This window comes from Capsicum annuum, chromosome 4 (genome assembly GCF_002878395.1).
Source record: "Capsicum annuum cultivar UCD-10X-F1 chromosome 4, UCD10Xv1.1, whole genome shotgun sequence".
Classification (NCBI taxonomy): Eukaryota; Viridiplantae; Streptophyta; class Magnoliopsida; order Solanales; family Solanaceae; genus Capsicum; species Capsicum annuum.
In genome coordinates, this window is record NC_061114.1 from 25,274,204 (window position 1) to 25,346,292 (window position 72,089).

Here is a 72,089-nt window from a genome sequence, read left to right on the forward strand (position 1 = left end):
AGTCATTAGAACATTGATGCAATAGAAGTAGTATAATAGTTTCTTGTTAGCATCATTAGCAAACCTCATCGAGCTTAATAGTAGCCTCATAATCAATTTCACCATGTTTGTCGATCCCAGTAACATGAATCTTGAGGATTTCTATCCAAATAATTGAGCAACTCCATGAGCATTCTTTGGATTTCACGGTCTGCACTGGTTCCCTTGCTGAAACGGCATCCACCAATTGCATCTATCTCATCCATGAAAATGATACAGGGCTACAAATAAAAATAATAGAGTGTCAATATTTTAAGGCACCTTCGGAATCATTCTACAACTCCAACACTCCCAATATATGAAACAAATCCGATTGAAGTCTTACTTGGTGATCACGAGTATAAGTAAACATTTCCCGAATTAATCTTGCACTCTCACCAATGTACTTATCTATAATGGAACTTGATATGATCTGCAACAATCACCAACTATAAATACCCATTATGAGATACTATTTGACTAGAGATATAACCAAATTCTAGTACACACACCTTTAAGAAATTGACATCTATGTTACTAGCGATTGCCCTGGCTAACAATGTGTCGCCCGTTCTAGGAGGTCCATAGAGAAGAAGACCCTATGATAGAATCCTCGGTAACCTCAGAAGTGATATTACAAGCAAAAGTATTTCTGTCCATGCCGACAAATGTAAAAGAATGCAAAAAAATATATTGAATAATTTACCTATGGAGGCTTAATCCTCCAGAGGAAAAGCTCGCGGTTCATTAGAGGTAACTCTATGGATTCTCTCAGCTTCTTGATCTGATCTGACAGCCCACCCACAACAGAGTAACTGATGTTGCAAGGAACCCAGAGAACTCTATGAAGGAACATCTTTATGAAAAATGTGGTCTCTTGGCCAGATCAGGTGGCATCATTCAAACATCAATGCTACAGTTATTTTACACTATGAAGGAACATCTTTACGTATCTCTTTGAATACTTGAGACATAGAACTTTAATGTTTTAATGGAAAAGAAGGAAAGCAAAATTGAGACGAGATATAAGTGCAAAGCAGGCCAAATAAATTAGATTAGAGAAACTAGAGCTAAGGGCATGAAGGCCAGATTTTGTAATACCTCCTTCCATTTATCAGTTGATCTATAAATTCTCGAGTCAGTAGAAGCTCTGATAGAATTCACTTTTTTCTTCTCCAACCCAGAATCTTTAGGTGCCCTGTTTGAAATGAAGATTAACTACTCAATGAAAGTAAATGAATTGCAACTGTAAAACTGATAAGTAAGATTGCACATAATTAACCATGTGAATTTATGTGTTTATTCCTCTTTACCCACGACGAGACGTTTTACAAAATCGTGTTTGGAAAGTAACTGTGAGAGTTAAAAGATTTATCAATGCAAGGAATTGTCGAGCACGAGAAGGACCCATAAGGGAAAATGCTAAATGAAGTTCTCATTCAACAACTTTCAATTGGTTAAAGTACCATAGCATTATAGAAGCATACTTGAATAATAACTGATGGATATTCTTTCGTACATATAAGTTGTGTGGACACTGCTTCACCCATGTCAGATTCTCCAGACATATACTACTTTTGAAGAATTCAACACACAACTATTGACATTTTTAAAAAGGCCGAGCAACATAGCCATAAACACACATACTTTTGCAGTCAGCCAAAGTAATTTCAAAATACTGCTCAAAAATCATTCAGAAGGAAAAGGTAGTACAAGATACTAAGCTAAAGAGATGCAGATGAAGGAGTCAACTAACATTATATTCAAAATTACGGTAGATATCTCAAAACAGAATAACGCCTCTATCTACAACCTTATTTGTAGTACTCTTTGTTTTTTTGGACCTCGAGGAAAAAAGGACAGGAGAAGCTAAAAGTTCTGAAGATAGATACAAAGTCCCTATAGAACCCATCATTTAGTTTCAACAGATAGTTTTAACTTCAGAAACCACAGACACTACTACTGATGAAAGTTTTGAATGGTTAAAAAGGAAAAGAAGTTCAATAAAATCCATGTTGCAAAAGTTTTAAAATAAAAAACTTGAAATTAAAAAAAAGATAAGGAAACCATCTGGCAGCGCTCTTTAAAATTTAAGAAATAACAAAAATCGTTGACTATAAGACCACAAGAGAATAACTGAGATCTTACCCTGATGACGAAGAGGTTGAACGAGTTCCTGATTGGCCTTTTAGAGTGATTACCTTATTTGGTGTCTTCCTTAATCTGTTATTGAAGTAAATAGTTATTTGCAAATTTGAGATCTAAATTCCGAATTAGCAATTGGCTATAGAACACTGATGAAGTTAAGGTACACTTATCATCAGTATGAAATAATAGAAAAGGGCAGCCCAGTGTAAAAAGCATTTTGCGTTCACGTAAGGCCCGGGGAAGGCCGCACCTCAAGGGATGTGATATAAATAGCCTACCCTAGTGCAATCAGTAGTGATTGTTTCCACGGCTCTAACTCGTTACCTATAGGTTATGTGGAAACTACTTTTTTTGTATGAAATAATAGAATATATGTCTTTTGTGCAGAAAGTCAAATTACCTCAATAATTAAGAAAAAAAATTGCAACTACATCTTTCCAAATGGAGATGTCTGTCCTTAGCAGAGTTATTGGAGGCGAGTAAAAACCGACAAGTAACTGCTAGGGCTTTAAATGCAAGATGCTACTGAAGTATGAGTTTCAGTGAAGAAACACAGATAAAGAAAAGAAGATATATATGTGTGGTGGGGTGGGTGTGGGTGGGGTCCTTCAATGCAAATACTAACATATCTCCTATTTCATAAATTTTGCAACAAGTCAACTAATCTAATCAATCACTGAATATAAAACTTTTGACGGAAATTTTTTTTTCTTCATTCTCCATTCTAATAAAAGAAGGTCCCCTCCTAGTAGTCTTCCCTGTAATTCATTTTTGGATAACGGGTCTTCCTCATTGTGCATTAGGCGTAGAAAATCTAACCATTTATAAATATGTTCCTCCCCTGGACTCCTTCCAAAACAGAAGTACACAACCAACTTTTAAGATAGGATTGATGCCTGATACATATGTCAATTTACCTAAGAAAATCTTTCAAGAACCTAAGTTAAAATGCGCAAGAATAATATTATGTCTTCCTGTTTCATTATAAGACTCAAATACATAGAATAATCATGCCGAAAAAGTTGTAGCAAAAACTCAAAATAAAATATCATGTGTTGCCTATACAAGCTAGTTGGAAGAAGTATTTGAATTACCTCTAACTCTCTTGAGTCAGAGAAGAAATCTTCTGCTCGGATCCCTTCGACAACACCTAACCAAATAAATAGAAGCCAGCTAACCGATAACTACAGATATATCTAGCAACAGGGGCATGGAGCATGACTATACTTAAGGTAATAGTAATCTTGACCAAACACGTTTCTAAAGTATCCATATCCACGTATCGCACCTTAATTTCAGTAGGCCATGCTAACAGTAAAATAAGAAACTTTCTTCACAATGAACAACAGATGTAGAATGTGGCAAAGCCCTTAAAGAAAAAGTCTCTGATCCCATTATCAGACCCAACCAAGTGACACCTCTAGAGGAAGAAAATCAGAATGTTGCAGTTCGTTTAAATACATTTATCAGACAACAAGAATCCCTGAGGAAAACACTTTTGTCCAGTATCAACCAATTGCATTTGGGTAACAAAAAGTTTAGGGTAAAGTGATACTCTATTTGGGTCATCCCCATGAAATTATTCAAGAGAATTATCCAAATACAAAACCATAAGGCACCAACAACTTTGTTCTTGTTAGCCTCCAAAAAACAAAGAGCAAAACTAGAGGTAACTGAACAGTGGTTTGAAACTAGAGATGTCATAAGTTCAATCACATACCAAAACAAAATACATACAAAAAGTTATCAGGCAAGCCCTATAAAGAAAAAGTTGAAGTCATACGGAACACAACTAGGCAAGAAGATGCTTTGTTGACTAACTTGCATGTTAGTCAGACTCTTCTGCTAAATTACATCCTTAGCCTCCATCTCACTGCTGAATTGCCTGACTAAATACACCACATTAAAATCTATATTAATATTCTGGATTGGCACTTAGAGGTTCTCCAATCAACTCTTGTTCTCCATTTTCTAAAAAAGCCAATAAGGCACAACCAATACCACCAATAAGTGCATGGTAAGCAACATTATCACCCTAAAGTCCTTCATGAAAATTCAGCTCAATAGGCGTGTCTACAAATAACTTATGAAATTCATCTCCCTAAAATCAACTAAACAAGATATAAATAATTTAGGAGAGTTATATATTAACATTTATGTAACTTACCTTATTATGAGGTTACATCGATCACAAGTCAATGTCGTCGTTGTCATCAATGCTATCAACTTCATTGTTAGTAGTACTATTATTACCTTAATTGTCCTCATGGTCACTGATGTACTCAACCATAGTGTCTTCCTCTTGGTCAGAATCTTCTTCATCATAATCAACTTCAACTTTATATTCAGTTTGAGCCTCCAATTCAATTACATTTGCACCTATGGTAATCGACTCAACATTATCTCTATATAGTTGACTCAATATATCAACTGTGTCATTAACAATTGATTTACTTTCAAGTGACGTATCGTGATACACTTCAGCATTTGTAACAAGAAACTCATCACTTTCTACCTCTAAGTTTTCCTTTTCTGGCACATCATATATGTGCCTAGCTTGAAATTTGAGCACAATTTGCCAATCTTCCCCCAATTTTGGGCCATTAATATAAAATACTTGCTTTTCTTGAGTAGCTAGTATAAAGGGATCATATTCATACCAAAATCTTTTAACACAGATGCTCTTAAAATTTTTATCCTCTTGCATCTCTATTTTCTTGCGAAGATCAAACCACTTGCATTTGAATAGGAAAACTCGATTTTCTTCAACATACTCTAACTTAAGGATGTAAGTTATGATACCATAAAAGTCAATATCCACTTTTTCATGAAGGCCTCTAATAGCTATACCACAATTTTGACTTTTACGTAATTCATCGCGTTGCTGAATATGGTACCTAACACCATTTACAATACACCCAGTACGTTTTGTTCCATGCACATTGGGACCCATAGCAAAAGGATATACTTTCATGATAGACCTTGACTTCTCCTTATTAAATAACTGCATAGTCTATGAGGAAAAGTTATTGCTTTCAATTAGTAAAGAATAAAAAGATAAAATTTAAATACACTACGTTATTATTATCTTAAAGTCACTTACTTTTCTTTTGAACCACGAAGGAAATTGTTCTCTGTGTTTCTCTTCTATATCCACAACACCTTGCTTCAATAGCTCTTCTTTATGCTCTCTACATGTAACAAAGTAAGTTATTTAGAAACAATTTAAATAAAAAATACCAACATATGTAAATATATATAAAAGAACTACTTACTCAATAAAAGGTTCTACTTCTTCGCAATTATTCAACACATACCACTGAGTCATGTCAAAATCTTTCTTTGGTATGGCATCATAATCTCCATCTTTATATGGTCTAACACTTTTTGAAAATATTTCTAAAATAGGCCCATCATTATTGCTAGATCCATCATCATTTCTGTATTTACGATTAAATCTAGTCTCAATGTCATCAAAATACATAGAAAAAAAATGTCAAACATTCATCAATAATATAGCCTTCAACAATAGAACCTTCAGGTCGTGCCTCGTTTCGGACATAACGCTTAAGCTTGCACAAGAACCTCTCGATTTTGTACATCCAACGATACTGTATTGGTCCCCCATATCTGGCCTCTCATGGTAAATTCACAGCCAAATATACCGTAACATAAAAAAAAAACAGGTGGAAAGATCATCTCAAGCTTACATAATATAACAACTATATCCCTTTTTAGTTGTTCCAAGTCATCTCGTTTCAATGTCTTACAACATAATTGTTGGAAAAAATCACTTAACTCAATCAATGCTGAAGATACATCTTTATTTTTAAATCCACGAATAGCAATAGGCAGCACTCGATGTAACAAAACATGATAGTCATGACTTTTGAGTCTAGTTATCTTACCATTATCCCCATTTACACACCCTGAGATATTTGAAGCATAGCCATCAGGAAATTTAACAGACCTTAACAATTCCCACAACTTTTTGTTCTCTTCTTTTGACATATTATAACAGGCACCAGACATTGTATAATTAGAACCATCATGTTGCAACCACAATTCTTTTCTTATGTTCATATCTTTTAGATCTTGTCTTGCTTTATAAGTATCTTTAATTTTCCCCTTAATATTCAATAGTATCCCTAAAATAGCCTCACAAATATTCTTTTCTATGTGCATGACATCTAAATTATGTCGCAACTTCAACCCCTTCCAGTGGGGCAACTTAAATAGAATACTTCTCCTCACCCAATTCAACTCTTCAGGAAGATGTTTCTTCTTTTATTATTTGAGTGTTTTCCTGGTCTATAAGTATTGATTAAATCTAATTGTTGCAAGATTTCATCACCTGAGAGCTCTTTTGGCTTCATTCTTTTTTCTATCTTCCCATCAAATTTCTTGCTTCTTCTCAAAGAGTGATTGGATTCAAGATACCGACAGTGATCCGTGTAAGAAATTTTACCTCTTATCCTTTGAGAAGATGCGTCCTTGTTGCAAGTAGGACATGCCATGTATCCCTTAGTGCTCCATCTAGATAAATTGCCTAATTCATTAAAAAAAAATTATATGTTCAGCAATAGTTTATAACCTGAACATAAAAATAAGATATGCAGAAAAACAAGATTCACTACAATAATGAATGAAAATTCAATTTTCTCATGTATTGTCAATTAGCTAAGAGAACACCTCTTTTTCATGCGAAATACAATTAATAATTGCACAACTTTTCTCTCTAGGAAAATAGACAGCTAGGAAAGTAGAGAATTTTAAAATATACCATAAGTTGGAAAGTCATTTATGGTCCATAAAACAACAACATGCAGTTTGAAGCATTCCCCAGCTGATGCATCGAATGTCTCTACACGATCACTCTATAACTCTTTTAATTCATCAACCAAAGGACGCAAATAAATATCAATATCCTTTCCCGGTGCCTGGGGACCAAGAATAAGTAATGACATCATCATAAATGGATCCTTAAAACATTTCCATGGAGGAAGATTATAAGGAACAAGAATAATAGGCCACATACTATATGATATGCTCATGTTACCATATGGATTAAAACAATCAGTTGCAAGATCGAGTCTAACATTATGAGGTTCTTGTGCAAACCACTTATGATTCTTGTCAAACTCTTTCCATGCTTCAGAATCAATGGGATGCCTTAATACAGTCGCCTCATCAAGACGTTTCTCTTTATGCCACCTCATGTCCACACTTGTTTTACTAGACATAAATAATTTTTGAAGTCTCGGTTTTAATGGAAAATACCATAAAATTTTATGAGCAATTCTTTTATCCCTTCGATTGTCAATTTTCCACCTTGAAGTACCACAATGTGGACTTTCTTGTCTATCTTTATGTTCAGCCCAGTACAACACACAATCATTTTTGTAAGCATGAATCGAAATGTATCCTAATCCCAAACCCTTCAACATATTTTTAGCATCATAATATGACTTAGGAAGTGTCTCGTCAGCAGGCAATGCCTCTTTTAAAAACTCCAGCAACATATCAAATGATTTATTGCTTCATCAATTGTATACTTTCAAGTGTAGCAACTTCACAAGAAATGAAAGCTTCAAAAATTTCTTACATCCCCGGTATAATTCACGTTCAGCTTCTTTCAATAATTTGTCAAACGTTATAGCTTCTTTCTCACTCAAATTACTACATACATTATTACCAGTCTCTTCCGAATAATTGGCAAACGATCCTTCAGCGACCTCTTCTAACATAGTACGAATTCCATCGTCCTTATCATGGGCTTCATTTTCATCTTCACTGTAAAATACTTCATTGTTATCTCTCATTTGTGATTGTTCCCCATGGTGTCTCCAATGCACGTAACTTTCCATAATTTCTTCGAGCAATAAGTGGTCATGCACTATTTCTTGTGTTTGAAAAAACACATTTAAGCAATCTGTACATGGGCATTGAATTTTGGTATTTCGTTCAAAGTGAGATCGAACAAGCCGCATAAAAGATTCAACACCCTCAATATATATTTTAGTAAACTTTGGTTCATGCATCCAGCTTTTATCCATGATCACCTGCACAAGAAAATAAATATCATAGGAGTTTAAGCCTTTATGGTAACTCTTTGTTTTATAATTTTAGATACAGTACCTACCATGCCCCATTATTTTACATATTAAATTTCCCTCTCCTTGCCCTGCCCAATTTATGCCCTGACCCGCTCAATTTAAGCATTGTCAACCCCCGCCTTTCTCTATTTCCATCTTCAACAAATCAATTCATAAATCAGAATTTAGTATTTTGACATCAAGAATAAAAAAAAATACTATTTACCCCTAGTTTCAATAAATATAAAGTCAAAATCCAACTATATTCACCCAATCATAGAAATCATCTACCCCAAACTAAAGGTTACAATCTTGAACAATAAATTCAGATTACAATGTAGATTAACCATAGGAAATTGAGGTAATTAAACTAAATCAACTCAACTAAATGTAATATTATAAACCCCAAACTAAAAATTTACAATATTGAACAGGATTAGAATTAAAAAAAAAGAAAATTGGGATAATTGAATTAAATCAACTCACCTAAATGTAAAATCATGAATCCTAAATGAAAAAAAGTACCAATCTTGAGGAAATTTAAGATTAAAAACCAAGAATTAGAGGTACCTGAATATGGAATTCATGAATCTTGATGGGGTTAGCTTTGTTTGTGAATATTCAGCTTAGAGGTACCTGAATACTTTTTTTGGGCTTATAACATTTGCCTAAATTACGTGCATGAACTGTGACATGTTGTTGATGACTTGAACTTGATGGAGCTTCTGTGTAGTGTTCTCTGAAATAAGGAAAAGTTAAAATGAATTTGCTTTTTTGTTTTTTAAAGAAAACATTTTTAAAAGTACAAAAAATTAAACGTAAAAAAAGTAGTATGTGCATATACTAACTATGTCAGGTATATTGTTCGAATCACATCTCCTTAAATACAGATCATTTCAAAACCTACATCAATAGGGAATAATTAGTATATCAAATTGTCTCTTATATATGATTTTAATCAAAAATCAAATATTATTAATTAATATTAATTTTTGTACAAAAAATATATTTTGTAATATTTACTTGGTGTAAATATCGGATACATATTTAAAGACTCAACCCAATTTTGTACCGATAGTTTTTTATATTTTGAGTTGTTAATTATTGAAATTTATAGTATTTTTTACTATTTTCAAATAATAGGTGTATTCCTATCCCAATTTATGTGATTGAGATATTTCATGTGTCATGTTTGCTGTATTACAAACATCCTTAGGCGACTTCTTTTAAACAAAGTGCTTATAAGAATTTTATTCGTTTTAAAGGTTAATTTTTGAGACTGGATAAAAGTCGAGGTCTATTTGAATTCTATTTACAATATCTTCTATCCCTTACTAATACCGTAATTTAAAATATAATAAGTACTCGTTCGCTTTTACTTGTCACATTTTTACTTGACACATCTATTTAGGAAGAAGAATTAATAAAATAATTATTTTACTATAGTATCCCTATTCAATGATGTTTATATTGTGTTTTGAAAATATACAGAAGCTAGAGTAATATTCCCTCAAGACCAATCATATATGCTTTATTTTATTTGAAATGCCCCACATGTTGAAGATAGTAGAAAGAATATATATTAAATGTCTGCTCATTTTCATTTATATTTGTAAGACTAGATATCGGATCACCCGCGCTAATATGGGCCCAATATATATTTATAGTAATATATGTTAGGGGAAAGGACACAAATGTCACCTTGTCCAAAATATTTCCATTGATATACCATTGATTTGACAATTCAATAGATAGCCATTTAGGCTTTTCTGTTGCTACTACCCCTTTTTGTTTGGTCTTTCCTTTATTTATTGTTTAACTTTTAATGTCAATTATTTTACATGTTATGTTCTCTTTTTTCCTATTTTTTTTGTTTGATTTTCACTTTTTTTTTTCTTTTAATGTTTTTTTTTTTTGAATAATGGGGAAATCAAGGTTAGGTGCACGACAGAAACTAGAAAGGTCACGGCCCCTCATGACACCTTCCATTCCTGCCACACTGTTTATTAATGCATCCAAGTCATTGCTTGAACGTACCAAGCAAGCACAAATTATCAGTTTTTACATGTATCCTTCGTATAAGCTAGGAAATATATTGCGATTTAATGTTCAAAAACTTTAAGATAGTAAAATATGTTGATGACTCAAGATGGAAATGATCACGGATTGGTTAACCTAGTGTACTAATCTTTTTTCAATACCAATAGGAAAATGAGGACAATAGCTTAGACTCAAAACATAGAACGTACTTATTTATACATGAGTCATAAATAATGTCATCTTAAATAAATATAGGAGTATGTTCTCTGTAAAAGGTGCATTTATATGGTATATATACTATATCAACGTGATATTCTAGTGTATCAATTTAGTATAAAAGTGTATCAATGCGGTATCAAACTATATTAATGTAGTATAAAAGTGTATCAATATAGAATAAAAGTGTATTAATGTGGTATAAAAGAGTACCAATTGGGTGTCCATAACCAAAGTTTAAATCTTGTATACTGATGAACACACTTAATCAAGAATGCATAAATTTAACACATTAGTATATACTTGATAATTAATTATTTACTATAGAGAAAATACATCATTTTCCCCCTGAACTTGTCAGCTTAACTTACTGTAGACCCTAAACTACACGGGCAATTATATACCCTCTTAATAACTTTGAACTGAATTAAATTCAACCTCGCAAAGCTTATCCAAAGTCAAGCTTGGGTAGTGTTGGACAGGCGCATTTTGATTAATCCACGTCTATTAATGTTATTATATATTTAAACGAGAACCAAAACTTATTAAAACCCGACCCAACCCTTACCCGACTCAACCCTTAAAACCCGACCCAACCCTAACAAATACCTCTAATTCCCTTAGTAAACGTCATTTCTCTTACTTTAGCAGCCAAAATCACAAATTTAGGTTCCCTCCCAACTCCATTTCATCCAAAATTAGAGATATACAACTCTATTAGGGGTCAAACAAGTTAGTTTTAGGGTTTTTTTTCGCGTATAAATTTTTTGAGTTGTTGTATTTGGATTTTAGAGTTTTTTATCCTGCAAAAATTGATTTTGTTCTAAAGATCGTATTTTTTTTTAGATTAACTATGGATTTTTTTACATTACATTGAGGTTTCATCATGAGGAAAGTTGCAGCAAAAGCCTCATATAATGTACCATTGAGGTATTTTTACAAACTATTTTGATGACGATATTGACAAATTTTCCTACTTTGAGTTTGTTGGGTATGTTAAAGAAATTGGTTATAATATTTCCTCGGGAATTGTATATGTCATACCTCCTTAATGTAATTATCTAGTAAAAGTGACTTGTGATAGTGTAAGAGCCTGTAAAATCCTAAGCTTGATTCAGTCCTGTAAAAGCTAGTAAGGGGTCTCAGATTTAGAAAAATTCAGCTAAGTGTTCATACTTAGAGTTATTTTAGCCTTCATAAGTTAGCGATCCTTTTTCACGACCCTTATGACCTTAAAGTAATGATTTTTAGGTTGAATCATGATCAGGAATGTCATTAGGTGTTCTCGGAAAAGTTTTGGATTTTTTGGACTTCATTTGAAATATATTTGAAAGCTTAAACCAGTGGATCAATGCGATCTCGACGCGCTGCATCGCCCATCGCGTCAATGAGTATTTTTCCCTAGCTCCCAGCACAAATTCTAATGAACCGATAGGGACTCAATGCGGATCATTGGCTATCGCATTGATCCCAATGATGCAGTGCATCGGTCTGTGCATCGCTAGTTTAGTTTTTAGTAATCAAAAACCCACATCTAGAGAGGTAAATGGGTCATTTCCCATCTTATATCATCCCCTAAAACATGTAATTAAGTCATCCAAAAGGCAAAATTTACTCATTCTCTCTAGAATTTTTCAAGAACAAACCCTAGTTCATTACATTCAAGAATCTAAGTTCCAAGGAAATCCATCAATCTTTCAGAATTCAAGCTTTAAGGTATGTCAAGTGTTTATCCAAGGGTCCCTTCCTCCCTTGGAGTTCAAGAAACTACTTTTAAAACTTCAAGTGTATTGATTTCATAAATTTCATGTTGGGTTTTATTATATTCATGATTAAAATGATTAATTGGATTTCTAATCCATGTTTGTTACAAGTTTCATCTGAAGTTATTTGATATATGTATAGAATCATGTGAATCCATGCTAAACCCTTGAAATTGTAAATGAGGATTTAAATTATAATGCCTATGTGTTGTTCAGTGTCATGTGCATGGATTATGTTCTCCAAGTGTTTGATAAAATGCTCATGAGAACAAAGACAAAGACAATCATGTCATGTAAGCTTATGAGCAAGTTATAACGTGCAAGTGTTGATGGAATGCCTCTATGAATAAGTTATGATCAGGTGCATATGGTTATGCCTTTCAAGTTTATGCTATGATTTATTTCTCATGTTATCGAGTCCTAAGGGTATTCAATACCCGACGATTTAGCTGTTTACCTAGAGCTAGTGTCAGTTATAGAATAATCTCAGTCATGTCATGATCAGTAGTACTCTTAGTCAGTTACAGAACTCAGAAAAAATTCAGTAAACTCAGTATCCGTCCAGTCCAGTTCAGTATTCAGTTTTGACCTCAGTAAATTCAGTCAGTTAACAGAATTCAGTAGTATTTTGTCAGTCAACATAACTTAGTGAACTCAGTTCAGTTTAGTTAGATAGTATAATTAGTAACAGTTCAGTCAAGCTTAGTATGAACTAGGAATCAATTTAGTGTCTATTCAGTTGAGAGTATGATTCAGCATCGAGCGAAGCCAGGGATGGGGGCATTCTTGCCAGTAGAGGGTTTAACCTTTAGTAGCAATCCCTACGTTACAGAACGGACTGCATGTGCTTGCATAGAATTTCCTTTCTCTTTTTTAAAATATGTATCAATTTGGTATAAAACTGTATCAATTGAGTATAGAGACTGCATGTGCCCAATTGGGCCAAATGGCTAAAAAAGGGGATTAAATTTAGTCGACAGGTTGCATTTGTCCACCTTTTCAAATTGTGTCCATTTTTTTTAAAAATGGCCACCCCATGTCCTTTTCCCTATATGTTAATCCCTCGGCCAATCAATAGTTGTTCACTATTAACTTTGACACATATGTTTAAAAATAGTAAATGATAGGGATAATGTTACTATGTTATCTTTTGAATATAATAAATTTAATATTTTAAAAAATTTACTGGATAATGAATCGTATTTAATATCAATGGTAAAATCGCCAGAAATGAAAAATTATCCATTGATTTTTCAAATTAAACAATATTGTTGCATATCTATTTTTAATAAAATGGACAAGTAAATATGAACGGATGAAGTAATATTTAGTCCTAATTATGTGACACAAAGGTAATTTGGCATTAATCAAAATTTTTATATGCTTTATAAAAAATTTAATTATTAATTATTATAATTTATAGTATTTTTAAAATAGCTTCTGTATTATATACGTTACTTTCTCTATCCTTAATTTTTACACATATAAAATTTTATCATATTTATTGTTGAGAATATTCAGCATTAAAAAATCACCCAAATAATATTTTCAAATTAAGAGTTTTTGTTAAAAATTTATTATATTTTTGTAAAAAATTATGAGTGATAATGTCAAAAGTAAATATTTTTTTTTTGAAATTATCCAATTAATGTTATTGTTACACCAGATCAAACGCCACTTGAATAATATGTAAACATGACTAGCCAAACATTATTAATATATCATATTTTGTATAATTTTTACAAACCCCACCAAAGGACCCTTAGGGATCATTTGGTTGGGAATGTATTATGCTGAGATTAGTTATGCTGGGATTAATTATGATGTGATATGTTATATTGAGATTAGTTATGCTGAATAGTTTTTTATTATGTATTTGATTTGTTGTATTCAAAGTAATATGCATGGTATAATTTCTACGAATAAATTAATTGGTTACCAAAATACCCTCTATCTTATTTAACTTTTTTTTATATATTTCTTTTGATGCTTTAAATATTTATTCTTAAAAATAAAACATTCATCTTATTTAGCTTAATTTTTTTGTGTGTGTGCATTTTCATGATTATATCGTGTGTATTTTAAAAATAAAACTTTCATCTTATTTAACTTTAATTTTTTTGCATGTCCTTCCTATGATTATGCCGTGTGTGTTTAAGAAAATAATCTTACTACATCTTATTTAGTTTGAAACAGCAACTTCCAACTTAAGTTTGTTAAGGTACAAGAAGATTTGTTGTTTATGTCAATTCATTTAAACACGTACCACTCATATAATATAGACTATTAAAATTTATTTTAATTAATATATACATTATCAATTTTCAATTGATTAAAAAATTATTTAATTTAAAATATGTAATTGAACAATGGAATCGATTGTGAACGCGGATCACTCATATAATATAGTGATCAACATTTCAATTCAAATGCTTAATAATGACTTATAACTACGATAAGGCCTATGCTAGTTAATTAAATTTATCTTTGGCTGAAAAATTAGTTATAAGAGGCTAATATGGATTTGTGGGTTTGGGGGTAATTTAGGTTGTTGGTAAATATTACTCAATTGAAGATAGGTTAATTAAAGCTCTAATACTTTTAATATTTATAAAAATATTGAGGATTAATTCATTATAAATTTCATCTTAAAACAAACAAAATTTAATATTCATCTACATTTTATGCATTTATAAAAAGATTTTAGTTTATTATTCATCAAACGTTTAACATAAAATGTGAAAAATATTAATATGCACAAAATATTCTTATATTTATTTAACATGTCTTCTTATGTTATAAAGTTTGTTAGCCATCTAGATGGCCAAATTCTAATGTTTATCATTTGAATAAATATAAAATTACTACCTTACTATTTGATTAATGTATATGTTTATGTCAGTATAATTTATAGATCACCTAAAGTGATTCATTTAGATTGATTAATTAATTATGCACATACTAACGTACATAAAGGGGTTCGTGCATGAATATAGGTAGGGGTAATTTTGTCCTTTTATAAATTTATCCCAAGGATAAATTATGATGGGATTGTTATCCCACCAATTGTGTGGATAACTTATCCCGATACTATTTATTAGTCCCGGGATAAGTTATCCCGAATATTGCCAACCAAACATGCATTAAAAATTTTTATCCCAAAATTATTATTTTATCCTGGTATTATTTTCTTTAGCACCTCACACTAAATGACCCATTAGTTTACCCATAATTTCTCTTTTAAAAATATTTATTTATAACTAATCATATTTAATTATAATTAAGTAAAAACTTGTGTATCTTAATTAATTATAAGGCTGAATTCTAGAAAATTGTCGGTAAAACTATAGATTTAGTAACTTATAGTCAAACTGCTCACGTGTGATAGTGTAGTAAGACTGACCATCTTCCATCATATTCTCAATTGGTTAATATGGGAAAAAATAGACCAACTTTACCAAAACTCCCTATTTGTTTCAGCCTTTTGAACAAGGTCTTTGCTAAAAGCATCAAGCACTACTCAAACTTCCACATTTTGTCAGTTGATCTGAGGCACTACGAGGGAAAATAGAGAAGAAACCATTTTTGGGCAGTTATTTTTTTTTAGATTTTTGGCTCCAAAAAAAGTTTAGGAAAATGACCATATATATGAGAAAACAAAAGGAGTTTCATTGGAAAGTGAAGCAAAATTTCTGAATCTGAATGAGAAAACCAGGTATGTATTAGTCCTCATACTTTATCTTTGAATGAAATTAGATAAATAATTGCATTCAACAATCATATATCAAATGATTTGTTAATTGGTGCCTGACACTTAGTGGTGAATCCTATTTAGCAACGGATTATCAGAAAATCCTGTTAGTTACTAGTTACTTAGCAATGGATTAGCAAAAGATGTTTAGCTAATTTTTGTTAACTTGGTGAGGCTTTACGAAAAGAAGTGGTGTTTTGGTAGCTTACTGATATGTCCGATTAGATCTAACTTGTAGAGATGGTCACAACCTAACAGTTGCTTCAGAAGGTTTAGATCTTTTTCCAACTGAAAATTATAGTAAATACGGAAGGATGTTTCCCTAAGTCCCTCCATTCTTAGCATGAGGTGTCTGATTATCTCTTCCATCTCGTCAAACTCCAGTGAGAGAATGGCTCCTAGTTTATGTAGTTTTGCTAACTTGAAGAGATCTCTAAAAGGAGAAATTTGCGTATCGAAGTTCTTCATCATTTCCAAGTTGCAAAACCCTCAACATTTTGAAATTATTGCAGAGACATTGAAATATAATTTTTTTTTTCACAGTTAAATGCCCATTTTTCACGACTAAACGTACTTGAATAGAGATGGAAAGACAAAAAACTAGTAATAAAGTATCACAACTTGAAAACTAGCAAAATTACAGCCTTACAAGGCGCGAGACTTAGAAAATTCCCTGGTATGTAGACCTTCAATTTTGTTGAAGGCAACAATATCACAGCTTTGCACGTATTTGTTGATAGGCTCTAAGGTTATACGTTCCTCTATTATAGTATCCACCGAGACAAGTTCATTAATGCTGGTAAGCATGATCTGCTTTTTCTTAATTTCGTAGCCAACCGGGACCAATTTGGATTCTCCCTAGAGAAGACCTTCCACCTCAATACTGCGAACAACATCCTCAAGTTTCTTCATGTTAGTTTCGTCATCCCAAGGCTTAAAGTCCATAAGAACGGATGACTTCCCACTCACTTTCTTCTTGGTAGATGCCTTCGTAGCCTCCCTTGCTTCTGCTGCCTTCTTTTCATCCTTTGTCTCTTCTCCAAAGAGATCGATGTCATCATCAGAAGGCTTAGCTGCTTTCTTAGCTGCTGCAGCTATAGTAGGAGCAGTTTGGCTTCCAAATATCACACCAACAGCTTTCCCAGGAAAACTTGATGCAAGTTTAGCAAAAACAGCTTGGTACCATTTACTAGCATTGGGATAACTATCTGAACTAGGCTGCTCCAAGATTTCCCCATACACCTTAATATCATCCTTTTTCAATTGATCTCCAGAGATATAAGATTTTCTAGAAAGATGGTCATTAATAGACTTGAGACCAGATTCAGAGTGGAGATTTGAGAAAGCTATAACCATTGTTAGGAATTTAAGCAGTGTAAGAGAAACTTGTAAGCTTTATTGGGTTGGAAAAAGAGCATTGGATATAGCTAACTCATGCAGATAATGTTCCCCTATCTCCATCATTGCTGTCTCCTCTCCTTGGTTACCTTCCAATGATATAATACCTTCAGCAGCCCATAGCTGATACAACCTTCACGCTGAAATCTTTTGATCTTCCAGAAAGTTGTCCAAGTATAGAAAACACGGCTTATGATGATATGGTAAATCATAATAACTTAAATCCAAGACACATAATTGAAAATATACAACAACAACAACAAAAAATCCAGTATATTCCCACCTAGTGGGGTCTGGGGAGGGTAGAAAACACAAATTGAAAAAAATAAATTCATCAATTATTGTTCCTATTCTTCTGTTTCCCAACAACAATGTAAATGGATAAGGTCAAGCACTCAAGATTAAAGAGGTTCTAGGAGTTTTCTGCTTTTATCTTGTATTTCTTTTTTTCAATTAAACTACTTATCATATTGCAGTTACTTTTTGTTTTCCTATAATAGTCTTACTTATGTTGGAACGTAGCTTCTATGTTTTTTATTGTTTAAAATCTCATTCATGCTTTGAGAAGAATTTAGCAAATCAATGGCACCGGGAGGGGGTGTCCTTAGGCAAACTACACTTACCGGGGGAACTATTCAAGCAACTCAATCACCAGATGAATCGAATTGCACTACTCCCGTTGTTAATACTGGTAATACATTCAACACAACTATATATTTTTTTTTGAAAAAGGTAACTTGTATTATACTACATAGTGATGGCCCGTGCTAGAACGGGTCCAATATTGGAACACTTTTGTTAGCTAAACGATATATAATATTTGTCTATAGTATATGATTAATGTTCACATCCATTGTTTATTATTTAGCCGATGCACTACACATGCAGTATTCATGTCTAGGCCATCACATAGGGTTGTTATTTGAATGGGAGGGAGAACACACAGCCAGATGTAGGCGGAAAAAAGACCAAAAGAGCTCAACATAGTAATAGTTATCAACGGCCCTTACAAGAAAATGATATGCGCTTAACCATAGTAATAGTTAGTTAATACCATATCACTCCCTCCGTCCATTTAGATTATATGAAAATGCGATCACCTCCCTACTCAAAATGTTTTTCATAAAAAAGATTAACAAATATTGCTCAATTATTTCCCAACACCCACCTCCAGCCATCATGGCTATCGATTGATTACATTGTTTGTGAAGAAAATCTAGCAATCTTTGGAACTCAATCACCTCCGAGTTAAGGAAATTCCTCTTGAACCCATGTCCCAGAAAACCTCTTCACCTTGTATCTTTTGAATTTGTTGGATTGACAAATCCTTCTGGGATAAGACTTTGTGCGTGTTTGGGAGATTATCTCTCAAAATGTTGTACCCACACCACTTGTAATGCTAAAATATTAACTCTCTTCCTGTCTCATACCCATGATGAAATAGCGCCATGTACATATTTATTATAGTTTCCAATGATTCAGAAAAGGAAAGAACAATTAATGGATACTTTATGTTGTTTTGAACTCCGATAATAACATAAGGGGAAGTTAATATTGTTACCAGTAAATACAATCAAGTCTGGCTTTTCAATGTCAATAATTTTCCTCAAGAACTGAGTAGTGTTGAGGTTGGTACAGTAATTGAACTTACTCTCCAACACATATCTATCCCGAGTCACCATCCCATTCCCATAGTGCATATTTGCAACCTAAAATCAACAAACTATAACAAAATTACAACAAATTGTGATAAGAAAATATATTTTTATTTTGATCATACACCAGGAAAATAAAATCATATTTTGCTTGTCAAAGTCCATCTCCAGTTCCAGGGATAAAAGATTAGCTCGAATTCTTCGGATGTCTATAGTGACAAAACCCATTCAGTAAGCAGCTACATTACACCAGAGAATGGTGAACAGTGTTACAAGCAAGAGTTGTGTGTTTGTGATTCTTCAAGCACCGTTACATCTGAAGCCTGTGGAAAAAAGTCTTTTGAAGTGCCTGGTCCAGTACTTGGTCAAATTACTAGGTTATTATCATTTTTTTGCGTAATCATGTAAGCACACTTACAATAGTCGAGCAGTAAAATTCTGCTCGTAGTGTCAGTTTGCTAAAGAAAAATAACCAAACCCTTTAGTAATCTACCCCCTATCACAAGATATCACAAATACCAGAACACTACCAAATTACTGCTGTGCACATTGGACTCTCACCTATGTTGCTCGGACTCTTAAAAAATATCAATTGGTGCATGTCGGATTCGCCGAAACTAGTGTATTTTTGAAGAATCCGACACGAGTGCGGAATCAAAAGTGAAGAGTCCGCGCAACTTAGCTGTGCACCACCACCATGAATATCATCATCTTCGTCATATGCCTTTTGGGCAGCTTGCTGCTTCCTGCGCATCTCATCCTCAATGTTCACATCATGCAAAGTAGTCTCTTCACACTCATCTAATTCTATGCCAGACACTTGCTGTTTGGGTTTTAGAGGAAGCACGGCCTCAAGGTTCTGCCTTTACTGCTTCCACCACCACCAAAGGGGCTTCCACTACCGCCAAAGAATGATTGAAATATATCAAATGGGTCATGTCCACCACCTCCACCACCTCTACCACCCATTCCTTCCTTAAGAGCATCCTCCCCATACTGATCATATATTTCACGCTTCTCAGGGTCACTCAAGACATCATAAGTTTGGGAAATCTCTTCAATACTTCGTATTATCACTCTTCTTTAGTGCTCTTCCAAACATCTTTCGATCGCTTCAATAATTGAAAGTTGTGGGGTGAGAAGAGGAGGAGATAACACTTAACTTGGAGGTGCTTACTGGGTTATTATCATCTCTAAAAGTAAGTTTGAGAAAAAGTTATGTTACTAGACGAGCATCAAGGATGGAGGTAAATGTTTGTAGGGAATCAGAAGTTTGGAAATCTTCCTCAAGTAAATTGAATGTAGGATCTTCTTCAATTCCCTATGAAGAAAGGGAAACTAAGAAAGAAAATAAAGAGAAAACCCCATATAGCAGAAATATAATTCCAAATGTAGAAGCAAAGCAAGATAATATGTCCAAGGCTCCTGTTCAAGCCCATAAGAAAACTATAATCCCTAAAATGGTTACTGGAAGATCTGTTTCTTTGTTGTCTGTTCCTGGTGAAACTAATAAAGCAAAGGTTCATCTGAATAATGTACAAAGAAAAGCTTTGGTTCCTCAAAGAACCAATGGACATGTATCCTCAACTTTGGTCTCAAAGCCTAGTGAAAGAATTGGAAATGGCCAATATAGAAGGGTTGTGAGCTGCGGTAAAGAGAATGTTATTGTGAGAATGGGTATGAGCCAGAAGTCAATTTGCAAAGATGTCTCGGGGTGTAGTGAGAATGGGTATGAGCCAGAAGTCAATTTGCAAAGATGTCTCGGGGTGTAGTACAAAATTCTCAAATTACAAAAATGAGAATAAAAGAAGCCGCCAAAGCAAAAAGTCGAGTGGTTGTATGGTGAATCCAGATAACAGAAGGGAGGTCACGAATCGTGCAAATGTAAAGAATAAGGTTTTCTATGAATAAAAGATTGAAGCTTGTATGTAAATAATACACATTCTATCTCTTCCATTCTCTATTACATGTGCAATAAAAATGTGTAGATGATATGTAGATGGTCTAGTGCTGTCAAACTAATTTTGTGGGGTTCATCTTATTGCTATGCTGTAATATTTCAAGTGCTCAGGAACATATTTTACTATCTGGTACATGGAAATATTGAAAGAGGCTTAAAATTATTGTTGCATTTTAATTATTCTTTTCAATAGTTTATCAAAAGCAGACTGGATATGCTCTTTACTTCTTTTCTAATCAATGTGGTTTGTTGTTGTTTCATAAATATATATATATATATATATACTCTGTCATTTTTAGACTTAGGTGGTATTTGAATTGATGTTTTTTTATCGTCAGATGATTTCGCTAGACTCAGAAAAGGTCGTGGAAAGACTAGAGGGAAAGGTCTTGAAAAAATGAAGAAGGCTATTGGAAGCAAGATGAAAATAGAGATCCCGATTGTTAAAGGAAGGCCAATAAAGCCAATTCAATCAGCCAAACTATCCAATGAATTAGGGATAATTGCTCATAATTTTCTTCCACTTCCAAATAAGTGGAAGGAACTTACAAGAGAGGACAAAAATGCAACACTAATTAGATGCCAAGTAAGTATTCTATACTCTTTTAAGATTTATTACATGACAAACAGTGATATCATTAAAGTAATATTCTTTTGGAGCAACTGTGATAAAGTAGTATTAAACATAAGATTAGTATGTTCAGATAGAAGATAAGGAAATGAATATAAAAGTATATGACTTTGGTTCCGCCTTTGATCATATGCATAAGGGTGTTAAAGTTCCTGGCAAGTATCACAGTGGCTCGGAAGCTCCAGAAAGTGGCACGTTGCTCATGCTTCATCATATTTGATGTTTTCATGCATGCTATAGGCTAAAGATCTTTCTTATAGTTGACTGTGTGATGTACGATATGCAATGCCTCGTCTACCATGTAGTTTGAGGTTTAGGTTTGTGTGGCTCCGAAAGTAAAGAGTCTGAACTACTTAGCTTATTATTGTGCAGGTTAGGTCTAGTTGTTAAAATCGCTATCTAAAAATATAAGCAAGAAAATATACTTCTTACTTGGAGTCATGAAGTAGCAATTGTCTAATGTCTTTAAGATCTGATTTCTTACCTCCTTGATTCCTGTTGTCATAAAATACTACTTTTTTTCTTTTATGCTGCTTGGACCCTCCAAATATTGTTGCAACCACCATGTCAGATCCTCTATTCATTACTTCTGGAGGATTAGAGATGTGGACAGTCCTATCAACATAGTTCTTCTTTTGTTATTTCTATTATAATGAAGCCTCCATCATTTCACCCCTAGCATCTCTCTTACAGGTTACCAATTGATGTTGGCTGTAGTTTGTTATATCCGAATAAGTACGAAGTTCTAAAAACATTTTCTTTCTGTATTTACTACTGAAGATATCTTGTGATTCCTTGTTCCTGTATATACTGTGCAATGTGCATTAATCCTCAGTTGACTATAACAATATCAAAAAGTTGAACACTCTTTGTCGAAAAACTATATTGTATATGTAAAAAATTATACGAAGTATATAAGTCACAAATTACTTTAAGTACGTTCATAATAATTCTTGAACCCCTTTAGCTAAATTTCTGACTTGCTCATTGCCAGAAACCCTATATTCTTATGCTTCTGGCTGAAATAGAGAAGCTTCTAATGAAAAGAAACCTCTATTAATAATTTTGACTTAAGTAAATTACATTGTATTTATTGTTAGTAATATTACTATTTTTTATAGTATGATGTTTTATTTTGAGCCGGGGGTCTATCGGAAAGCACCTCTCTATCTCACATTTGAGGTAGTGTTATGGACTGCGTACATTTACCCTCCCCAGACCCCATTGGTGTGAATATACTGGGTATGTTGTTGTTGCAGTATGCTCAGATGGCTGATGTAGCTAGACATCTGACCATCACGTCAAAGATTGAAGGCCTAACATCACGTAAGCCTCTATATCCTCTCAATACATAGTAGGCCTATCATATTTTTAAGATACAGAAGAAATAAATGCTGATAGTTTCTTGTATTGAACAAGTAACTAAGGTGCATTTCATGCAGTACTTGGATTTTAAATCAACTGTAAATCTTTCAAATGGTATTGTCTTGTCCAATTCCAAGTCCACATATTTTGAACTAAGACTTCAGATTTTCCAAAATCACAGACCACTAGGTTCATATGCATTCCGAAAACATCAAGATAAAATACCTTTTTTTGACTATCTACTATATAGGATTCCAAATGACTTCCACTATGTCTATCAATATATGTCCATCTTATGAGACACGTAACACTAGTTTGAAAATATAAAACCTGCATTCTGCATTTATGCTATTCTTAAATCAATCGATTATCACATTAGCTATTCATTTAAGTAATCCAACTTTAGTTGTCATTCATTTTTATTACAATATATCAATCAACTAAAATTTACATAGTTCTAGTATGACAACTAAATATATACCAAGATTTTTTAGATCAATGAGCAACCATAGGTGGTCGGGGTCAGAGCCAAATACAAAGGTATGAGTTCGGTCAATCCCAGAAACTTTGGTCCGAACTCTGTAAATCTATTTAATATGTATAAATTAATAATTTGGAATCCAGTAACTTAAAAAGGACTATAATTTTAACCTATAGATTTCAAATCATGGGTATAAATTTCTTGAACTGCAATGTATGTTTTTAAGGGCACTAGAGTTTTAAGGTACTAAGTATGTTAACAGATGTTATGATTATAATTTTAATCTAAAAGAGATTTTGATTGTTTCATGTGTTTCTTCAATACTTATTTGTTTTTAGGAGAGTTTTGACATTAATTTGGACGAGCATTATGTGAAAATAGTTGTGAGGATATTCTGGAAAAAAGAACCCAGCAATGGCGCTACAAGTTAAAACAAAAATTTGAAAGTGCACGATCCGTGGAAGAAGCTCATAAAATGGAAGTTGAACAATTGACCTCAAAAAATTGAAATAAGCTTTGTGACATGTGGAACGATCCAGAGCACAAAGTAATTTATATTCATGTTATTCTCGTTATTTACATTATGATGTTTTTATTTTTCTTTGTAGAAACGATGTGAAATAAACAAGGTCAATCGAACTAAGCTTAAATCTAATCATTTCATGGGATCAAAAGCATTTGTAGCAGATCGTGCAGAAATTGTAAGTTATACCATTTTAATTCTTTTTACTACTGACACTTTGATACTATTTAATATTTTATTGTTTGATAAATAAGAGACTAGGTATGTCAGTTGTATCTCATTTCAGATACCTCTAAATACTATTTCATATTATTTTCTTGTTATACAGGGTGAAAAGGAACATGAAGGTGTAGAGCCTGACAGAATTGAGTTCTACAAGCATACTCATTGCACAAGTGAAAAGGGATGGTCATTTGAAGAAGCTGAGACTAACTATGTAAGAAATTAATATTTTAGTAACATACCATTGCATTTGTATGATTAATATTCTTTATGTATTCTTTTTTTGTGTTATTATTTTATGCAGAACAACATGACAGATTTAAAAGCTCTTTATACTTCTGGAGAGTCTTCCATGACTATTGATAAAATTGTGGATGCTGTGCTTGGTATAAAATAGGGGTATATAAAAGGTCTTGGTTATGGTCCTAAACCTAATACTATAAGTGCAACACAAAGGAGAATGGCAGGGTTAGAATACTCCCTCAAAAAGGCAAAATAGGAAGCTGCTAGTGCCCAAAATGAGTCACAAAAATGATTAAATGCAGCTGAAACTGTGGTAGAAAGCCAGCAATCGCAGATACAAGACCAGCAGTTACAGATTAAAGCATTAAATTTTCAGTTGAATACTATAGCAACACGCCAAGAGGAAATGCTTAAGAAAATGCAGCTTCTTGTTAGTCCATCGCTGTCAAGGTTAGAAGTAATGCAAATTTATATGATAAGTTGTATTTAATTTTGCTTTATTAAATATATAAACTATGTAACATTTTCTATCTAACTTTGCATTTTTTTAATGATGCATCGGAGAAAGAACTCCATCAGAATGCCAACTTTAGGTATATTTCTATTTCACCTACTAAAACTTCATGTTTAACAAGATTTTATAGTTTATACCAAATATGTTATTTATATTATAATAGATAAGTAAATAATTTACATTCTTAACAAAATGATTTATCCAGTTTAACTGTCTTTTTAAGTTCTAAAGTTTTCTTCTTCTATAGTAGATTAACATGATAAGGATTACCAAAATCACCCCAACTGGCAATGAAAAACTCTAGAAAATACTTTTTACTTTCATTCCATCTCATTTTTTTCTGACTATCTGCGACTACAACTAATGTCTCCTAATATCTAAAGTCAATATAACCAACTCTCATTTTTCTTCCCTTAGCGCACTCTACACCTTTGACAATTAACATCACTCGAGAACCTGATCGTAATTCTTGCTCCATTTGTAGCTCTTTCTTGAGAACATGCAAATTGTTACTAGTTGGATGAGCACCTTCCATGTCTCCTAATAGTTGTTTGTACACCTCCCTCTTCTGTGTAGATCACTCTGAACTTCATAAGAACAATTCACTATAATTTTTTTTTTTGAGATAAAGGTAACATAGTATTCACACCAGAAGATTCATCATCTAACAAATGATGAATTCTTACATACTGTCCACCATATGCATGCTGGAATAGTTTTCCACCAGATATCCTTTCTTCCTCTGTTACCAATTCCTTTCCAACTACTAAGTAATTCAAAAGTTGTTAAGTACTATGATAACAACAAATAATGAACTAATCCGAAACAAAATTCAAAATCAAAAGCGTTTGACATAAATATGCATGTAGCTGTAATAAAACACAAATCCACCACTTAGTTTTAGTACAACATGCTAGACATGGTGTAGAGAGATTCGATGTCAAATCCCAATCCAAAGATATTGGTCCACGATTCTTTTGTTGCAGGTTGAGTCAGTCCAGCATTCACCAATATTTTGTTTAGAGTGTCGGGAGAGCATGCTTGATACTTAACTTTCCCATTAGAGAGAAATACCTCAACAAGTTCAAGTTTCTCTGAAGTGAGGCTAGTGCTGTCCATTGTCTTACTAAGTACCTTAAGAGCAAGTTGAACGACCTCTTCCCTTGTGATATCATCCTTGTAATCCTTCTTAAGAATTGATTGAGCTGCCTGGTTGTTTGCTCCAATTTCTGCGGCTTTCCAACCTCCTAATTTCCACTTGGGTCGATCATATACAGTTGGAAGCCATAATTTTTATCCCAACCTGCAAAGAGAAATGAAACACCAAAATGATGAAGTCCACCAAACTGTGTATAACCTTGCTTGGTATCACAAAGTGACTGAACAAGTTGTTCAAATGGCATGGATTCTTGATAAGCAAATGCATAGTGCTGAGCCTGGACCATGGCCGTGTTGATCAATATGTTGGCATCAGATATAATTCCAGCTACAGCGCATGCCACATGATCATCAATCTTGTACATCTTCTTACTCGATGTTGAGGTCTGAAGCAGGTTAGATGTTACTTTCTTTTCACCTACCAACACCACCCCATCCTTAGATAAGATTCCTATAGCACTATCTGCATTTCCAATAGCCTCCATTGCGTACTCAACCTGATAGAGACGGCCTTCAGGGGAGAAGATTATTGTACAACTATCATACCTTTGTGACATTTTTTCTTAACTGCAATTTACTTGAATAAAGTAAACAAGTCAAGTATTCAGCTATTTAAAATTTGAATTGTTAGTATTTCCATATGGGTGCGGGCTGATTTTAGCAATAATGTAACTTGCGCTTGCATAATTTTCTTTTTTTTTTCCACAGGTATAAAAGTAAGAGTTGGATGAAGACTAGTTGCAAGCTCAACATGTTATTGGTACTTTAGAAGAAACCTCTACATATTTGTCTTAGTTTAGGATAGTAGTAATATTTAGTACTATATTTCAGTTACATTTCCTTCGTCATTTGACTTGTTTTAGTTTTATTTGCCCTGTAAGGAGATATTACCTAGGTACAATTTTAGTTTTCTTAATTATTTGATTGTGGGTGAATTTTATCATTATCTGACATGTTTTATAATTTATTTTAAATTTATTAAATTCTAATTTAAAAGATAATATCAATATGAAATAATTAAACATTTTTTTGTAATTAGTGACAAAAGATTTTATTGTCAAAGGTAATTTTTAGCAACGATTAAATCAGAATTTCAAGATAAATATTTTCGTCACGAAATAAACTAGTTTGTCAAAATTTTGATTATATTTAGTGACAAATGCATTTGTCTCAATTTCTTCCTTTTTATCTGATACAAATTAATTTTGTATTTTATGACAATCGTAATTGTCAGTAATCATAACAATTTAATGACAAGTCTATATCGTCGATAAAAAAAATACTATTTTTAATGATAAAATGGTAGATTTAACTACGAATTATTAACATTTATTATAATAACAAATTTGCCATTAATTAATACATTAAAAACGAAAATATTTGTTGTACACAAAAAAATTATCATTAGTGACGAAAATACATTTGTTCAACGGTGAAATATATATAACTCTAGAGACAATTGGTGTTGTCCCTGATTGAACTAATTAATTAAGGACGATAAACTTTTGTCGGTATTAATAACCTTTTAGTGACAAAAGCATATCATCAACTACAAAAAAAAATTATTTTTATGACAAACAAATTCGTCATAAATGTTACACATTTTGGGACGACTTTCTTTTTGTAGCTAATTTAATTTTTTTAGCTACGAAGCACTAAATCGTCTTTGTATACATTTAGTCACCCACTTTTGGAGACGATTAATTGATGAATTTTTTTCGTCATGCTAAATCTTTTGTGACGAAATATGATGTATAAGTGAAAAAATTATTCGTCCTTGATAATCAAATTTGTTGTAGTGGGACTCGGTCACATTGTAGGGGGTGCGGATAACTTGTGTGGTAAAATAGGTCTATTATAAATACAATGGATCTATTTTTATTTGTGCGTGGATATTTCTTAACTTCTCTAAATATTTTTATTTTTATTTTGAGTTTATTTATGTTAGTGTTATCGATATTCATATTTTGGGGGGTGATTATATGGTAATTGATTAAATTCTTTACTATAGTAATCTTTATTTTTTTCTCTTAGTTTTTGTAATTCTTCTATATTATTTTGAAGGTATTCTAAATATTCTATATTTTTTGTTTCAAAATATCCAATTAGATTGTCTTTCATAAGTTTTTCTAATAATATTATTTCTTCCATATTTTCTCTCCAATATTTTAAATATTCATAGTCTATCATTTTATCCTGTAGTAATTGTAGATTTACAAATTTCTGTATAATAATTTATCCTAATTGTTCTGTAATGTATATCTAATTCTAGATTTTCAATGCTAGTTATTATCTTGTGTTGTTCTTCTCGTAGCGAGTTTTTTAAATTATATAAACTATCACATGTACTTTTTCCTAAATTTTCTAGGGTTCCTTCTATCCATATTAATTTTTCTTTTAGATTCTCCATTATTTTTCTAATTCGGTTTCTATAATTAATTTCTTCATTTAGATTATCTTGATTTTCTCTAGTTTTTCTAATATATTCTAACATCTCTTAATTTGAATAATATCCATTTGGGTAAATTATTCAGGTATAACTGTTCTATCCAATTTATAGTTTCAATTTCATAGTCTAATACTTTTTCTAATATTATTCTCTTAATATCTATAATTTCTATATCTCTAAGTATATATAAGATTAATATTTTAAGATTATCTATCATTTAAAATTGGTTAAATACTTTATTATAATATTTTTTAGTTGTTTGTTTTAATCTCATTAATTTTTCTACATTTTCACTAAGAAATTGTATATATTTTATATCTATTTTCCAAGATTCTAAATATACATAATTTATCATAGTTAGTGCGTGGGTTTGGTATATAAGTATTTATAAGAGTAGTTCGGTAGGTGTGGTATATAATTAATTCTAGTCATAAAATATCTATCAAATATTTTTTCCAATATGATTTTTCTTATATCTACTATTTCTATATCCTTAAGTACATATAAAATAAGTATTTTAAATTTATCTACCATTTCATCAGATAAATAATTAACCATTTTTCATAAAATTGATATTTTTAAAATATTTCCTTCAATTATGCACATAACAAAATATGATCACTTGAGATTGCTATATAATAGATTATTCTTAAATAACATATTTTTTGATCACTATTAGCATGGTAATCTGGATACTTTTTCCTTAAACAACGCCTCTACTCTGGTGTAACACCCTGTATTCAAGTACGTGTATTGGCGTATTCAAGTACGTGTATTGGTCTTATTTATATGGAATTAATTTTATTTTATTTTATTTATACCGGAATTTGCCCGTCGATGGTTCCATACGAAGGTTATTGAATAAGCTTTCCAATGATATAAAGATTTCTAAAAACGGATAGGTTTCGGATATAATCGAGCACGTTCGAAACTATAAAACGGTGGCCGGGATATTGGGAATAGTAAATGTGCAGGAAAATTTCCTGCACACAAACTACTGAGGCCAGCCAATTTTTTGGGTCAACTTTGAACGATCATAACTCCCTTAATATAATGAACTGGGAGAGCTGCGACCTATGAAAAGAAAGATCTTTGAGTCTTCTTTCCAATTCAATTGGTTTCATCCAAATCCAACGTCTAAGTAAGGAGTTATACTCGTTTTACTTCAACCTCTCAAAATAGATTTTTAGGGTCAACTTCAAACGATCATAACTCCTTGTACAGGATGAACTGGGTGGCCTAATTTATATGAAATGAAATCCCTTTGAATTATCTTTCCAACAATTCCAATTTCACCCAAATACGATATCGGAGCAAAGAGTTATGGCCAATCTACTTTAGCTTATCAAAACAGTCCACCAAAAGATAGATTTGACATTATTTAAATTTTAAAGGCACTTTGGTCATTCCCTATGATATTATGGACGGGAATATGTGTACATATACATGTATATGAGTTCAAAAACTCATTTTCATTATCAATCATTAAGAAAGAACAAACCCTAGCCAAATTTGACCTTTAAATTACTTTTGATTCAACCGTAGAAATTCCAAAGTAATCCAATAACTGCGTTTGTTATCTCGAGAGCTTCGAACGGCACCTATTATTTGTGCAAACAGGATTGCATAATCAAGAGGTGAATTGTAAGGTATGAATATTGTTTGCCTTTGTTCTCTTCCATATGTATATGTGTGATAGAGGATTATATGTATTGGTTGTTATTGAAAGGTTAGCCAAACCATTTAGGTTAAGAGGACCTTAGGTACCCTTTCCATATACTAAATTATATTCACTTGGGAGACTTCCATATTCTCCACAACTATAACCATATAGCCTTAAGCCTTTTCAAACCTTTTAAACCATGCATAAATCCTTTATCTAGTTTAAAACATGCAAGAGTTCCATTAAAAAAAGTCAATTCAATGAACATATCTTTTTAAGCATTTCAACAAACACCTTTGGGGCATAATACAACCAAAACCAATTCCAAAGACCATTACCATGCAATCCAGTTGTCTAGAACCACCATTAATGCATATAAAAGCATAATTAAAGCCATAACCAAGCATTCAATATCAAAAACTCCAATAATAATTGAAAAACCACAATCATGAAATAGTATAAACCATGAAATCTATCATACAAACCATGACTTTAGTTGAAATTACAATGAGGGAAGAGAATCATGCCTTATACCAAAGAATTGATGGCAAGAAATCACCAAAGCAATCCCTAAAGCAATCCCTTAGTTGAAACCGTAACTTTTTTACCCCAGAAGCTCTTGATAGAATTATTGAATGTTTTTGGAATAGTTTCTAGGCGTTAATGAATAGAATAATAGGGTAAATAACCTCCTAAGTGTATTAGAAATTATAGATCCTAATTAGGGTAAGTAGGGAAATGTCAAGAATACCTTCATTTAAATCCCTTAAAAATCTATCACTGGGATAAGACTAACCCATACGAGTTGTACCCTCTTATATGATTGATTTCCACTACTCATATTCAAGCTTCAACCCTTTGGTCAAACTCTGTCCCATATACGGCACATGCAACCAAGTTGTATCCATATCATACGATCCGTACCCAAGACCCATATCCCTGGCTGAATGAAATACCATGAGGATCAAACACTGCCTACCATACGAGTCTCTGATATGACTCGTACCAAGCCTTACGACTCATACCCTGAAGTCTTCCCCATTCCAATGATCAAAACCATTCTACCAACTAACACTGGTTAGCATACGACAGTATACCATTCAAACCCTAGCATACGTCTCGTACCCATGAGTCGTATTGGGTCCAAAGTAGGAAATGTTTTAAGGGTCAAAACCTAGGATGTTTCAGTCTCATCCATTAGGAACATCATCTTGGAATGACAGACAAGGTAGGGTAACCACACACAAAGTCATTTGCATTATCAAACATCCTTTTAATAAAGTTTGAAAACACAGAGGCAATAATGTTAATCTTTCCTTTAACAAACTCTAAAAATAGAGATGTGTTCAAGACATATACCTTCTGTATGAATCCCAGGAGCAGAAAAAAATCTGGATACTTGGACTTTATGTCCTCTTCCACTTCCCAAGTAACTTCTTCCACCTTGTGGTTCTACCATAGAATCTTAATCAAAGCCACATCCTTGGTCCACAGTCGATGAACTTGCCTATCTAATATCTTATTTGGGACCTCTTCATAAGAAAGAGAATCCAAAATACCCAATCCTTCCAATGGAATTACCGAAGAAGGATCACCAAGACACTTTATCAACATAGAAACATGAAATACTGGATGGACCAAACTTAATCTAGATGGCAAATCCAACTCATAAGGAATATAGCCAACTCTCCGTAAAATCACATAAGGACCAATGAACCGAGGACTGAGTTTCCCTTTTTTGCCAAACCACACCACTTTCTTCAGGGGAGACACCTTGAGGAACACCTTATTCCCAACCTCAAACTCTAAGTGTCTATGCTAACATCCGTATAGGACTTTAGGCAACTTTAAGCCTATCCTGAATCACCTTGACCTTCTCCATAGCTTGATAGACCAAATCAGGACCAAATATGTCAGCTTCTCTAAGCTTAAACTACCAATTAGGATATCTATACCTCCTACCATACAATGCCTTAAATGGAGCCATACCAATACTTGAATGATAGCTATTATTATAAGCGAACTCTACCAAAGGCAGATGCTCAACCCAATTTCCACCATAGTCAATCACAAAGGCCCGAAGCATATCTTATAATATTTGAATAGTTCTCTCCACTTGCCCATCTGACTGTGGATGAAAAATAGTAATCAGACTAACCTTAGTCCCTAACTCTTTTTGGAAAGATCACCTAAAGAGAGAAGTAAACAGTGTTCCGTGATTAGATATAATTAAAATAGGTACCCCATGCAGCTTTACAATCTTTTAAAGATACAATCGCGCATAATCCTCCACTGAAAAGGTAGTCTGCACTGGCAAGAAATGCATAGACTTGATCATCTTATCCACAATAACCCAAATTGAATCATACTGATTCCGAGATCAAAGAAGACCGATAACGTAATCCATATTGATCACTTTCCACTTTTATTTGAGAAAATCAATATCTTGATGCAACCCTCCTAGCCTCATGTGCTCAACCTCAACCTGTTGACACACCATGCACTTGTCCACAAAATCAGCCACATCCTTTTTCATGATATTCCACCGATAGATCTCCTTAAGATTATGATACATCTTAGTCGAGCTGGGATGAACAACATAGTGCGACTCATGCACCTTAGCCAAAACCCTTTGTCGTAACCCGTCGACATCACAAACATACAACCTCTCTTGGAACCATAAAGTACCATCACCACTGATCTCAAACATCACTACCTTTTGACCACCAACAGCATCCTTTACTTTTATCAAGAAAGGATCCAATACTTGCTTCTCTTTAATCTCCACACCAAGAGATGATCGAACCACTTCTTGCACCATCATGCCACAATTCTTAGATTCTAAGAGACCAACTCCAAGATTAGCCAAGCGGTGAAAATCCTTTACCAATTCCCGCTTGCCTTCCTTCACGTAAGCCAAACTCCCTATAGATAACCTGATAAGAGGATCAGTAACAATGCTAGACTTACTTGGGTGATAGTAAAGATTCATATCATAATCCTTGAGAAGCTTAATCTACCTCCTATTCCTGAGATTAAGCTCTTTCTGAGTGAACACATACTGAAGACTCTTGAGATCCAAAAAATATGTATGTGAACACCATACAAATAATGCTGCCATATTTTCAAAGAAAACACAACTGTCAACAACTCCAAATCATGAGTAGGATAATTCCTCTTATGTTCCTTCAACTGCCTAGAAGCATAGACAATCACCTTCCCATACAGTATCAAAACTCAACCAAGCCCTACATGAGTTGCATCATAATAAACTACAAACCCATCATTGCCTTTCGACAATGTTAGGATTAGAGCCAAAGTCAACTTATACTTCAACTTCTCAAAACTCCCTTCACAAGCATCTGACCAGGAAAACTTAACCTTCTTCTGAGTCAACTTAGTCAATGGATCAACTATCAAATAAAAGCTTTCCATAAACTGCATAGAATACCCGACCAAACCTAAGAAACTCTGGATATCAGATGGAGTCGTGGGCCTAGGCCATCTTTTTTCCATATCAACCTTCTACAGATCCACCATAATCCCTTATTAGAAATAACATGACCCAAGAAAGTCACAATGTTTAACCAGAGAACTTACACTTAGAGAACTTGGCATACAACTATTATTCCTCTAGGGTGAGCAACACCACACAAAGGTGATTTGCATGATCCACCTCACTCTTTGAATAAACCAGAATGTCATAAATAAACACAATGACAAAAAGATCCAAATACTACCTGAACACCCTCTTCATCAAGTTCATAAATATTGCCGGAGCATTAGTCAAACCAAATGACATCACCAAGAACTCAAAATACCTATATCGAGTACGAAAATCTATCTTAGGGATATCCACTTTCCTAATCTTAAAATAATAGTACCCAGACCAAAGATCTATCTTTGAGAAGAAATTGGAACTATGTAACTTGTCAAAAAAGTCATCTATGCAAGAAAGAGGATACTTGTTCTTGATAGTTACCTTGTTCAACTGCTTGTAGTCAATGCACATGTGAAGGGAACCATCCTTCTTGCACACAAACAACACTAGTGCACCCAACGAAGAAATACTAGGACTAATAAACCCTTTATCTAGAAGATCCTTAAGTTACTTCTTGAGTTCCCTCAATTCAGTTAGAGCCATTCCATACAGAGGAATAGAAATTGAACGAGTGTCCAGAAGCAAATCAATACCAAACTCTATTTACATAGAGAAACACCAGGAAGATCATCCAAAAAGACCTCTAGAAACTTATTAACCATACAGACCGAAGAGAAAGAAGGACCTTCCAAGTTAGAATCCTTAACTTGGACCAATGATAAAGGCAACCCTTAAAGATTAACCTCCGAGCTCTAAGATAAGAAATAAACCTCTCCTTAGGAGCTAAGGAACTACCTTACTATTCTTTAACCAGTTCACCAGGGAACTTAAAGATAATCTATAGGTTCAAAAATCCATAGAAGCATAGCAAGAATGCAACTAATCCATACCTAACATTATATCAAAATCTACCATATCCAACTCAAATAGATCCACCAAGGTCTTTTTGCCACCAACAACTACCACACACCCCCTATAGACTCTCTTAGCTATAATCGAGTCACCTATTGGGGGTAGAAATAGAAAAAAGATCTAAAATAACTTCTAGATCAAAACCAAAAGACACAGCCATATATGGAGTCACATAAGAAAGAGTGGAACTCAGATCAAGAAAAAAATATATGTCATGAGAGAAAAGTTATAATGTACCAGTAATGACATTAGGTGATGCCTTAGATTCTTGTCAGGACGCCAAAGCATACAACCTATTTAGACCAACATTAGAGCCAGGAGAAGTAACAGAAGCAAATAATGCACATAATCATGGATATCGTATAAACATTGCAACTACAATGCCCAAACTTGCAAATTCAAGGTTTATAACATGTAATTTACACAATTCAATACACATGCTATTTCAATTTCATGGAAACCACAATTAATCATGGATTTAAACTCAATTAATGTCATGAACATGAATATAGTCCAATTTCAAGCATGTAAATCATAAATCCACAATCTCATGGTTTTAAAAATGGTTTCCTTGACTCTATGGGTGAAAGGAACACATAGATGAACATCTAACATACTAGGGAATATTAGTTCTTGAAGGTTCTTGGAGAAATTATTAAGTTTGTTTGTTATTTTTTGAAGCTAGGGTTTTGCCCCTTTTAGAGAGAGTGTTTTAATCTTAAGAGAAAGTGAGGAAATAATGATATAATAGTGTATTTAGGGATTTAATCTCGTGTTTAGGATGATTAGAGATTTTATAAATTGACCAAACAACCCCAAAATTAAAATCACAAAAAAATAAAATCCCAATTTTTCTTGCTGGCGTGATGCGGTGGAATTGCGCCAACTCACTAGAAATTGGACAACTGGGAACTGGAGGTTTGGTGCGATGCGGCACCATCATTCTGGCTCACTACATGTGAATTTACCTCTTGGTATGACGCACCATGATCGCGATAGAACACTGGAAAATGACACTTGGGAATTTGGCTGATGACGCGACGTGGTGGTATATTGACTTACTGGAAAATTACCATTGATATTTGGCTGGTCTCCACGACATGCTGGGTGGCAATTTGTACACTGTCTTACAAAAATGGCTCTAAATCTTCACCCAAGTATCGGATTTGGGCAAATTGTTGAAAATCAGACTGAATTTCCTACGCATTAGTAAGCTCTAAACTAAAAAAATACTGGGTATTTTAAAAATTTTAGGTAGGAATACTCATGTACTTAGAGCTAAATTAATCTTGAGAAATATGGGGTATTAACACATAGTGGATGATGTCGTTAGCAGGTTGTTCATGGGCAGTCTTTCTCATGTTTAGAATAGAAAAAAGAGAGATAGTGAAAGATATTCACCGGCTTGCAAATATAGGGGTTCGACTTCTGGATTCCGAAGATAGAGGAGTAATTGTTCATGAGATACCTAAATCTTCCCCATGTGCTGAAGTGAAGGAAAAGCAAGTTGAAGACCCCATCTTGTTGCAAAATAAGAAAGATGTGGGTCAATAGAAAGTGATGGCATTTGATATTAGAGGTGATGGGATTTTGAGGTATTGAGGTAGGCTATGTGTACCAAACATGAATAGTTTATAAGATAGAAATCTTGACGAAGCTCACACTTCGAGGTACGTTGTTCACCTAGGCTCTACTAAAATGTATCATGACTTTAAGGCTATTTACTAGTGGAACAATATGAAAAGATATGTTGCTATCTTTGTGTCTAAGTGCTTGAATTGTCAACAAATAAAGGTAGAGAATTTGAGACCGGGGGTACATCCCAAGAGATAGCTTTGCCTATATGAAAATGGGAGATGATTAATATGGATTTAATCACCGGGATTCTAAAGTCCCAGAACCAATATGACCCGATTGGGGTTATTGTTGATCATATGACCAAGTCAGCTTACTTTCTGTCTGTAAGGACTAACTATTCGGGAGATGATTATGCCACGCTATAGATTGAGAAAATAGTTCATTTGCATAGAGAACCAGTATACATTATATCCGTTAGAGGTACGCAATTCTCTTCGTAATTTTTGTAGTCTTTTTAGAGGGGATTAAGTACCCAAGTGATACTGAGTACTTTCTTCCACCCTCAGACTGATGGGCAAGATGAGTGCACCATTAAAACGCTTGAGGATATGTTGAGGGACTGTGTAATTGACTTCAAAGGTAGTTGGGTGGATCATTTTCCATTGATAGAGTTCTCCTACAACAATAGCCACCATTCAAATATTTAGATGGCTCCTTTATCACTTTATGGGAGGAGATGTAAATCACCAATTGGGTGGTATGAAGTGGGTTAAACCCGATTATTTGGACCTGATCTTGTTCATCAGGCAATGGATAAGGTAAAGATCATTACGAAATGACTTAAGACAGCTCAGATTCACCAAAAATCCTATGTCGATGTTAGGAGAAGGGAGTTGGAGCTTGAGGTTGGTGATTGGATGTTTCTAAAAGTCTCCCCTCTAAAGGGAGTCATGCAATTCAAAAGAAAAGATAAGCTTAGCCCTCATTACATAGGATTGTATCAGATTGTGAAGAGGGTCAGTGGTGTTGCCTACGAGTTATATTTTTCTAACAAGCATGGTTTCTATTCATCCAGTATTCCTTGTGTCCATGTTGAATAAGTGCATTGGAGATCATTTCCTAGTATTTCCTGTAGAGGAGATCAATGTGAAAGACTCATTCTCATAAAAAGAAAAACCCATTTAATTTTGGATCGCCAAGTTCAAAAGTTCAGGAGTAAGGAAATAACTTCAGTTAAGGTGATATGGAGGAATCAAAAAGTCGAAGAAGCTACTTGGGAATCAGAACATGATATGTGTGAGAGGATATCGACTCTTTCCGAAGCCATGGGTGATGATTTAGAAGATACAAACCCTATAATACATTTTTTTTCTTCCATTTAGTTCTTGAAATTGTTTTTGTTTTTCCCGAGTAATCATTTGGGGACGAATGATACCAAGGGGGGATAGTGTAACAACCCGCAATTCAAGCTAGAACGTAAATCGCCATTCCTATGCATTAAGGTTCCAAAATCCAATAAATTCTATGAAAATTTATTGTGTTAATCAATTATGTAGTGTGGGAATCTATATGAACATGAATTGAGATCACAGTGGTCCCTCAACTCAAAGACAAGTTGAAAGCTTTCCTATCAATTGAGTTTTATTAAGCATCTAAACTTGAGTCAACTTCCATCAAACATATATTATTGTATATAAAGAATTATAGGTCCTACTATATAAAAAGTGAAAGATCTTTGAGTCTTCTTTCAAACGCCACCGGTTTCACCTTAATCTGATATCGGGGTAAAAGGTTATGCCAATTTTTAAGAGAGGTATAAGGCTGCGGAAGGTATGATGGCTAAGCTGATGGACCGTTAAGCCAGTGACAGCCCATCAAGTTTCTCGTCAGTCCTTAGTTAGTGAGCTTAGATACTGGCCATAATCTGACGGATGAGGTGACGGGCCATCACCATCCTGATGTCCCGTCAACCAAGCTGTCAGGCGAGACCAAAGTTGTGCAATGAGATGTTTTAAAAGGGGTTTTTGGTACTTTTCCTTTTCAGAAAATCTCTCCAATGGATTTAATTAATCTTAAAACATTATTAATCAATTATTATCAGTTACACAACATCAAAAATCCCCTCTTCACTCTCAAAAAAAAGATTAAACTAGGTCTTTCTCCGAGAACAAAAAACCAACAATCAATCCTTAAGTCCAAGATTTCCAAGGAAAACAAATCAAGATTTGAGTTCTACTCTTTAAACTAAGTTATCCAAGGTACGTTGGGCTTTAAAAACTACATGGGCATGGCTAAACCTTTATATTAGTGTTTCGATTGTTGAGAAATCATGTTTTCATGAAGAGCTTGAATTAAAATGAAAAGTAACTATTTCAAATCCTTGATATGATGCATGATTTTGGTCTTGAGGCCTAATGTTAAATTGAACTCTACTTGTGTGTATGTATAAATGTGTTTTCAAATTTGAAGTATGAACTAAGAGCCTGAAGAATAAATTTCCTCTATCATTGGGTTACAATTTTTATTTACAAATTAAGAGTTATTCAATAGAATGATTGTTTTGAGAAATTTACCACCACATAATTGTTGAAATGGTTAAAAGAGAGAATCCCTGTATAGTTGATATATATTTTGATAAGAAGAACTCTTTTGCATTATTGAATTTTTTGTTAGTCAACTAAATTAATTAGATTGAAGGAACGGATTTAAATTTTTATATGGCCTAGACATACAACTTGCAAGTCTTGGTTTGACGATACCAAAATCACACAATGCCATAACAGACTTAGAAAAGAATAGAAGTCAAATTTCAATTAGATTTTCAGACTTTGAGTTTTGAAAGATGCATGTTTAGAAAAGGTTACAAATGGGCTTATGAGATATTAGGTGGTTACCCAAAGAAGGCATGAGTTTAGAAAACTCATTTCTCAAATCCTTGTATTGCCTATACGGGTTATTATGTCCCCCAGAGGGATTGTACGCTAGCCTAGTGCCCTGTGGCATATCAGACTTAGACACTCCAACCCTTGCGGTAAACTCGGGATGGGGGATTACCCGCTGGTTAAATAACGGATTCCATATTGCCCTTGGAATGTTAGAGTTATAGGGTGTACCACCTAACTCTGAACTAAGACAAAGATGTTGAGTTGATTTTCAGAACTATTTTTAAAAGCCTATTTAGTATGCCCATGGATTTTCAAATGGTTTATGATGACGTACTTTTCATGAAATGCTTTCTGTTACATTATATATTATTATTTTATTTTTTGAATAGTTGTACATACCAGTACATCCGTACTGACCCCTACATTTCAGGATCTGAGCACAGTCTCGTGGTCCAGATAAGCAGTGGAGTGGTGTTTCAAAGATTTACAGTTGGTGAGCCTCTCCTATTTTGGAAGGCTGGGTTTACAGAACATTGTCATTCATTTAGTTTATGGTTTAACTAGGGGCCTTGTCCCAACCCTATTGTAGATTTATGATGTATCATGTAATGTTAGAGATATCACAGATGGGTGTCACATGTTTAGAGTATTCAGAATTTTACTTTTTAGTTGTTCAAATTTTATGAAATTGACCATGGTTCTTCTATGTGTTTTTTTTCCATAAATTTTCTTATATCATATGAATATTATGGATGATTGCTAGATAAACAAGGGCGCCCGGGACTTCATTTTTCTGGATGCTCGTTACTGCCAAGGCCACGGCTCATATCATGAAAAAAATGCTACTTGAGGCCAAAAGGCTAAGTTGGGGGTGGTGGAAATTAAAATAAATTAACTTGGGCGATAGGAATGTAAATAGATGCCTACATATTAAAAAAAAGATAGAAAAAGACAAAATAGAAAAGTGAGGAAGAGTAAAAAAAAGAAAAGGCATGAATTACAAAAGAGTCAAATGAATAGAAAATCCCTTCAAAAGAGACGGGTGAAGAAAAAAAATGTCAAAGGTGGGCATGTGTGAATGTGGAAAGAAAATAAAGTTGCCCATGGTCAAAAAGTTGGTTGAAAATTATTAAAGTGATTTAGATGTTCAAGGATGGTGTAGACACCATATTCCTAAATTATATCCTAACCATTCTCCCAGAACCTACATTAAAATCTTAAAAAGTCCTTGGGGATCTTTAACCATGCATGTTCACAGTAGTGGCGATGGAAAATAAGGGCAAGCATATGGTATGATACTCGTTTCATGGAGAGATGCTTTGTGAACATCAGTGTTGCACTTATATCCCTTATTGATTAATATAAACAAATTGTTGTGTGGGATTTCCTTCTTGTGAGGAGAAATGTAAACAAATCAACATGAGTAAAATTTCCATTAACCCAAGAAAGAGGCAAAAAGAGTGTAGTGCAGTGCTATCAATAGAGAGTCGCTTTTAGAAGTGGGTAATTGTTGCATAGTTGTTCTTTGAAGTCCTTTTCACCTCTAAAATTGTGTTTTATGTTTAGGAGATTAGTGGAAATAGATTCACCCATGTATGAGTGCATATTGTTGGTGAAAATCAAGTTCAAATTCATTGTGATCATTAGGTGGAACAAATGGGATCACAATTACATAGTTTCATAAAGCAAGAAGTAGTGTTGTTTAAGGACATGCAAAGATTTAAGTTTGGGGTGTTGATGAGTGGTGAATTTACCACCCATTTACTTCCTATTCATGCACACTACTATGATTTTAATATCTAAGTGAGGCATTTTTTTTAGTAAATGCACTAATTTCCTCATTTTGTAGGTATATTGGTATTGATAAGGAAAGATGTGGATTTAAGCTTAAAAGGAACAAAGAGAGAAGAAAAGTGCAAAGTTGGAAAACATATACAAACTAGGACTCAGGTAATGTGATTGCGGATTGGCCACTGCAATCACGGTAAGTCAAGAAAGTCAGAAGTCCGCAATCGTGTGAAGAATGTAGTGAGCACGACTAAGCCAGTACGATCGCAGTACAGAGGGATTTCCAGCCGGGGTAAAAATTGTAAAAGCACATAGCCAACACCAAATTCTCATTTAAAAGCTAAAAACCATCATTTTATAAAAATCCATCATTCCACAACCCTACCTCCCATCCTTAGTTTAGTGTTTTATTATTTTTTGGATCTTGGAGCTCAAACTTGTATTAATTTGAGCTAAGAAAACATTAGAGTGACTTCCAAGTATAGATTTGGCTTTTTCTATTGAAGATTCATTTGAATCTAAAGTGTGGTTTGCCCTTCTTTATTTTTCCTATGAATAACTTTAATAGACATCATGGTTTATTTGTGTTTATTGTTATTATGATTTGTTATATCTACCTCATGGGATTATGTTTGAATAGGAAGCAAATATGTGTGGGTTGGGATATATTTTTGTATACTTTAGTTTGTTGGTAATGTGTTCTATTATTTCTTGATTAAATTGGTTGGGATTTGTATGTTAAAGCCCCAAATTCCCAAATAAGAGCCCTATCTATCCTTGAAAGAGAGGTTTGGGTGAACTTTAGGAACCCACCTCATCCTTGAAAGAGGGATGTGGGAACTGAAGACATAGTAGATAATTTATGGGTATGCCTTACAAATTTTTCACTATATTATACATAAAGTTGATTAGGAGGTAGACTATAACACGTGTATCATCTTAGAAATAGAGATACCCAATATTGGTATTGCGTGGATTTAATTGACACACTAGTTAGGTACTCCAGAAGGCCAATGAGTGATATCTTTGAGGTTTTGTTGAAAAACTAGAGTCAAGGTCTTTAAACCTAGCCTACCGTATCATCAACAACTAGAATTCTCATAGAATTATTACATACCCCTGCATATCTCGCCCCTAGGATTGCATAGTCCCAATATCCGTTCCTAATTGATTATTCTCTAATTACTCTTACTCTTTAATTAGTCCTATATAAGACAAAGAATTACTTTCATATTTTGAAAAGATTGAAAACCCCCCAAACCATTTTGTACCATAGGTTTGACCTTGGAAAGCAACTATTATTTTGGACTTAGTCAATCACCACTCACATTTCACCTCGTGGATTCGACCCCGACCCTTAGTTGGGTAAATATATTGACAACGACTGCCTTGCATTAAAATTGATGTATAAGTTGAGCGCTTTCAGCATGGAAGGTCCAATCACACATACAGCAAACAACAATCATATCCTATACCTATAAGACCTCCCAAAACACCAACAGATATAACAATCAAAAAGTAAATTGGTGGTAGTCAGTGCATATGAATGAATGAATCAAAAAAATATGCATTGTACCATATTTATCCAAGTGTCATAATATACCAAGTGTATACACGTCTTCCTGGGAAATTGCTTGCACAAGCAGGACCTACGATGACCTATCTTCTCTTGCATTATGGTGCATGGATGAAAAGGACTCTAGGGGATTCAGGAATATTTATATATTACCTGGTCCTAATCCATGACTTCCAATAATCATCATCATCAATATACTTTATCCAGTACTATAGAGAATTATATATAGTAAGTGCATGGACTCAAAGCATGACTAAAAAAATATAAGTCTGAGAATCTGTTGCCCGAGATCAACTTCGGGAATAAATCATCATAAAAAAATCTAAACGGTCAGATTCACTCTCGACCGAAGTAAATTGTAATGATAAGCGAGTGGATAAACTACAAACTAAAATTGGTCTCTATCTAATTTTCAAAACATTATCTTTAGTATGAAAAACACATAATCATTAAATACAGTTCAACTCCCATTATAAAAGAATTCATTCTAAAATTGAAAAGTGAAAATAAATCATCTTTGTATAAAATAATAGGAAAATCATGGTTTCGGTTAGAATTGTACCCCAAAGTGAGCATGAAAATGCTTAAATATGTGTGCCATTACTAGTATCCAAAAAAATACAACCATAAGTGTCTAAGCATTTATATACTAAAGACAAATCCTTCATAAGGATAGAATACTCACCTAGAGTCCTATTAGTATAGTAACCATGGCCTCGGGACTAATAGAAAATAACTAGCATAATAGTAATACAATAATGTAAGAAATTATGATACAATTGACTAAGTCAAATGGTAAATGTTATACTAGAAGATCCTTACTACCGAACTACAGTTAACATGCTTATAATCTAGAGTGATAGAATTCTACAGCTATAACAAGTATTTCATGTTAAGGGTCGGGTTACCGTTATATCCCCAAACTCCTTAATAAGGATATATCACGATATACTAGTCATAAACATGGCCTATCATCCGTATGTATAATGTAATCAATAATTTTCACGACTCGAGACTACCCCATGGTTGTAAAATAGTGCTTAGAGTTACAAATGACCCCAAGCTAACATATGGCCTGGCATAAGCAATGAATACCGAAGAAGTAACAAAAATCTGGCAGAAGCTAACTGAGAATAGAAATAAAATCATTGTCACTATTTTCTGAAATACTCAATGTAACTTAAAATCTAAACATCTGTGTAACTGTCTAAAAGCTTCTAAAACATGGAGAGTTTATGGGATAGTTCACCAACTAACTCTGACTATTTGAGATCATTGAAATACTAAAAATAAAAAACTAATAACTAGTCCTCAACTGATGAGAACTCCCCAAGACTGTAGCTGATTGGGGATTGAATGTGCTATGAGTGGTCTGTGTACTAAGCATCCAAACCTATATTATGAGATGATATTGTGCAAAAGAGTATGCGATCAATACTTTGAATGAACTGAATATGCGAGATGATAAACTAACTAATATGTATAAGCTGAGCATAAATGCATGAAAAATGATAAACGAATGCAATTCCAAGTATTTCATGTACTGCATGAGAACTAGATATATGAATAACTGAATTACAAAACACTTGGTCAAGAAAACCTAAGCTGAACATAAAATGAAAGTGAACTGAGGACTGTGGAGGCTAACAATAATCGTCATACCTCAACCTAAGGAAATTAGGGTCCAACATATGACCCAAGTTCGAAGAGTGTCAGTACCTTGCCAAGGGTACCAGCATTTGTAGATGTGGTTTCACTAAACTGATTTCCCAAAAGACTAAGGTGTCAAGCCTTTACTGATGAGATATCCCTTATGACCTATGATGGTGCTATAGTTTTGAAACTTAGGGACTGATACTAATAGTCTCAGCCTAACTGAAGGGGATTTTTCATCCCTGGGTTTACTTAGTGCTAACAATTACTCCCAACTAAGTGACACTGAATTATAATAGAAACATAAACTGATAACTGATATGCTCAAGTCATGATATTTTGAAAATAACAATATATGCATAATCTGAAATAATCATAAACTTGTATACTAACATATGTTTAAACTACTAGGTCTTAAGTGTTCATAACCTACCATCACGGAATAATGTAACGAAACATGGTAATATTAAAAGCTAATCATGGTAGGGAATTTCATGAATAATGCTCAATATTTCAATTACAGATCATGATATAGAAGTTCATAATCATTAAACAAAAGGAGACATAAATCTTATGGGGAATATGTATTCGTGATTCATACACAAAATAAATTTAAAGAGTTAAGAAAAACTCATATTTCACATGGAACCCAGAAACAAAGGTAAGGAATTTTTATTGAGAATTGAGTATTTTCTATGGACTCAATAGGTGGAAGGGACCCAATGATGAAGTCCCATATACCTGAAGGTGAAGGTGAATTTCTTGGAGAATTCCTTGGAAGTAAGCTTGAACTTGAACAAACCCTAGCTTGCTTTTGAGAAGAAGAGAAAGTCTTTCTTTTTGCCAAGTGTAAGGATTTTTGAGATTTTGTAGTGTAGGTTAATTTAATACTTTAATAATTGATATTGGAGTGACCAAACAATGTGGGTTGGGGTTAAAAGGATTGGAAAATTCTAAAAATCCCCTTTTAAAATCATGAAGAATTTTTGGTTCCAGTTGTTACAACTTTCCCAATGACTCGTTACGACTGGTCACGTGTCATGGTCTGATTCGTTACCTGAGGTCCTGAGGTCTTGGGTCCTTTATTCAATAATCACGACACTCTCCTAGTGACTCACTAGGTCTTATCATGATTTTTTAGGAGTATTCATGATATAAGATTTGATTTCTAGACTTCTTACTAATGTGGCAACAGGTCTATGCAAATGACTCATTATATCTCATAACGATTCATGAGAAGAACTCATTGTCAATAGGATAAAAATATGAGACCCTCACTAGAGTGGTAAGGATTGGTAATTGGTCGTTACCACAGTCGTTGTCCTTGATAGCTTGGTAGCTTTTTAGTCAATCTGGCATAGATTTTTACCATGATATGGAATTAAACCAAGACTTTTGGCATTGAAAAGCTAATTTAATTACCTGTCCTTTGATAGGTCTAGGGCTTGAAACCTTGGGGTATTATAATATCATCCGTTTAGGATTATTCATCCTCGAATGAAACTCACTAAGTTAAGAAGCTAGGCAAAAGTTGAGATCTTGCACTAAATACTTAAGAGCTGACTTAATCATTTGAACCATAACAACCCAAATATAATTCTGATGATGAAGAATATGAGGAAACCACATGATTAATTCCATATTCACTACTTCCCACTTCCAAGTGGGGAAGCTGAATTCCTGAAGTGTACCACAAGACCTTTGGTGCTCAACCTTAACTTGATGGAATTTGGACACTTAGCCATGAATTATATGATATCCTTCATAATGCCATTCCACCAATAGACTTCCCACAAGATATGGTACATCTTAGTGACTCTTGGATGAATAGAATATTGAAAACCATGAATCTCTGCTAACATCCCCTGCCTCAAATCACCTACACTCATAACACATAATCTTCTTTGGCAGCAAAGGACACCATCTCCCTTTAGGAGAAAACCTCAACCTTCTGATCTTGAACTTTCTCTTTCATCTTAAGCAATATAAGATCACTATATTGCTTTTTCTTTACCTCTGTAACCTAGAAAGATTCAAACTAATTTGAACACACACACTGCCTTTGGCCAAATAAACCAACAAGACTCCCAACATAGCAAGCTGATGAACCTCATAAACCAAATCCTTTTTTCAGCCTCAAATGGTCATCACTTCCCATAGACAAATTGCTAATGGCATCATCCATAACATTTACTTTTACTATAGGAAATTACTTCTATAGCAACGGTTGTCAAAGTGTTGTTATAGGAGGTCAATTGTAATAGTTCCAGCTTTTATAAAAAATAATAGTTCTACTAGCTATGATGTAGCGCTATAACAGTCATTATTGAAGATTAATCATTGCATCAGGTCGAATCATAGCAACCTTTTTGAAAACCGTTGTAATAAAATATCTATGACAACGCTTAATGGGTTAAAATATAACTATTCAATCGACTTTTTTATTTCCTCCCAAAATTTTTTAGAGATTTTTCTAGCAACTTTTTAATAGTGAAAAGTGATGCAAAACCTTTATCCGCACAAAAACAATTTCTTTCATACCAAAAAAATTGTGGAAAGAGTAGGAACGATGTTATGAACAGACAACTTTAATCACAAATTAAGGGCTAAATTGTAATAAGATGACAATGTTTTTTTTGGGACAATTTTCTGATTTATCAAAAGGAAATTACACTTACAGATTATTAGATCTAAAATATACATAAAAAGGAAAAGTAGATCTCTATTGCTAGCTTGAATTTGTAGAAATAAGAGTAGAAGAAGAGAGTTGGAAGGGAAAGAAGAAGAAGAAGAAGAAGAGGAGAAGAAAAGAAGAGAGAGATAAGGATGGGAGAGGTATGAAAATTATAGACAAAAAGGATATTGATAATAACCTCCAAATTGATCTCAACCATTGTTTCTAAATCATCAAAAATAAATCCCGACCCTTTATTTTAAGTTGTGGTTAATACTGTTAACTCCCTCTTCTTTATTTATTTCCTCTTTAACCACTATTTATAACGTTTCCAAGGCATTGAAAGCATCCTTATCCTCAAGGATTAAAATGAGGAAACTTTGCCTTGATATAGTCATAATATTCCTATGTAGCATCCTTGGGAGGAGATTAGACCACTGAACAAGGATCTTGACAGCTGCAACATTACCCTTATGCAATATTTGCCTTTGTAAAACTGCTATACGAGTGAAAAATAAATTGTCCATTATTTCTAGTAGCCAGTAAACAAGTATGAACTAGAACCTTAGATCCCACCGTCTTCTTATGTAAGGACACATAGAATAAATGGTGTAGGGTGAAGCTCGATCTTTTATGCAACTACGCCAATCCTCTCCAAGACTTTAAAAGGACCACAATACTTGGAGCTCAACTTCAAGCTCTTTCTCAATGCCAGGGAAGATTGCCTGTAGGGATTCAACTTGAGGAACACTAAATCTCCTACTTGGAACTCTCTTTCGTACCTACGTTGATCAATATATAACTTGATTCTATCTTGACCCCTAATAAGATGGTCATGCAGAAATTATTCTATCTATTTTCTTTTCACAAGGACATCTTCAGTAGCAGGGAATGTTGTCTCAATGGTTGTACCTAATGATTATTCGAAAGGACTATATCCATATAGAGCCTCAAAGGGAGTAGCAGGGAATGTTGTCTCAATGGTTGTACCTAATGATTATTCGAAAGGACTATATCCATATAGAGCCTCAAAGGGAGTGCACTGAACACTTGTCTGAAAATTTGTGTTGAACAACAATTCTTCTAGAGTTAGCCATTGCTTTCATTTTAGGAGTCTATGAGATGTCATGCACTAGAGATAGTTATTAATACATTGATTAACACTTATTGTTTGTCCATCACTGTAACGCCACAAAAATGGGTCCCGAAGAATCACACGGTGCTTAAGGCTACAAGTATCCCCAAACTAACCCTTTGAGCAATTTTCATACCATTCAACACTCATCGACAGGATTACTATAATCAAACATCAAGATATTCTCCATAATATCATAATTCAAGACGAAAGAGATGCGGAAAGTAGCAAAATACGACCTCTCCATAAGACTGATCAATCTAACCATCTAGTCTGACAAGCCTCTACTAAACTGTATAACAATGAGCCATTGGGACAGACCCCAACTGACCCTAACATCAGGGAATAAAATGATGACTCAAAATAAAAGAGTGAAATCTGAAATAAGAAGTCCTCGAACCATGAGGACTCACCACTGCAGAAAATGTAGACCAATGTGCTCGGAGAATCACGTCAAGCCTGGGATGAGCACCTGGACCTACATTATAGGGAAAATGTAGCCCAAGTACGAATACATGGGTCAGTACCATGGAATATGTATCGAGTATATGAGGGTGTATGCAAGTTTTCATAAAATTCCTATATCACAAATATTTCTAGGAAAATATGTATGCTGTAATAATGTAATAAGAGGTTCACATAGCTCGAAATAAAATCATCATAATTACCATAGAGTAAAACACATCGGGGAAAACATGTGAGTCAACATAGTAAATCCCAATCACTTTCATAATCATTTTCAAGTCATCAAAATGGTAGTTTTCAAAGCAATTCTCTTTAAGATACAGAAATATTCATCAAATTCTTCAAAAACGATAACAATCACAACTCACACTTTCAAACTATTACATTTTTCATCTCAATCAGAAGAACACACACACTGGGAGTCTCTTACAACCGGTATAATCTATGTGAGCTACATGGAGTCCAATGTCCAACCCACATTGGGGAGAGATGTCCTATCCTTGCCATCGGAGTAGGACCTTAATCTTTTGTTCACTAGTGATCACTATATCAATCAGCCTTAGGCTCACATCTTATGGGGGCACGTAGTTTTAGGGAAGTACCAATCACAGCTATACCTCCCACTCGGTGCTAAAGACTACTCCCGAACTGAGCTCAAATCATTTCAAAAGAAAATCCACAACAAAACAATTCAACAATTCATATCGGGAGCCATCATGCTACCCTTTTTTCATAATAAATCAACATGTGGATTTCTTTTCTCATTCGAGTTCAAAAATAACTCTTTCATAACCAAAAGGTCAAATCATTCAAATATAAAGGTGTGTATAATACATTACTTCACCAAAGATCATAATCTCAAAGAGGGTTTAAATCCCATATATCAACACTTGAGCAAAATATTTCAAGATTCATACTTTGTATAGCAAACAAGTATAACTCATATGAAAATCTGGAAATTCAACTTGAAACATGATATTAACATCAAAACTTAAGGAATTTATCTTTAAGACATCACAAAAATATCATAGTTTCTTGAGCAAGAATATAGGATAATAGTTTCTATCTCAAATTCATAATTAAACAAGTAAATTCACGTATCTTTGTAAAATAATATAAATTTTTGGGCACAAGAACGAAAGGATGTTCTTGTTGAAAACCCCACATACCTTTATGGTAACGGATTCGTTGAAATATTGGAACCTCAATGTTGATAGTGTAACCCTAGTTGTTTTTCTCCTTTAGTGGTCTTGGATGATGAACTTAGATTGATAATAGGGTTATGATGTGTTTAGATTCTATTAAATTTATAAGGTTAAGTTTAGGGGTGTGTAAGGAGTTCCAAAAGACTTAATTGCCCTCAAAATAACCCAAAAGTGGAGTGTTTAAGTCACTTGAAACCATAAGATATGCGCCGCATATGATATCGCATATATTTACATAGGCGCCGCATATGATATCGCTTATATTTACATAGGCGCCGCATATGATATCGCCTATATTTACATAGGTGCCACATATGATATCACCTATATTTACATAGGCACCGCATATGCTGTCGCATTTGCTTTCCAGTGGCCATGTGCGAATGGTTAGGCGACGCACTCTACTTCGCAAATCCATAACTCCTAGCTCGGGTGTCAGATTTTGGTGAAATTGGTATCGTTGGAAAGCTAATTCAATTCTCTATAATTTTGTGGGTAGAAATATGCAGAAATACTACATATTTATCAAGTTATGCTCATTCAAAGATGACCCTTGCGAATTCAAACACTAAAACTCGATGGATTTCGAAACTCTTAGCTTGTACTACCTTAAGTGACTCATATAACCATACTTAACACATCATATGCTATCTTATAACTAGGGTATTTTTGGTAATTTAGGTGCCCAAATATGGCTTACAAAATTTGGGTTTTCACATATACGAACAACGGTTCGTTTTCTAGCTTACAAAAGTGCGGGGCATTACAATATCTCCCCCTTGGGGACATTCGTCCTCGAAAAACGCTGGGTATACTAATAGTAAAGAGAAAACGAAGGGTACACAGCGGAAGTAACTTGCTAATCTTGCCTCTACTTCATTCTACATTTCAGATACAACAAGGAGTGCATGACTCATGAAATCACAGCTGAATAGTATACAATAACTGCTGAACTACTGTGATTCTGCATAGAAAATGAATGATTGAGAGTAGAATGGTACCTTCAGCTTGATCGGGGCTTACGAAAAATAGGTGTGGATACTTGGATCGCATATCCGTCTCGGTTTCCCAAGTTGTACCTTCAACAGATGGTTTCTCCATAACACCTTGACCAAGGGAACTTCTTTGTTCCTTAGTCTTCGGACGTGGTGATCTAAAATCTCAACAGGAACTTCCTCAAAAGAAAGACTATCTTGCACATTAGGGTTTTCTGAAGGATCTACAACAGCAAAATCACCAACGTGTTTCCTAAGCATAGAAACATGGAAGACAGAGTGAATGGAAGATAACTCTGAAGGCAAATCAACCTCATACGCTACCTTACCAACACGGCTAAGAACTCTAAGGGGAAAACATAATGGGGACTAAGTTTCCCTTTCTTCCCGAATCTCTTCACTCCCTTCATGGGTGAAATCTTCAAATACACCAAGTCACCAACTTCAAATTTAAGGTCTCTTGTCCTCACTTTAGCATACGACTTCCGATGACTCTATGCGGTTTTTAATCTTTCTCTAATCACTTTGACTTTTTCCATATCCTCAAAGACCGAATCAGGACCACTCACGGTAGCTTCACCCACTTCAAACCAACCTATGGGTGACCTACATTTCCTCTTATACAAAGCCTCAAATGGAGCCATGCCAATGCTAGAGTAAAAACTATTATTGTAAGCAAACTCTATCAATGGTAAATGCTCATCCCAATCCCCTTAAATCAAGAGCACACACTCTCAAGATATCCTCTAAGGTCTGGATAGTCCTCTCAGCCTAACCATCTGTCTTCGAATGGAAAGCAGAACTCAAATGTACTTGGGTACCAAGACCCTTCTGAAAAGCTCTCCAAAACTGCGAAGTGAACTGAGTACCCCTATCTGAAATGATGGACAAGGGAACTCCATGCAATCTAACTAATTCCCGAATGTACAATCTAGCATAATCCTCAGCAGTATAAGAAGTATGCACAGGCAAGAAGTGCACAGACTTAGTCAATCTATCCATAACAACCCAAATAAAATCATGATGGCATCGGGAAGGAGGTAAACCAATATCTATGTTTATATCTTCCCACTTCATAGTGGGAATACCGAACTCCTGCATCATAACACCAGGTCTTTGGTATTCTACCTTAACCTGTTGGCATGTCACACACTTAGCCATAAATTCTGCTATATCCTTCTTCATGCCACTCTACCAATAGATTTCCCACAAGTCACGGTATATCTTGGTGGTACCAGGATGAATAGAATACTGCGCACCGTGCGCTTCAGCCATAATTCTCTGTCTCAGATCCTCCACATCTGGAACACATAATCTATCCTGTAATCTCAACACATCATCCCCCCTTGGGATAAAACCTCTACCTTTTGGTCCTTGACTGATTCTTTTAGTCTGACCAAACTAGCATCTAAGTTTTGCTTCTCCTTTACTTCCAAAACCAAGGAGGATTTGGAGCTACTCTGTACTAACATACTCCCTTCAGTGGAGTCAATCAACCTAACTCCCAACCAAGCCAACCGATGCACATAACAAACCAACTCCTTCTTACCCTCTCCAATATGCAAAATACTACCCATAGACATCCTTCTAAGGGCATCTGCCAATACATTGGCCTTTCTCGAGTGATACAACACACTCATATCGTAGTCTTTCAATAACTCTAACCACCTTTTCTGCCTAAGATTCAACTCTCTTTAGGTAAAAACATATTGCAGACTCTTATGATCGGTGAAAACATCAACATAAACACCATACAAGTAGTGTCTCCAGATTTTCAAAGCAAACACAACAGCAGCTAACTCAAGATCATGGGTGGGGTAATTCTTCTCATGGGGTTTCAGCTGTCTAGAGGCATAGGCTATAACCTTACCTCTCTGCATCAGTACATAACCCAAACTAACCCTAGAAGCATCACAATATACCACAAAACAATCAACGCCATCAGGTAGAGTCAAAATAGGGGCTATAGTGAGTCGATTCTTCAACTCCTAAAAACTATTCTCACAAGAATCAGACCACAAGAACTTCACTTTCTTTTGGGTCAATCGGGTCATAGGAGATGCTATAGAGGAGAAACCTTCAAAAAACGGAGGTAACAGCCAGCTAGACCCAAGAAACTTCTAATATTGGACGAAAAGACAGGTCTAGGCCAATTTCTAACAGGTTCTGTTTTCTGGAGATCAACTCTAACACCTTCGAAAGAAATAATATGACCCAGAAAAGCAACTAACCTCAACCAAAACTCACACTTGCTGAATTTGGCAAACAATTAATGGTTTCTAAGAGTTTTCAAGACAATTCAGAGATGATCTGTATGTTCATTCTCACTATGGGAGTACACCAGGATATCATCTATACATACGATAACAAACATGTCAAGATATGGTCTGAACACTCAATTTATGAGGTCCATAAAAGCTACCGGGGCATTAGTTAACCCGAAGGACATAACAAGAAACTTAAAATGACCATAGCAAGTTTGGAAAGCTATTTTCAGGGTGTCACACTCTCTAACTTTGAGTTGATGATAGCTGGATCGAAGGTCTATCTTTGAGAAGTAACTTGCACCTTGCAATTGGTCAAACAAATCGTCTATTCTAGGAAGAGGACACTTATTTTTGATAGTGACTTTATTCAACTGGCGATAGTCAATATACGTACGCAGGGAATCATCTTTCTTTCTCACAAATAACATAGAAGCACCCCAAGGAGAAACACTGGGCCTTATGAAACCCTTATCTAATAGATCTTTGAGTTGCTCTTTCAACTCCTTAAGTTCTGCAGGTGCCATATGGTAAGGAGGAATAGAAATGGGCTGAGTATCAGAAAGAAGATCGATCCTGAACTCTATCTCTCTATCAGGAGGTATCCTTGGGAGATCTTCCAGAAAGACATCAGAAAACTCATTGACAATACTAACTGACTGGAGAGTTGGATTCTTAGACTTAGAGTCCTTGACTTTAACTATATGATAAATGCACCCCTTGGAAACAAGTTTTCTAGCTTTAATATATGAGATAAAATAACTCTTGGGAGATACAGAACTCCCAGACCACTCAAACACAGGTTCATCAGGAAACTGAAATTTGACCACTCGGGTACGACAATCTATAGAGGCATAATAAGAATGAAGCCAGTCCATACCCAGAATAACATCAAAATCCACTATGTCTAACTCAATTAGATCAGCCAACATGACTCTATGAAGGACTGTAATAGGACACTTTCTATATACTTTCTGGGCAACAATTGAATCACCCACTGTGGTAGAAACTAAGATAGGCTCAAGAATATTTTCAGGACTCATTTCAAAATTCACAGCAACCGGAGGTATAACATATGAAAAACTGGACCCACGGTCTAACAAATCATAGACATCAAACTGAAGTATACGAAGCATACCAGTAACAATATCGAGAGAGTCCTTCTACTCCTGGCGAGATGGCAAAGCATAGAACTTATTCTGGTGCTGACCGCCAGCAGTGCTAGAAGAGGTGCCCTGAGCTGGGGCTGGGCGAGTCACCTGAACTGGAGCACTAGCAGTCTGAGTCTGAGGGCAATTATCACGATGCCTTTGCCTGGCATGTAGGAACTCCCTAAGTTTGTGACCCATGTCACCGCACCCGAAATAACCTTTCTTATCACCCCAACACTCACCTGGGTGGGTTCTACCACACTTAGGACATGGAGGATAATTTGGCTTACTACCAACACTATACTGGGACCTGGCTGGAATGACCTGCTACCCTGCTCCTGCCCACGCCTAGGTACGGGAGCACTAGCTAATGATAGTGCTGGTATAGATGAATGGTTCTAAAATAGAGGGCGATTCCCTCCCTACGATCTAGTCTGACCATGTCTATGCTACTCGGCCCTAGCTCTCTTATTCCATCTCATTTTATCCCTCTCCTTGATCTTGTCTGCTGCAATCTGTTGGGCATGAGTCATCAGCCTGGAAAGATTCATCTCACTATTTAACATAGTAGACTTGCACTCCTTAACAACATAGCTTGACACTCCTATCATAAATTTACTTATACTGGCTCGATTATCAGCTACTAGGTCAGGAGCATATTTGGCCAACTGATTGAATTTTAGACAGTACTCTTTAGCAGTCATAAAGCCCTATCGCAAGTTCATAAACTTATCTACCTTTACCTCTCTTATCTCTAAAGGAAAAAACTTATCCAGGAATGTATCCTAGAACTCCTGCTAAGACGTAGGGGTGGTACGCTTACCTCTACCCTTCGTCTAAGCAACTACCCAATCATATGCAAGGTCTTTCAACCGATATGCTTCCAACTCCACACTATGCTTCTCAGGGACATGCATCACCTGAGTAATCTTTTGCACCTCCTCCAAGTACAACAGTGGATCTTTATCTGGCTTGGACCCATAAAATTCTGGCAGATTTATCTGCATAAAGTCAAAGATCCTCGCAGCAGCTAAATCACCTCTCTGCTGCTTAGGAGCTAGGGCCGAATTGGCTTAAATATTTGCAGTGATAACTTGGGTCAGCGCCTGAAAGGCTGCTCGAAATTTGGCATAGGACACATTTTCATTCAATGGGTCAGCAGGCTGGGGTTGCTGATCATTGTTATTTCTTCTAGCTCAGTGAGGAGGCATATTCTGAAAGAGGAGAGCACGGATTAATAGCTGAAAGGAAACAACTGTAAGCACGATGGACTTCTGAAAGAAAGAAATAGCACTTTTTCCTAAAATGTCTTATAGCCTCTTGCTCATAGATATGACGCGCTACACACCGATGATAAGACCCTACTTAACATGGATTGCTAGACTCCCTAGGACTCTATAACCTTGGTCTCTAATACCAAGTTTGTAACACCCCAAAAATGGGTCTTGAAGCATCACACGGTACTTAAGGCTACAAGTATCCCCAAGCTAACCCTTTGAGCCATTTTCATACCATTCAACACTCATCGACATGATTACTATAATAAAAAATCAAGATATTCTCCATAATATCATAATTCAAGATGAAAGAGATGCAGAAAGTAGCAAAATATGACCTCTCCACAAGACCGATCAATCTAACCATCTAGTCTGACAAGCCTCTACTAAACTGTATAACACTGAGCCATTAGGACAGACCCCAACTGACCCTAACATCAGGGAATGAAATGATAACTCAAAATAAAAGAGTGAAATCTGAAATAACTAGTCCTCGAACCATGAGGACTCACCACTGTAGAAAATGTAGACCAATGTGCTCGGAGAATCACGTCAAGCCTGGGAATGAGCACCTGGACCTATATTATAGGGAAAATATAGCCCACGTACGAATACATAGGTTAGTACCATGGAATATGGATCGAGTATATCAGGGTGTATGCAAGTTTTCATAAAAGTCCTATATCAAAAATATTCATAGAAAAATATACATGCTGTAATTAGAGACTCACATAGCTCGAAATAAAATCATCATAATCACCATAGAGTAAAACACATCGGTGAAAACATGTGAGTCATTATAGTAAATCCCAATCACTTTCATAATCATTTTCAAGTCATCAAAATGAGTAGCTTTCATAACAATTCTCTTTAAGATATAGAAATATTCATCAAATTATTCAAAAATGATAACTTTCTTAACTTACACTTTCAAACTATTATATTTTTCATCTCAATCAAAAGAATACACACACACTGGGAGTCTCTTACAATTGGCATAATCCATGTGAGCTACATGGAGTCCAACGTCCAACCCACATTGGGGAGAGCGGTCCTAGCCTTTCCATCAGAGTAGGACCTTAATCTTTTGTTAACTAGTGATCACTATATCAAACAGCCCCACATCCTACGGGGGCACGTAGTTCTAGGAAAGTACCAATCATAGATATACCTCCTATTCGGTGCTAAAGACTACTCTCGGACTGAGCTTAGATCATTTCAAAAGAAAATCCGCAACAACGCAATTCAACAATTCATATCGGGAGTCATCATTCTACCCCTTTTTCATAATAAATCAACATGTGGATTTCTTTTCTCATTCGAGTTCAAAAATAACTCTTTCAAGACCAAAAGGTCAAATCATTCAAATATCAAGGTGTGTATAATACATTATTTCACCAAAGATCATAATCTCAAAGAGGATTTAAATCCCATATATCAACACTTGAGAAAAACATATCAAGATTCATACTTTGTATAGAAAACAAGTATGACTCATATGAAAATCTGGAAATTCATCTTGAAACATGATATTAACATCAAAACTCAAGGAATTTATCTTTAAGACATCACAAAAATATCATAGTTTCTTGAATAAGAATATAGGATAATAATTTCCATCTCAAATTCATAATTAAACTAGTAAAATCACGTATCTTCGTAAAATAATACAAATTTTTGGGCACAAAAATGAAAGGATGTTCTTGTTGAAAACCCCACACACCTTTATGGTAATGGATTAGTTCAAAGATTGGACCCTCAATGTTGATTGTGTAATCCTAGTTGTTTTTCTCCTTTAGTGCTCTTGGATGATGAACTTAGATTGATAATAGGGTTATGATGTTTTTATATTCTATTAAATTCGTAAGGTTAAGTTTAGGGGTGTGTAAGGAGTGCCAAAAGACTTAATTACCCTCAAAATAACCCAAAAGTGGAGTGTTTAAGTCACTTGAAACCATAAGATATACGCCGCATATGATATCACATATATTTACGTAGGCGCCACAATGATATCACCTATATTTACATAGGCGCTGCATATGATATCGCTTATATTTACATAGACGCCACATATGATATCGCCTATATTTACATAGGTGCTATATATGCTATCGCATATGTTTCCAGTGTCCATGTGTGATTGGTTAGGCGATGCACTCTACTTCACAAAACCATAATTCCTAGTTCGGGTGTCGGATTTTGGTGAAATTGGTATCATTGTTAAGTAATTTGATTCTATATAATTTTGTGGGTAGAAATATGCAGAAATACCGCATATTTATCAAGTTATGCTTATTCAAAGATGACCCTTGCAAATTCAAACACAAAACTCGATAGATTTTAAAACTCTTAGCTTGTACTACTTTAAGTGACTTATATAACCACACTTAACACATCATAAGTTCTCTTATAACTAGGGTACTCTTGGTAATTTAGGTGCCCAAATATGGCTTACAAAATTGGGGTTTTCACATATACGAACAACGGTTCATTTTCTAGCTTAGAAAAGTGCGGGGCATTACAATCACTTTGAGAATGGTATGCATTATTGTAATATAATTTAGTACCTAGTACTCTAAATAGGGCTTGCAAGAAATTACTAAGAAACAACTTATCCCAGTTAGTGATAATAGAATCAGGTAAACCATTTAAGCTATGAACATGTATGAAGAACTTATGAGCCACAGTCACCACTGTATAAGGATGAAATAGAGACATAAAGTGAAAAAATTTAGTTCTTTGTTTCCTTGCCTTTAGACTTAAGCAAACCACAATTAAAGTCCATTGTAATATGCCTTCATGCATGATCAGGGATGGGTAAGGGTTGTAAGAGCCTAGGGTAGTGCACATTCTCACCTTTGTTCCTCTGGCAGACTTCAGAAATTAATACATAGTGTCCTGAAAGTTCCTACTTGTCCACCTACTAGTGAGTCATGAAAGTAGAAATTAATTTTTTCCTAAGTTCACTGGTCGTGCCAATATAAAGCTTCATTTTTTTTTCTTAAAACTCTAGAAGAATAATGATAGGTATGAGGCCCTCGTTGGTTAGTTATAGCTTAAACAATCATTTCCTCCGCTAGTATATGTCCTTGATAGCTGCTTCTTATTTCAATCAACCACTGCAACTCTATCATATTAATAGCTTTGAATTGTCCTTTGTCTCTAAGGATGAATTCTTGCCTTTCATCCACTTCAAATTGCCTATATAAGGCATCAACTACTCTATTATCTATTTTTTTTATACACTGAATAGTTTAGCCCCAAAAACATTGTCAGACCCTTTTGTTGTATAGATATGGTGATCTTCTGCTCCAATAGAAACTTCAAGCTGTGATGGTCTGTCCTGACAGTAAAATGCTTGTACTGTACGTAGAGCCATAATTTGTCCACAACACTTAGAACACCCATATAATCTTTCTCACAAATGAATCTACCTCTGTGTTTGAGATCTAACACTTTTTTGAAATAGGCGATTGGTCTATCACCCTGAATCAATACTGTACCCAACCTATTTTGGTTGGTATTTTTTCCTATATCAAATTCTTTTGAGTATTTAAGTAATGCTAGGATAGGGGCGTTGGACATAGTCCAATTCAAAGTTTCAAAAGCTAAAGTACCATCTTCATTCCAATGAAAGGAATCCATTTTAGTAACTTAGTAAGTGGCTTGCTGATACTTCTATAATTCTTTACATATTTTCTATAGTACCCAGTAAGTCCAAGAAATACCCTCAGTGCTTTGATGTTGGTCGGTATTGGCCAATTCAGCATGTCTTGAATTTTGTTGGGATTAGTTGCTACTCTACTGGCAGATATAATGTGACCAATATTTTCTATTTTTGGTTGCCCAAAGGAACATTTTAACCTTTGGGTAAACAAAGAATGTTGCCTCAAAATTCTAAAAACCTTTCCTAAATACAATAAATGTTCCTTTAAACACTTGCTATAAATTAATATGTCATCAAAGAACACTAAAATGAACTTTCTGAGTAGGTTTTGAACTACCTGATTTATCAAAGCTTAAAAGGTAGCTGGTGCATTGGTCAGGCCAAAGGGCATGATCTTAAACTCACAATGACCTATATGAGTCCTAAATATAGTATTATGAACATCTTCCACCTTCATCCTAATTTGATGGTAACCAACTCTCAATTCCACCTTTGAAAAAATTATTGAGCTTTGAAGCTCATCAAGCAAGTCATCAATGATCAGAATAGTACATTTTTCTCTAATAGTGACTTCAATAAGACCATTGTAATCAACATAAAATCTCTATGTGCCATCCTTTTTCTTGACTAGTAAAAAAAGGGATGAGAAGGGTGACTGACTATGCTGAATAATCCCATTTCCTAATATTTCAGTGAATTATTTCTCTAGCTCTTCTTATTAGTAATAATTGTATTTATATGATCTCAGACTCACATGTTAATTTTGAGGTTTGAGGGGAATTCCGTGATTAAATTCTCTTGGCGGGGCAAGGATTTAGGCTCACTAAATAATTCTCATATCAAGCAGGTAACTCAGGGATGGAGTTATCTACCTGTTCTTGCTTATACTCACCACTTGACTCCATGATGAAGAGGTGAGTCAGAATAGCTTATCCCTTCCTCATCAATTTACCTAGTATGCTCCCACTAATGATGCTGCGTTGACTATTCTCAAGGATTGCATGTAGCACTACCTTGTTTCCCTTTTTACCTACTATAACCCACCTTTATTAATAATCAAATTTAGTGGGATTGAACTTCATTATCCAATCATTTTATAATATAATGTCACAACCTCAAAGCTCAAGAACCCTCAAGTCTTCCTTGAAAGTTTTTCCACCCATTTTCCAAATGAACTTGGGGCAAGTTGAGCTGGAGTACATGTAATTTCCACCATCCACAGTAACTCTAATGGGATTAGAGTGAATATCCTGATATCTAGTCTCCATTACAGTTACTTCATAAACAAAACTATGAGTTCTTCCAAAATTAATTTGCGCAGTTAACGATCTATTATTAATAACCACTCAGACCAATATTGTATTAACTCCATTACTACTGGCTGATAGTGCATTCAAATAGACAATACCTTTGATCCCCACCTAATCTAATATCTCTATCTCAATTGGTTCTATCAAATCATCTGCGCCATTAGAGCCTCCCTCATCCTTAGAGTTCAGTTATGGTTGATATTGAGGCAATACATCATTGGTTCACACCATACATTGTTGTTGCTTTATTTTGTATTTATGACCTAGCAGGTATTTCTCGCCACACTTGAAACAATGGAGATTAGCTTTTCTAGACTCATAACCTCAAGACTTAACCTCAGTGGACTAGGATTTGGATTAGCCAACCATGTATCCCTTGGTACCATAGGATTAATTGATGGGATAAAGTTTACTACATGTTTTAACACAGTCTTAGACTTCTTCTGTGTAGCTTCAATAACCTTATCTTGCATTCTAGGTTTTTTATGGCATAGCCTACTGTATTAGGTATAAACATTTTAATAGAATACCTTATCTCCTTCTTTAGGGCACCTATGAAACTAGACAAAAAATGAGCCTTATTAAGAGTAGGAATCCTAATTATCATATGAGCCTTTAAGTCCTCAAACTTCTTAAGAAATTCAGCTACACTTACCATTTGTTCCAGGTTATTGAGTTCCTCTATTATATCATCTAACCCAACATCCCCATCCACACACACAATTCTTCTTTAAACTAAGCCCAATTGACCGTACCCCTACTCACCACAGTGAGTTAATCCATATTTCAGCTACACCACTCAAATACAAGGTAGCCCCATCTACCAGGCACTCTATAAAGCTTAAAATTCCTTTCATACTTATGAACCAAGACATAGGGTACTGACCTTCAAATTTTGCTAATTCTCACTTAGGAGGAGGAACAAACCACTTAAGGTCTCGTAGCTCTGCCATCAAGACCAGTTATGGATAACAACCCATCACCCCCTTGAAGGAAACCTTCATGCCCTATAGGTAGTCTTCTCTCCAACTGAGTTAAATGATCCAAAATAACCTCAAGGGTAACTTGAATCCCAGTTTGAGTATTGATCATACCTCGTTACTGTTCCATTATTTCATCCAGCAACTGATCATGTTGTTGTAGTTTTCCATCCATGGTTTTGATCCTCATTCCTTCAGCCATAGTTAACACTTAGCAAGGTCGTAGAACCGTGGCTCTGATACCAATTTGTTATGAACTAACAACTTTAATTGCAAACTAAGGGCTTAATTTTAATAAAATAATGAAGTTTTTTTTTTGGGATAGTTTTTTGATTTATCAAAAGGAAATTACAATTATGGATAATTAGAGCTAAAGTAGACATAAAATGAAAAAGTCGATCTCTATTGCTAGTTTGAATGTGCAGAAAGAAGAGTTGAAGGAGAGATTTAAAAGGGAAACTTGGAGAAAAAGAAGGGAAGAAAAGAAGAGAGAGAAAAGAATAGGAGAAGTATGATAATTATTGGAATGTGGGAATTCCCCTCTCTCCATAGTCTATTGATAACAACGTCCAAATTAATCTCAACCATCGCTTCTCATTAATCAAAAATAAATCCTGACCCTTTATTTTAAGTTGTAGTTAATATTGTTCATTCTTACTTCTTTATTAATTTCCTCTTTAACCTCTATTCATAACAAACGAAGTGCAATTTGAGATTTAAACCTTAGATGCTCATTACTTCTTATTTGTTACAACATAAAATTACTCAATTTGTGATTTTTTTCTGGCTCAATTTGTGATTTTAAACCATAGGAGCTCTCTTCTTCTGTTACAATCCAAAATCGGTAGCCAGTAGAAACTCGTTAGTTGTCAAAATTATTCTTTCGGTATTCGTCAGATTGTTTGTCAGTGGTAAAAGTAAGTCTCACTCACCGACCATCATGGTCTTCTCGGCGACTTCAATTTCAGATAGATATTTTGGAGATCACATTTTGGTGAGTTAAAGATAAACCATATCCAATTTCCACTTCAATTTTAGACCGAATTTGTACTTCAATTTCCTATTAGGACTAATTATACACTTCAATTTCTCTCATATTTGCACTTCAATTGATTCAATTTGGGAATTTTAAGGTTAGTGTAACTATGATTTTTAACTAATTCGTTTTTAGTTTATATTGCAAAAATAAAGTCTTTTATGAAGTCATGGATATATTTAGTTTTAAAGCATCATCGTTCGATGTTGAGATGAAGACAAATCACCGTTCTTCTAATTACATGCCGAACATATAATTTCAAAGGTATTATATGTTTTAAAGTCGAATCTCTTTTGAAATTTTGATTCTGCCTCTATGCTATTAAACTCCAACCATCAAGACATTAAAAAATAGGTAAAGTAGAATAATGTGAGAAGAATAGTAGCATATAGTGTAAACAATAGTAGCCAATTTTCCTTGGGGATGAGGCTGTTCTGTTGTTAATTGTTGTTCACATACATTTTGCAGTTTGGTCTTTCATTTGCTGGACATCAGTCTGTTGTATAGCGCCCCTGCACCACAACTGTATTTTCATCCAAATTGACCTCAGGTTCGTATTTATCGTGGTCATTTCTCTTTCTACATGCTGGTTGTTTTGCTGTAATGTTGGAGAGATTTGGTCAATGCACTATTCATTCTGCCTGTTATATTAATATGGATTGCATAATGCTTAAAATTTCTCCCTTTGGTTTCAGTATGGACAACAGATGATGATTGGTCACCCTCGGTAAGTTGTCTACATGCCAACTTATCCCCCTATGAGAATATTTTCTTGGCATTTTGCCTTTTACTTTTTTAGGGTTATGCAGTTACAGTCATCTAGCCATTTTAGTAGGTTTCATTGTGGTAAAGTCAATTTTTCTGCCTTGACTGATAATGTATTAATGATCATAATGGTCCTTATCAAAAAGCAAGTAAGATAAAGAGTAATTTTACACAAAAATACAACAACAATAATGACTATGCCTTAATACCGAGCAAGTTGTGTCGGCTTTATGAATCCTTACTATCCTAGTCACTCCATTTAAGCTTGTCTCAATCCAATTTGATAAAACAAAATTACTTGTCGTCGCACTAGAAATTCTGTACTTTAATGCAAATAAGTATCTGACAAGATCAAAAACTTCTAGCAAATGTAGGACCTAAAGCAGTAAAGTGTTAAAACCAATTAGCTGGTGTCTCCTGTTGAGATTCTTTTTCTCATCCTTCAAGCTATTATAGATACATTTGGAGTAGTGAAAACTGTCAAAGAGAGTTTTAATAATGTAGTAGAATTATCTTTTCTAATATGATGTTAATTGTTACATCGATTTATTCATTTATTTAGTTCTCTAAGTGTTGACATCACTTATAAAAAATCTTATGTACGCTACTGATCACACTCGTCTGCTAATTTACATGTGCTTGCTTAAGTATGTTTCAATGATTTTTATATTTTTAAGGGTACATCATCCATTGGTTATCTTTACATTTGCTATCAACCAGCCACAACTTTCCTTTTTTATCCAGATTCAAAGTATGCAATATAAGAAAAGCTCACACAGGCTATGTGATAAGACCGTTTCCCATATAAGAATATAAGGTTACTATGACTACAAACTACTATCTTTACATAGATTTATTTATCTATCTTGATGCCAACAGGAGTTACCGTTCAAGGGAAGGAGAAAGTAATGACCAGTCATCGCTGATCTGCATTGCTTGGTGGTGAACCCTTTGCAGATACAGGAAATAACTAAATTTCAGAAATAAAATTACTAATCCAAAAAATAATAATAGCAAATAGCTCAATACTTCAACACACTCCTAGAGATGTTTGCTGGTAACTCAAAGATGTTCACGAAGTGTTTCAAATCTGAATTTGAGAAGATCTTTGGTAAATATATTAGCGAGTTGATCCTTCGAACAATAATGAAAAAGCTTGGTTTACTTATTTTTCTCCGTTTCTCTAATGGCATGAAACTTGATAAGAATATGCTTTGTTTTGCTATGCTGGACTAGTTTTTTTGCAATTGAAATTGCTTAAGTGTTATAACACATGATCTTAGTTGCAACTTGCTTTCTATTCCAAGATCCTTCAGAATTTTTCTCAACCAAATAGCTTGATTTTATGTTGTTGATGTTGCTACGTACTCTGCCTCTGCAGTGGATTGTGACACTACGTCATACTATTTTGAATTTCTAGAAAATACACCAGAACCCAAGGATAAAGAGTAGCCAGTAGTGCTCTTCATATCTTTAATATGACCGTCGCAATCACTATCAACAAAGCCAAGAAAAACACCTTCAACTAGTCTACGCATTATTTCGAGTTGTACAGTACTTTTTAAGTACCTAAGCACTCTTTTCACAGCAGCAAAATAAATGTCACTTGGACTTTGCATAAATCATGAAAGCAAACTAGTGGCTTACATTAAATCAGTCCTTGAAGGTTTTAAGTATAAGAGACTTCCAATCAAACTTCTATATATTGAAGAATCACACTTCTCTGCTCCAACTTCTTTTGAGAATTTTGTATTAAAAACAAATGGTGTAGGAATAGGTTTACAAATTTGCATTCTGAACTTTCTCAGAATCTCAAAATTGTACTTGTTTTGATTGAGAAAAATGTAAGATTTTGATTTGTATACTTCTAGTCCCAAAAAATACTTCATCTCTCCCAAATTTGACATTTCAAACTGTTTCTCCATTTTCACTTTAAACTTCTGCAGCTCATCCTTATCACTACCTGTAACAAGGAAATCGTCAACATATAGAGAAATAATAAATGAGCCAACTTTATGGTGTGTTTTCACATAAAGTATAGCATCATTGTCATTGTTTTGGAAACCTTGGTTGAATAATTGAGCATCAATTCTTCTATACCAAGCCCTTAGAGCCTGCTTCAACCCACATAAAGCTTGTTGATTCTTATACACCTTATTTTCACTCCCTTGAATCACAAAACCTTTGGGTTGATCTACATAAATTTCTACTTCTAGGAAGCTGTTCAGGAGGAATGATTTGACATCTAAATGCTAGATTTTCCACTTCATCTATGCTATTAATACAATATAAATTCTGATGGTTTCCATCCTTGTAACAAGTGTAAAAGTATCTGAGTGATCAACTCTAGGCTGTTGAGAATAACCTTTAATGACCAGCCTTGCTTTGTGCTTGTTGATAGATCCATCTGTATTTAGGATCACTCTGTACACCAATTTAACTCCAATAACTTGCTTATTTTCAGGTTTTTCAACAAGTTTCCATGTCTTGTTCTTTTCAATCATGGCAATTTCCTCCTCCATTGCTTTCTTCCATTCTTCAACCTTGCAGGCAGCTTGAAAGTTCGAAGGTTCCAGGAAAACAAGATTACATATTTCATAAATTTCAGCCAATGGTCTGGTGCCTCTAACAGTAAAATGTTCATCTTTCTCTATTTCCAAGTCTTTGCTTGAATCTTTGAGAGTATGTTCAACAACCATTTTTCTGACGAGTGATATTCAAATCCCAATAAGTATCTTCATCCACCTTCACATCTAAACTTACAAAAACTTTGCCAAATTAAATATTGTAGATTTTATAGCCCTTTGAGATAGATATATAAACAACCAAAATTGCTTTTACAGTTTTTTCATCAAGCTTACTAAATTTGACAGCTGGTACATGAGTATAACAGAAAGAACCAAACACGTTTAGATGCCCAATTGATGGTTTTATGCCATTCCAAGCTTCAACTGGTGTCATTCCATCCACAACCCTTGTTGGTAGTCTTTTTTAAAGATAAATGGATGTGTTTAATGCCTCTGCCCATAAAGACTACGGCAACTTTATTACAAAAATCATACACCCAGCCATCTCAAGAACAGACCAATTCTTTCTTTTAGAAACTCCATTTTGCTGGGGTGAGTAAGTGATTGTAAGTTGATGCTCAATTCCTATATCATCATAAAACAAATGAAATTCAAATGAAGTATACTCCTTCCCATTGTCTGTTCAGAGAGTTTTCAACAAGCATCCACTTTGAGTTTCACAAAAAGCTTTAAAAATTTTAAAAACAGCAAACACTTCAAGCTTTTGCTTAAGAAAATATACCCAGGTCATTCGAGTAAAACCATTTATTAAAAGAATAAAATACTTTTTGTCACTGATTGAAAGAGTTTTCATTGGTCCACAAATAACAGAATGAACAAGTTGCAACTTCTTACTTACTCTCCATGTTGCTGACTTTGGAAAAAGCAATTTATGTTGCTTTCCTAGTTGACAACTTTCAGACACATTTGAATATAACTCAATTTCAGGAAAGTCCTTCACTAAATCCTGCTTTTGAGAATATTGAATGGATTTCAAGTTATAATGGCCAAGTCTTTTGTGACATAATTTTTAATCTTGCTCACATCTACTAATTTAACAAACTTTCTTAGAATTTGAGTTCCTATCCAAAGGAAAACTTCTTTTTAACCTTTTAACCATAATCACTTCTTCCGCTAGATTCGAAAATAACACATTTTTTTGTATTTGAACAGTAACATATAATCTTGTTCTAGCATTTGACCAACACTCAGTAGATTTTGGTCAATATCAGGTACAAACAAAAGATCTTGAATAAATTTAGTACCTTTGGGAGGTTCAATTTCCACAGTTCCTTCACCTATAGTTTCTAACTTGGTTTTATCGGCCAACTTAACACTACCTTTGGCAGGTTCAAACTTCCTAAAGTATTTTCATTTTCTGGTCAAGTACTGAGTGCAACAACTATCCAGAAACTATGTGTTTTAATCATTAAATCTTGTTGCTGCCATCGCCGTAAACACAAACTCCTCCTGTTCTTCAACTTTTGAAATGTTGGCTTTTTGATTTTGTTGGTTGTTCTCCTTCTTCACTTTGTAAAACCTTTCAATATGGCCAAGCTTATTGCAATATATCCACTGGAGATATGGTGTGTTCCATTTAAACAAACAATCATCCTTTTTATGATTATTTTCTCTACAATACTTGCATGGAGGAAAGATTTCTTTCATCTTGACTCCATTGTGAGAATCTCCTTAATTTTTTCTACTAGAATTAGTAGAGTTTTATGGGATTTTACCTTTCTATTGCAACTGCATCTTCCCTTTGAACTTAGCTTGAAGAGATATTTCCGTAGTTTCTTCAAGCCTCAAAGATCTTCTTTGCTCTTGAGCTTGAAGAGCATGTACAGGTCCTGAATGTGACAATTTTGTGAGATTCTTCGAATCTTTGAGTGAGGAGATCTTTAATTCATATATTTTTGGCAAACGCACAAGAACTTTTTCCACGATTCTTGAATCTGTAATTTCTTCTCCCATAAGTCTGATTTGGTTTACAACCTTCATCAACTTGTTGGAGAATCCTTCAATAGTTTTTGAATTCTTCATTCTGAGAATTTTAAACTCTCTTCTCAGATTTATCACTTTTATTTGATTGATCTTGTCACTTACATGAAATTCTTCTTTCAACTTGTCCTAAGCCCCATTTGCAGTCTCACTCACCATAACTCTTGCGAAATTACTTTTGAAAGTGCTTATTGTATGAAAGAGAGAGCTTTAAAATTTTTTGCAGCCTCTTCTCTATGATTTTTAATTTGCGCCATAGTTAGATTATTTGGCAAAGTATTTGCCTCTCCTCAAACCTCTACATCTTCCCATAGATCATATGCTCGTAAATATGTTGTCATCTTGACAGTCCAAATTGGATAATTCTCACAAGAAAAAAATGGGGGCTAAGGAATTGGGAAATTGCAGGAAGACATAACAATATTTACTTTTACGCAGGGTTATATTTGGGGGTCTTCTCTCTATCAGATCCCTCAAGAACTTGGCTATTGATACCAATTGTTTTTCTAGAAAATATAGAGAAGAAGATGAAGAAAATAGTTGTTTGAGAGTAAAAAATATTCTGCTTGTTTATTCATTCACATATGAGAAAATACAACAATAACAAACCAGTGTATTCCCACAAAGTGGGGTTTGGGGAGGGTAAGATGTACGCAGTCCATACCGCTAACTCTGAAGAAGTAGAGAGGTTATTTTCAATAAGCCCCCGGCTCAAGATAAATAATTGTAAACAAGGGGATGGATGACATAACATAAATAAGGAATAAGAAATAATAAAATAGAAATCGGAGGAATACGCAATACGAGAAATAAGGGCAACACGAAGTAGAAAATAGGAACTAAGAAATAAGAGATAGGACACCCACCAAGTTTTAACATACACTCACATAACAAAGACACCTATTTACACAGTCCAAGGATTACTAACCCGGCTACACAAGCTATAACCCACACACTCACTCTAGCCTTCTACCCTTATCCGCGCCCTCCACACATTCATATCTAGGGTCATTTCTTCAGTAAGCTGAAGCTACTCCATGTCATGTCTAATCACATTTGAGAAAATAAATAGACAAAAGGCTCCAATTCTATTTCAAACTAGGAAACTAGTAAAATCCTATTCTATCACCGACTAAGATACTAATAAAATCCTATTCTATCTTAACTAAATAACTGAATTTGAGAAATAAAATTACTAAAACAAAAAATGAAAAATAACAAAAAATAACTCAATATTTCAACAGATGTAATTTGCACCTACTGGCGGAAATGATTCTGTTAGCACTCCTCTATACTGGAGAATCAGTTATTCTTCTTTACTTTATCATAGATATTTTTTCGTAAGCTCTTAGGTGTTATTTGTCATACTACAGTCATTTTATCTTTCGGGTTAGTTCAACTCTTTTTTCTTCGACAAAATTTAGCCACTCTATTCTATATACATGATGGTTGTTGTGTGTGAAATTCTTTTTCATCCATCTTTTTTCTCTTTGATAGTGCTGCTTGGTGCAAAATGCCTTTCGATGAATTTTTAGTTTTGGTGCTTGGTTCCCTTCCTTCTGCCTACGGCAATTTAACTATGATTCATAGCACTGGTGTAGTTAGACAATAGGATGTAGTTATATGGAATTGATAGTCCTATGGTAAGAGGCTCTATAATCCATCAAATTCATTATTGAAGGTTATCACTATTAGAAAATCTCTTTGCATAAAGCTTAATATAATATTTGGAGTAATCCTGTATCCAATTTTGGGAATTTTACTTCCCAAATACAAAGAATGGCATGAGGTTCATTTTTTTTGATTGAGATCAATAGCTTCCTTTTACTTTAAAAGTCGATGATTATAATGAATTGGTATTTGCTTTAATTCTTCTAAGACCACTAGATGTATTGCTTCATACTTTCAAAGGTTGAGCATGCTTTCTTTGGAAAATTTCTAAGCTTGATCATGATCATGGTCTTTTGAGCCTACTAAATCCTGCCAGACAACGCGATGAGAGGCTCTACCACAACATAAGATTTTAGATAACTTCCTCACCCCAACTTGTTTTCTCTAAATTAATTAGTACTTGTTTGGACTCTATTATGAAAATGGGTGATAGTTTTCTGTAGATATAGAATATTTTGGTTCATAAATAAAGCCATATTCTCCCATATGCACCCAGTGACATGGCCTAAATACAGAAATATTCACCCTTTTGCACCCTCTGAACAAGAAGTTGGCTATGAGGCTGTTACTACTTAGAGGAATAGCTGCTTGCAAACTGCTGAAACAAAATAATTAATCTAGAATGTTACATGCTTCCTTGCAGGAAATGTTCAATTATTTAGGTGACCTATTGTGTATAATTATATGTTTTGGTTCAGTCAATTTTTTGCTGAATGCTTCTCAATATTGAGAGTCTTTCCATTAAATAGAAAATATCAAAGATTACATCCCTAAAGATCTGTCTTCCTATCCCTAAAGATCAACTTTTCTATCCCTAAAAATCTGCTATTCTATCCCACCAAATTTGCTCTACTATATCCACTATTATTCTCTTTAATTACTAAATCAAATCTATGTAATTACAGTAATATACAACAATATATAGATAAATTAAGATATACAATATTTACATCATGCTAATATCCCCCCACAAATTGATGTTGCTAGATCAAGAAGCATCAATTTACCAACTAGAAAGTAACATCGTCGTCATGCCATTCATTTTGTAAATGCATCAGCCATTTGAAAATCACTGGACACGTGCAGAGGAGTAATGACACCTTTATCTACAACTTCTCGTATATAATGACAGTCTACTTTAATGTGTTTAGTCCGCTCATGATAAACTAGATTAGTAGCAATTTGAATAGCACTTGTATTAAAATCATGGAGATTAGTAGGATTAGATTGAGGAAATCCAATCTCAGCAAGTAATCCATGAAGCCACACAATCTTAGAGCAAGCAGTAGACATTGCTCGATATTCAGCCTCTGTTAAAGATTTTAACACATGGTCATGATTCTTACTCTTCCAAGATATCAAAGACTCTCCAAGAAACATGCACCAACCAATAATCGAAAGATGAGTGTCAGAATATCTTGCCCAATCAGAATCACTAAAAGCATTAAGACGAATAGGCGAACCACTAGGAAAGAATAATCCACGAGTACATGTTCCTAGGAGATATCGAATGATGCAATGGACAACCACCAAGGGAAGATGACGGGGATCTTGCATGAACTGACTAACTTGTTGAACTGCAAAAGAGATATCAAGCTTGGTAATAGTAAGGTAATTTAAGCTACCAACTAATTACTGAAATATGGTTGGATTAGGAAGAAGATCGCCTTCCTCCCGACCATACCTTACATTCAATTCTAATGGAGTATCTATAGAGGAGGAATCCTGAAAACCTACCAAAGAAATCAAATCTTGGGTATATTTTTGTTGATTTAGAAACACACCGGATAAATCACGATGAACTTCCAATCCCAAGAAATATGTAAGAGTACCAAGATCTTTCATATGCAAAGAATCCTTAAGTTGTTGTTGCAGGCTAGTGATTAGTGAAGAATCAGTTCCTATAATAGTAATGTCATCTACATATACCCAAAAAGGAACTTAACCTGTGGATGTTTTCCAAAGAAACAAAGATGAGTCATAGTTGCTCTGCTCAAAAGAGAATTGTAGCAAAGTAGATCAAAATTTTTCAAACCAAGCTTCGGGAGCTTGTTTTAATCCATACAAAGACCGCTTCAACATGCATACATCTGATGTAGGCTATGAGAACAAACCTGGTGGGGGTTTCATATAAATATACTCTTTGAGATCACCATGAAGAAAAGCATTTTTGTCATCCATTTGATGAAGAGTCCAATTTTGTGAAGCAACAATGGCAATAATAGTTCGCACCATTGTCATTTTTGTTACTAGTGCAAAAGTCTCTTCATAGTTCACACCATACTCTTGCTTATTACCAAGAACAACCAACTGAGCTTTGTACTGATCAAACGTTCCATCAGAATAAAGTTTTATTTAATAAACCCATTTACATCCAATTGGATGGACATTTGAAGGACATGAAACAATACCCATGTGTCATTTTATTTAAGAGCCAAAAGTTCTTCCTCCATTGCCTTCTGCCAATATGCATGCATGGAAACTTGTAAGTAACAAGTTGGAACAGAAATGGTGGATAAACTAGATGAAAAGCCATACCAATTAGGAGTACAATATACTCTTATAGATCACTGAGTGGGAAAGAGTAGGCCTTGAAGAATTCTCAAATTCTAGTTGTGGAATAGTTTCGGGTAGCGGATC

The 72,089-nt window shown here is 34.5% G+C and overlaps 2 protein-coding genes, 1 long non-coding RNA gene and 1 pseudogene across 5 annotated transcripts; 2 read left to right on the top strand and 2 right to left on the bottom strand.

Moving 5' to 3' along the window:
- The first annotated feature begins 15,694 nt into the window (after nucleotides 1-15,694).
- LOC107855927 lies at nucleotides 15,695-24,785 on the top strand. 3 transcript variants are annotated; one of them, XM_016700929.2, is made up of 6 exons: nucleotides 15,695-15,995; nucleotides 17,998-18,120; nucleotides 21,383-21,630; nucleotides 24,130-24,222; nucleotides 24,373-24,480; nucleotides 24,571-24,785. In XM_016700929.2, exons 1-6 carry the CDS (start codon nucleotides 15,983-15,985, stop codon nucleotides 24,661-24,663), a joined length of 678 nt encoding a protein of 225 aa, XP_016556415.2. In that variant the 5' UTR covers nucleotides 15,695-15,982; the 3' UTR covers nucleotides 24,664-24,785. The 3 variants fall into 3 exon arrangements, with proteins under 3 accessions (XP_016556415.2, XP_047267723.1, XP_047267724.1); XM_047411767.1 differs by having other exon boundaries at nucleotides 18,005-18,120; XM_047411768.1 differs by lacking the exon at nucleotides 17,998-18,120.
- Nucleotides 16,832-17,595, bottom strand: LOC124898125 (elongation factor 1-beta 2-like). Its single transcript, XM_047411769.1, has one exon. It carries the CDS (start codon nucleotides 17,385-17,387, stop codon nucleotides 16,890-16,892), a length of 498 nt encoding a protein of 165 aa, XP_047267725.1. The 5' UTR covers nucleotides 17,388-17,595; the 3' UTR covers nucleotides 16,832-16,889.
- A 277-nt stretch (nucleotides 24,786-25,062) lies between the features above and the next one.
- LOC124898126 lies at nucleotides 25,063-27,127 on the top strand. Its single transcript, XR_007054855.1, has 2 exons — nucleotides 25,063-25,102; nucleotides 26,890-27,127. It is a non-coding gene; the product is annotated as an uncharacterized LOC124898126 (long non-coding RNA).
- On the bottom strand, nucleotides 25,917-26,738 carry LOC107855925 (annotated as a pseudogene).
- Nucleotides 27,128-72,089: the final 44,962 nt, after the last annotated feature.

Excerpts from the sequence above, each read along its gene's own strand:
- LOC107855927 (XM_016700929.2), top strand. Across the intron at positions 24,223-24,372 it reads TAGCAGATCGTGCAGAAATT|GGTGAAAAGGAACATGAAGG; the intron begins GTAAGTTATACC and ends CTTGTTATACAG. Across the intron at positions 24,481-24,570 it reads AAGAAGCTGAGACTAACTAT|AACAACATGACAGATTTAAA; the intron begins GTAAGAAATTAA and ends TATTTTATGCAG.
- LOC124898125 (XM_047411769.1), bottom strand. The coding sequence starts at position 17,387 with ATGGTTATAGCTTTCTCAAATCTCCACTCTGAATCTGGTCTCAAGTCT.